The sequence below is a fragment of the Macrosteles quadrilineatus genome, unplaced genomic scaffold (assembly GCF_028750875.1).
Source record: "Macrosteles quadrilineatus isolate MER2022 unplaced genomic scaffold, UCM_ALF_1.0 Scaffold_7__1_contigs__length_78375512, whole genome shotgun sequence".
Classification (NCBI taxonomy): Eukaryota; Metazoa; Arthropoda; class Insecta; order Hemiptera; family Cicadellidae; genus Macrosteles; species Macrosteles quadrilineatus.
The window spans coordinates 34,128,409-34,200,497 of NW_026542600.1; the positions used below are offsets into that span (position 1 = coordinate 34,128,409).

General features: G+C 36.8%; 3 protein-coding genes across 4 annotated transcripts in view; 2 read left to right on the plus strand and 1 right to left on the minus strand.

The window, feature by feature from the left end:
• Window positions 1-287: 287 nt before the first annotated feature.
• On the plus strand, window positions 288-2,445 carry LOC128998911 (uncharacterized). The gene is made up of 3 exons (XM_054425267.1): window positions 288-308; window positions 394-1,132; window positions 2,219-2,445. The coding sequence occupies exons 1-3, from the start codon at window positions 288-290 to the stop codon at window positions 2,443-2,445; spliced, it is 987 nt and encodes a 328-aa protein (XP_054281242.1).
• A 3,314-nt stretch (window positions 2,446-5,759) lies between these two features.
• On the minus strand, window positions 5,760-35,950 carry LOC128998740 (ubiquitin-conjugating enzyme E2 L3-like). The gene is made up of 4 exons (XM_054425071.1): window positions 35,792-35,950; window positions 26,091-26,186; window positions 18,985-19,171; window positions 5,760-7,030 (listed from the first exon to the last, which is right to left on the minus strand). Exons 1-4 carry the CDS (start codon window positions 35,816-35,818, stop codon window positions 6,876-6,878), a joined length of 465 nt encoding a protein of 154 aa, XP_054281046.1. The 5' UTR covers window positions 35,819-35,950; the 3' UTR covers window positions 5,760-6,875.
• A 6,789-nt stretch (window positions 35,951-42,739) lies between these two features.
• Window positions 42,740-72,089, plus strand: part of LOC128998704 (prenylcysteine oxidase 1-like) — a 30,387-nt gene continuing 1,037 nt past the window's right edge. Inside the window, exons 1-6 of one of the 2 annotated variants that reach the window (XM_054424952.1) lie at window positions 42,740-42,897; window positions 53,087-53,222; window positions 54,176-54,391; window positions 57,713-57,908; window positions 63,553-63,761; window positions 70,804-72,089. The exon at window positions 70,804-72,089 is cut by the window's right edge and continues 1,037 nt beyond it. In XM_054424952.1, coding sequence (XP_054280927.1) covers window positions 53,120-53,222; window positions 54,176-54,391; window positions 57,713-57,908; window positions 63,553-63,761; window positions 70,804-71,507 — 1,428 coding nt within the window. In that variant the 5' untranslated portion in view covers window positions 42,740-42,897; window positions 53,087-53,119 and the 3' untranslated portion in view covers window positions 71,508-72,089. The remainder of the gene's footprint in view (window positions 42,898-53,086; window positions 53,223-54,175; window positions 54,392-57,712; window positions 57,909-63,552; window positions 63,762-70,803) is intronic. The other variant, XM_054424953.1, reaches the window with a different exon arrangement.

Consider the following 72,089-nt stretch of genomic DNA (forward strand, 5'->3'; position numbering starts at 1 on the left):
GGTGATACAAAATACGCATGTCGCCTACTTTTCAGGTGGTCGAGAACTTGGGGGGAGGGGGGCAAAGATGGCGGAACGCGCTATACATCGAAATGACTGTAGCTCGAGAACGGTACGAGATAGGAGTAGTACGCGATGTACTACTTTCATGCATGCTCAACCCCCCTCAGCTCCTGGACTAATAGACGAATGACCATCACTGGCATTTCCTTAAAATTCACGACCTGTGAGTCATTGTTGAAATTGTCCATTAGCCAGGACCATTATTAAAAGCTTTAGACCTTATGATGGAAAACATCTGGGACCAGGTTTGTACCATCAACAAGCTACTGGCTTTTCTCATCATATAACGACTTCACAATTAAACTTACAAACAGATTTAACGTTTTGCAGGAACAGGACTCAGACATAACAGTACAGGAAAGATGGGAGCATATCAAAAAGTCAGTAAACGAAGTCTCCGAAGAGGTTTTGGGATTCCAAAGAAACAAACGGAACAACAAACCTTGGTTCAACGAGGATTGTCATAGACTAATTGAAAATAGGTTAAAAGCTAAAAAAGCTATGCTCACAAATAAGAATGAGATCACCAAACAACAGTACAAAGAAACCAACAGAGAAGTTAACAAATTACTACGGGCAGCAAAAAGAAAGTTTGTCAACGAGCAAACAGAGAAAGCAGAAAAAGATAGTAACAAAAATAACACAAGGGATTTCTTTCGTTTTGTTAGATTTTTCAAACAAGGATACAAAGCAAAGACAGTAGGTGTGAAAGACAATGATGGAAACATTATCTGTAATAAAGCAGAAGCACTAAATATTTGGAAATGCTATTTTGAAGACCTCTTAAATGGAGATATGACAGCCAACAGAGAAGAAGAAGGACAGTTTCAAAATGTACAACCAATGATAAACCCTCCTACTCTTGAAGAAGTATGGAATACAGTCAAGAACTTAAAAAACAATAAAGCTCCGGGAGGAGACAACATACCTGCAGAACTACTCAAAGCAGGGGGTCAGTCTATAATAGAAGAACTCCATAAGTTAATCTTAGACGTCTGGGAGAAAGAAGAGATTCCAATGGAATGGAAAATAGCAACAATCGTCCCGATACACAAAAAGGGAGATACCCGTAACTGCAACAATTACAGAGGGATATCCTTAATTAATACTGCATACAAAATCCTATCAAGAATAATTAATGACAAATTAGTATGTTATGCTGAAGAAATCTTAGGGGAACATCAAGCAGGCTTTAGAAGCCAAAGATCAACCACGGATCAAATTTTCACCTTGAGACAAGCTATATCCAAATATTGGGAGTTTAACAAGACAGCACATTTACTTTTTGTTGACTTTAACAAAGCATACGACAGTATCAATAGGAAACAAATGTGGAAATACATGCAAAAAAATGGTGTACCTGAAAAACTAATAAATATGGCAAGGCTATGCAATGAAGAAACCAAGTGCAAAGTGAGAATTAACAATGAATATAGTCAAGAGTTTAGTATAAATACTGGAGTTCGTCAAGGGGATGGACTATCACCTCTACTGTTCAACCTAGCTTTAGAAGAAAGTTTGAGACAAGTTAACCAATGCAACGCGGGACTAGAAATAGGGAGAAAGATAAATATTCTAGCGTATGCTGATGACATTGCTCTCATGGCGGAAAATGAAAGTGATTTAAAAGTTTTAGCAGGAACACTTATAAGGAAAGCAAAAGAAATAGGCTTAACAATAAATGAAAATAAAACCAAGTATCTAATAGTAGGACGAAATCCACCACAAACACCTCTTCCTCTGACAGTAGAATCCTACTAATTCCGAAGATGTACAGAATTTAAGTATCTAGGAATAATTATTGACCAATATAACACAGAAGAAACTGAAATTAGATCACGACTGCTCAGTGGTGACAGATGTTACTGGTCCTTGCAAAACCTATTGAAAAGTAAACTTTTATCCAGAAAAACTAAATTAAAAGTCTATAAGACTATTATACTGCCTATAGTTACCTACGGATCTGAAACGTGGGTACTAACCAAACAAGATGAAAAGAAGCTAATAATTTTCGAAAACAAAATTCTCAGACGTATATATGGCCCAATTGAAGAAGAAGGAATTTGGAGGATTAGAACAAATAAAGAATTACGTGAGGTCTACAAAGATCCGGATATTACTGCATTAATTAAAAACCAAAGATTTCGATGGGCAGGACATGTCTACTGGAGACCTGAAGAGTCAGTCTTGAGAACAGTGACCGATGCTGTACCTGTAGGAAGAAGACCTTTAGGACGCCCAAGGCTGCGATGGGGGGACCAAGTCCGGAGGGATATGAGAAGGATGTCCGTTACAGAGGAGATGATGAAGGACCGAGAAAGATGGCGCAAAGCTGTTGGAGAGGCCAAAAACCTGCTTAGGTTTGAGTGGCCAGCTAGGTAAGGTAAGGTAATAACGACCTTTTTAATACAAGACAAGCACTAAAACCTCAATCTCGATATTTTGTGGCGACAGTTTGTACCATATATATATATATATATATATATATATATATATATATATATATATATATATATATATATATATATATATATATATATATATACTTCAATGAGCGCAAGTCTCGTGACTTAGGTGCGTGCGCAGTCTCCCCGCGACAAGCACGCGCGGAGAGGAGAGTACAGTAGTGTCTTGCGTTCCCCCAGCAACAGTCGACTGGCCCGGGTAAGTACTAGCATAAGACTATGTCTAGCTAGATAGGTTCGTAGGGGTTGGGGAAGGGTGTAGGTTAGGGTAGATATAAGTAATTAATTATGTAATTTGTTAGGCTCAACAATGGTCGTGGTCTGGTATTTAATATTCAAATTTAGAATTCACATTTGCTAAATCTAGTTACTTTTCACGAATCAGAATAGGTCCAGATATATATTTTTTTCTTTGTTCAATATATTATAATTAGATATATTAAATAACACAAAAGTTGGCAGTTAGCTTCCTTGTAGTAGACTTGAACAACAACAAGAAATGTGCGTGATTTAGTAGTGGTGAGACTGGTGAGAGGAAGGTATATAGGGCTCAGGTATCTTCATTTACACTCATACTACTCCACATCACCACAATTTCAAATTGTAAATAAAGAAATTTCCATTTCCTTTTCTTTAGTTTTGAATTTTCAACAGAATCACGAACTAAAAGAATAGAAAAAAATAAAACATAAAATGACTTCACCCAAAACCCCTATTATACTTTTAGTATCAAAGGTCAATAAAGGTATATTCTTAACATTACTACTTTCTTAATTAGAGGAGCAGCAGGATTTGAAATTTTAAAATAGCGTTTCACCAACCATATTATTCAAGTATAAACCATCTTGAAAGTAGTTTAGTAACTGTAATTGTCTCACCAGTAAGCACATGTTGTATATCCTAACAAACACCTAAGACTACTGTATCTTTTTATACAGTAAACATTCTGTGAGTAGTCATATTTTTTAGCTTCTATAGAGTTCAAAAAGTGTAAATGGTACTTTCCTGTTAAAGGGAACATTCATTATTATCGATGATTTTTTTCGATACATCGATATTTTTGTTTTCCTTTATAAATACATTACAAATTGACAGCTGATCTTAAGGCTAAAATACAGTCTATTATATGGATTAAGAAATGAAATTCTTCTAAGCTAACCTAACATAACCAACCAAACTTGCTGTACCATTTAAAAATTCCGTTTGATAACAGAAAAGGTGAGTGGAGAATATTAAACGTAGTTTTTTAATGTTACAGCAAGTTTGGTTAGTTTTGTTAGGTTAGTTTAGAACAGTTTCATTTCAATATTTTTTTTAAATTATTGTTTGTTGATTCTGAACAATATTTATATAGGCTATCGTAGTTGTCAGCTGATATGTTTCAATTTGTTATTATCGAAAAATCGAGAGAAAAAAATCATCGATAATAATGAATGTTCCCTTTAACAGGAAAGTAGGTACCGTGGTAATGTATATTGATGACATATAGCACTTAAAATCATTTTTTGGACCATTTGATATTTTAATTAATATTCAACCTTTTGATCCAAGAAAAAGTTGTGTGAATGAACTAGTTAAAGAGGTTTGGTTTACTTTTGCTCAAACCGAAAAAAAGGACTAAAGAGCAAGAAAGTCTTCCAGGGTTGTTTCGCCACTGAATCTCAAATAAAGACAATTTATAAAATACAGTAGAGTCGCACAAACTCAGCACTCGATAACCCAGCAGTCTGGATAACTCGGCCATCACCTGGCAAAGAAAAATATAATTTTTTTTGTCCAAATTAATCATGGAGCCAGCTTAAATCAAATTATTCGCAACTGGTACTAAGGATTTGTTGTACCATATCTGATGACTTAATACTGACTTGTAATATAAATATAAATAAAATACCCCCGCCGCATGTCAGAATTGATTTTCAATCAAATATATTTAAAAAAAACATTAGTTTTAACGGGTTCTTAGGTTTGTTGCTACAAGGAAACTAATAAAGTTTGTTTTTTAGAAAAATATTAATAGCTTAGTATAAAATAAATAAATTAGCCAAGTTTGATCAAAATGTATCCATAAACACACAAACTACAACATTTTACAATATTCTCCATAAGAATAACATGGGAATTTTAAATTTACAACTTTTTTAATTTTCTCCGTTACCAATAACCGTACAAAAGTATTTTTATATACTAAATTATTTGTTTTTTAAGCTCTTTAAAAAGGTCTAAAGAGAAATTGGGAAATTTTATGTTTTGAGGGTCAAAAGTGAGAAAAACCAATTTTTACCCCGTAAAAGCCCCCGTAAAGCCCCGTTCTCATGGTCCGATCATGCTGGTTCTAAACCAAATTTCATCAAAATCGGACAAAAATTACTCATGTTATCGCATTCACGGACACACACACACATATATATATATATATATATATATAAATCTATACATATATAAAAATTTGAACGAATGGTGTTTTTGGCCACTGGGGACATCAAAATGAAAAAGTAAATCGGTCCCAGGCCTAGATCTTACTATGCCACCTACGGTAATAGCTACTTCTCTATAGGGAAATTCGCTAAAAGACGGGTAAAAAGCTTAAAAACTGTATTTTTCTTATTTTCAATCCTTGTTCCTGATAACCCGGCATTTCACAAACTCGGCACCCTTCTAGTCTACATTACGCTGAGTTTGTGGGACTCTACTGTATGTAGGGTGGCGGGGGCAAGGGAGGCCATAGCCCCCTTTCCTTTTGCTCAAGGGGTTGAGAACCTAAATTAAAAAAATAACACAGCTTTGTGAGGTTTTAGAACTCTTAATGTGTCGATAATAAATCTGTGTAACAATAGCTTTTGAAGCATGTGGCTTATGGCAGAAGAAAGTCAGTAAAAAATAACCCCACTACAGAAAACTTGGCGACTAAGGGAATTTCCTTTTGCCTAGTTGGATTTTTACTCAAATATTTCCTTAAAAATGTAACGTTCATCCCCCATTAAAATAAGGTTTAACAAATAAATAGGTTTCCTAATACAGGGAAGGTACGGTAATAAAGTGTGTTTTTTTACTTGAATGTTAGTAGCTTAAAATGAAATTAATAAAAATTTTCCAAATTTGAACAAAATATTTACAACAAAAGTTTATAATTACACAAACTACAAGTCTACTTTATTTCCAGAAGCGTCACATGGCAGTTTTTCAAGTACCACAAAATGGTTTAGAAAAATTGGAAAAAATGGAAACAACTGGTTAACATTTATATTAAGTGGTTTATTAAAGACAATTCTTGAACTAATCGATGCAATTCAACGGTATAACGTCAAACAAAAATACAATAGCATCAAGTTCATATTAACTTCAGTCAAGTAATATAAACTTTTTCAACGAAGTAAATTATACATTAACAATATATATTATGGAATACAAAAACCTGGAAAGTCATCCAAAGCACTCTCGATACATGTTTTGTAAGGTTACATAAAATAATTCTGAAATATTCTGTGATAAATCTAAATGTTGTGATCAAAACTTTAGAACAAGATGGATAAATGGTACTAAAAAAAAATTATTTATTATAATTGATTATAAAAAAATAGTTCAGTAATAAAGTAGTATGAAATCCTGAAATGACTGAAAATACAATATAAAATACAGTTACAGTATATGAATGATATGATAACACTCTTTTCTTCCAACAGTGTTCAGTCGATTAGTATATATATAAAAGTTTATTGTTCTTATGATATATTACATATAAATAAACTTTCACTGTGTTTTTTACATAAAATAGAATAGAGTGAAACAAACTAATATATAATAAGTAGCATTAATTTCTTGTTATAGCAATTCAACAATAGTTTTTTGCAACTAGTGAACAAAGTGATACTTTTTAAACGAGAACAATATTGACGCACAAGGCTTGCCGAGGTTGTCTATTTCATTGAGTTTGAAAAACGACACTTATAAAACAAATTACACATAATATTTGTCTACAATTTTTGGTACGAGACAACTAACAAATAATTAATTTTTTTGAACTAAAACATTGTTTTTTTTTATGTTTTATATGTAAAAGAGGATATAATCTACATACAAACCATTTACTGTAGATTATTATTCAATTGATATAGACAAAATCTAAATTTTTTTGCTCGGTTGCCATCAGGAGTGAGGAAAAGTAGTAAGCAAAGTAAAATATTAAGAAATCAGCTGTTTTGCAAACTAATAAAAGTGAACAAAATAAAATAAATGTAGACAAAATACATTTTTTATAGGTTTTCGTCGAACTAATTATTTTACACTTTTTGAGTTTTCTTTCATACAAAAAACACAATTAAGTCTTCTGATATTTTTAAATCACAGTTCTTAGTCAGATGGTCTCTTTTCGCTGTGCTTTTTTGTAAACTCTTCAGCATTCTTTAAGAACTTTTTTCTGTCCTTCATGTACTCCTCAGCAAGTTCAGCTCGAAGCGGGTGTTCAGGCTCCGGGTCGTTGACTAGAGCCACCAAAGCTTGAATCACTGCACAAATATAACAATCAAGTTAAGGTCACACTTAAAAACAACCAAGCATTTATAAACACCCCTTGTCACAGAAAACATGCAATATCAAGTTTATTTTAAAAGTTAGGCCTAATTTATTTATATATTATTATAGCATTGAGACGATAAAATACGCGAAAAATAATCGTTTTGGACGTTTTGGTTCGGCTTTGTTTCACGTTCATCCTATTGTATGGAAGTGCCTATGTTGGCAGCAGTGGCTTCACATGTGTTTCCAGGCTGTTGTTAATACTTCAATACTTTTCTATGAAATGGCGACCATACAACGTAGGTATTTTAAGTTTTTACCGTCTTAACAAAAATTCCCTGCGAATCCCTGTCATTAGGCTCCGCTTCGGATTTGTGCGGACTATGAAGTCCGGAACCCGTGAACCGCCCCTAAAATTATTAGATGTGGACTGTGATGAAAATCTTAAATGGCAAGAACACATAATGCAGTTAGGTAAAAGATTAAATTCAATATGCTTCAACATGAGTTGCCTCACCCACTGTACCAGTATGAAGACAAAATTAAATTTATACTATGGCTATTTTTATCCATTATTAAAATATGGAATAATGTTATGGGGCTCATCAGAATTAGTAATATTTTAAAAGCACAGAAAAAAATTCTAAGAATTATAACACTAAAAAAATCGCAGAACCTCATGTAAACATATTTTTAAAAGCTTTAAATTAATTACAGTACCAAGTATACATCCACGAGGTACTTTGTCACGTCAGAAACAATTTAATGCGGTACTCTCAAGAAAAAACCAGTCACAGTTATAGTACAAGAAACAAAAACTTACTTGTGTACCCTCATAATTCCACAACAACCTTAGAGAAAAGCATTTACTATATGGGAATGAAACTTTATAATAAATTGCCTAACCCTATGAAAAGTTACACCCTCAACCCAACACAATTTTCAGAGAAGGTGAAAAGCTTGTTGATTAGAAAGGCCTATTACAAAGTTAACAACGTTTTGAATGATTCTGAAATGTGATGTGATAGTCTTGGATGCCTACTTACCATAGCTTTGACTGAACAAAATTTGCTTAAAACCTTGATACTTAAATGTTTTATATTGTTTATTTAAATTAAGACCATGTTAAATAGTTGTAAGCTTAGTTTTATCCTGTTATAATTACTGTTGAATTTTCAATTTGGTATATTAAACTGTTGAATTTTATTAGTATTTATAAACATAGTCTATTTTTTGTTAACGATTTTAAAATGTATTTAACCTAGAAGGAAAGAGACGACTTGTATAAGGACAATTTTATTTATGACGAAGCACCTGTACATACATCCTATAATATTCTGTACGTTTTGTGCCAATAAATATCATTCATCATTCAATAACTAGGGGACCTCATTGCTTGTATTACATTCGATAAATTAACTTTTTTCTTTCAATTCCCAATTTTACTGAGGCGTGAATTCCGTCAAGTAAGAGTGCTGTAGAAGGCACAATAGATAGTCCAGTAACACATCGATATATAACTACTGGATTGCACGCTGTCCATAAGCGCTGTGGTTTAAATTACGGTCGCACACACATGTATACTGCGGGAGAGTATCCATAGACGCAGAGGTGCTGAGTGGGCAAGAACTGAGGGAACTGAGCGACAACCATGCGACTACATACAAACACTGGCAGGTTTTTAATGTAATTAGATTAATAATTACGATGCATAATGTAATTAGATTGTTTTTAAGTTACCTTTGTCGTAATGGGTTACTTTTATTTAAATGCCTTTAAAAGTTTACTTAATTATTCTCAAAACAAATTATCATCACACCTTAAATTTCCCCCCTTTTAATATTATATGACCATCGTCAGACGCGTGAATGTTGGATTTGGCACCCTGGCTGTTTGTCTTGACGTCTGTTACGAGAAAGACTAAGTTTTTTTAAATACATGTGATCACTAGTGCCTAGTTTGTTTTAAGTTTCAAAAGTCAATCAAATACAATGGTTAAGAATTGTGATGCATACAATTGTACATTGAGATGGAGTAGAGGTTGCAACATTTCTTTTTACAAGTAAGTATCTATATGTAATATGTGAAGCTGTTTTTTGTTAAATCTACTCCTCCGCTATTTGTGGACCAATTCCAACGTTTAAGGTGTCAAAAGATTCGTCTCAATTTGTAGATTTGTAATAAGGTATTACAATTTCAAAATTCTTACCCTTAAGGGCACAAAGCACTCTTAAAAGTTGACTTTTCCCTATAAGAATTACACAGAACAAATTTTAAAACAAAAAACAGCTATTAATAAAAAGAAATTCAATAGCTTTTTTGGAGCAAATATTGATGTTTGGAATATTCAGGAGGTTATAGACCAATGTAAACAGTTAATCAGTTTTGTTGGAAGAATAGAAAATGCATGGAGTTCAAAGAAGAATTATTGAAAACAGGGGGAGGAGACAATTAATAAGAGATCGTATGCGTTTGAGGAGAGTAGAATAAGAGAGGCATGGTCTAAGTACGGAATCCAGATACACTCTCACTTGGTGAGATTAATTAATATTTGCCAGTTATGATATGCAACTTATTTTGGAAGTGAACAAATACATGAAAAATATACACATTAAGTTGTCATTGTGGCAAAGTAAACTTTCCTAATGCAAGATGAATACATGCAATACAAGTTTACAGGTAACGCTGACAGATCAAGACATTTCAATACTTTTACTAGTTAAGAAACTATGATAATGCCTTGGCTATGGTAAGCTCAAGTAGTAAGATTTAACCATACCTTGCGTTTTTATTTTCAACGTTTTTGTTACTCGCTCTACTTCAATTGAGAAAAAACGCAAATGGATTATTTACATCATGCTATCACAACGGCAAGGTTACTTTGCCAGTTCCACAAGCAAACATATACAAAGTTTATTGACTGTAAGCCACCAACAATCAGGACATTTCAAGTCAAAAACAAGAAGTTTCAACAACTCTTTTACTATGGTAAGTGTTAGCTGTTCACGATGATGCAACATTTCTCGGTTTGTACGTAAATTCAAATTTAAATTGGAACAAAAGCAATAAAAGCATTGCAAATTTAATTAGTGGACTGAATTTGGCTTGTTATCAAATGATATGTTTAACACGTTCAGTGCGGCAGGCATTCCAACAGGCGCTCGCCAATACGGCGCGTTACTGTAACAGCGAACGCGATTGGCATTAAAATACTTCAATCTGACAAAAAACAAAAGAGCAGCGGCGATTGTACTCCCTTAGTCCAAGATTGGACGTAGTTTCCTAAAACACCCAAAGGTAGCAGCACTGTCTGGATCAGTAGTTAGTGGCTTTATAATATGGCTTGAAGAGAGAAAATCCCCAAAACCGGGACAAAAGCAAATATTGTCGGACGGGATTTTACGGGAAAGTTTAGTACCAACCTACACCAAAATAAAGCTCACATTCTAAGCTATAGGCTAGCAACGATTTTAACGTTCCCCGGCAATGGCTGAGCTCATACTGAACAAATGTATTGGAGGTTGCGCAACTACATCAATTGATGTAGTCAGCACTGAACGTGTTAAGAAACCCAATTGACTTAAAAACTCGTTTGATGTTATACTATGCATACTTCTATTATTCAAGTCTTTTATAACTCCTTAGTCTTAAGGTAGCCTATTTGTTTTTGACAATATCACATGTTTCATAGCATTGCTATATTATGTAAATGTTATGTGACATTCGTCTTTGCCTGCCGTCTGGTGAGCAAGGCGGCCATAGAAAAGATTGCCGAAAAGGTGGTGTACCTGCCCGATGAAAGAGCGCTGCCTTCTAAAAAACGTCGGAGGCCTTCCACATTGGAGAGTCCTCCAAAAAGAGAAGAAGGCGTCCAGACCAAAAAGACAACGGTAAAGGCCAAGGCGACTCAGACGGACCTCTCGTGTGCTGTGTCCAGATCCTTTTCGGACGTAGCTGCAGCTACAGCGAAGCGCCGACAGCCACAGCCACCCACGACCCCCATTCAGGGAAGTTCCCGAAAGGGGTAAGTTGGGAGACACCTGGGGCTGTGTGGAAAAAACGCCTTTCCAAAAGGAGAAGAGGCAATTGAGGCGGGCGGAGGTCGCCTCCATGAAGAATGAGGCAGTGAAGGCACAGGCAACCGGCGTGGCCCAAACTGGGACCGGCTCGGAAAAAGGCGCTGCCAAAAAAGCTCAGGACGGTCAAACCCTCAGGGGGGAGATCTTTCGCCGAAGTCCTTGGTGTAATTAAGATAAAAGCTAAGCCGGAGCAGACCGATACGGTTGTACGGTCGATTAGACGAACCCGGGACGGGGACAATCTCCTTGAACTGGGTAGGTCGAAAGACAAGGCTGCTTTTGCTGTCGAACTTAAGGCAGCAACTGAAGGCCAGGGCACCATCTGTGCTCTTGAGCCTTAAACATCAATCGAGGTTCGAGACATTGATTGTGTGTCGACGGAGAACGACGTTGTTGAGGCCCTGAAGAAAGCTGTACCCAAGCTTGCCGTGCAAACGGCCATTCTAAGGGTGTGACTCACTAAACCCAATGGGAGTCAGCAGTTGATGGCGGTCGCCGAAATGGCAGACACACAAGCCAGTAAGGTGTTGGCAGTCCAGCATCTGAGAGTCGGCTGAGTCAATTGCAGGCTCAGACGGAGGGTGGAAGTGAAGAGGTGTTTTAAGTGCTCGGTTTCGGCCATTCCTCCCGAAACTGCAAGGGCCGTGACAGTTGCAAAAACTGCCTTCGTTGCGGGGAGGTGGGTCACATCCGTAAGGACTGCCAGGTCAAGTCCTGTTTCCTTTGCCAAGAAAATGGGCTCGCTGATAAACACTTAAAGCATATTGCTGGGTCTGGGCAGTGTAGTGTATTTAAACTGCACTACAGCAAGCAAAATCACTCCCACGAAGATAAGAATCCTTCAGTGCAATCTTGAGCGATCCAGGACGGCTGACGCACTTCTCTATCAGTTTGCCCTCGAAAACGATGTCGACGCGCTCTTAATCAGCGAACAGTACCAGTATCGAAATAGGGATCCATCTTTTTGGTTCCCTGATAGTCTTGGTACTGCTGCATTCTGGGCTCGTAATGCAGCTAAAGTGGGTCACCCGAATGGCCGAGGTTTTGTTTGGGTTCGGTGCAGGGATGTCACTTATTTCAGTGTCTACCTTACTCCCAACGAGGCCATCCGTGACTTTCGTGATAAGATAGACCGCCTGGAAGAGAGCGTGCACGATACCACTGGACATGTCGTCGTGGGTGGGGACTTTAATGCTAGGGCTGTCGAGTGGGGAATGACCCTCACCAACTCCAGTGGCAAGTATATTCTGGACTTTGCTACCAGAGCCGGACTCGTTGTCGTCATCGAGGGCAACACGCCAACTTTCCACCGCCCTGGGATGCGGGGGACGATCCCAGATATCACCCTGGCATCTGAGTTCCTTTTGCCAAGGATCAGAGCCTGGAGAGTCCTGGAGGATTACACGGCCAGTGACCACCAGTACATAGTTTTTGACATTCTGGATGTTCATCAGAGACAAGTAGCCGCGTTTCGTCAAGTACCTGTTCGATGGAACATTAAAAAACTGAACGTTGCAAAATTCAACGGAGCCATCCTACGAAGAACGCCAGTGGTTCATCCCGCAACTGGCGTGGCTCACGCAGAGGCGTTAGTTACATCCACGATGGAACTGATTGTCTCTGCCTGCGATGAGTCTATGCCTCACAGGAGATACCGGTGCGATAAGCGACCTGTGCACTGGTGGACTGCCGAGATTACGGAATTGCGTTGAGTCTCTGCCTGCGATGAGTCTATGCCTCACAGGAGATACCGGTGCAATAAGCGACCTGTGCACTGGTGGACTGCCAAGATTACGGAATTGCGTCGAGCGGCATTAAGAGCCAGAAGACTTGCTACCAGGGCTAGAGAACCCCTAGACAGACGTCGTAAGTCGGATGCTTATAGGGTGGCTAGGAGGTCTTTTTGTCGACCCATCAATCGGAGTAAACGCAGTTGCTGGGAGACATTAAGGGACGATGTCGATTCCAACCCGTAGGGCCTGGGTTACAAAATTGTAACCAAGAAACTTGGCACCCGCTCTCCACCTTCCGTCATGGACAGGGTCACTATGGAGAGGATAGTCGAGTCTCTTTTCCTGGCTCACACGTTGCGCCCACTGCGGGATTTCGGAAGGGTGTACGACGTCCCTCTTTTCAGGCCTGAAGGGCTGGAGGCGGCCGTCCTATCCCTGAAGAACAATAAGGCTCCTGAACCTGATGGGGTACCCGGCGAAGTCCTCAAGAAGGTTTTGACAACTATCCCCTTGATCCTTTTGCGCATGTACAACGCCTGTCTAGCCGAAGGAGTCTTTCCCTCGTGCTGGAAAACAGCTAGGCTTGGGCTTGTTGGGAAAGGGAAGGGAGACCCAGACTTGCCATCCTTCTACAGACCTCTGTGTATGTTGGATATGGCTGGCAAAGTCCTCGAGAAGACGATCCGTTCCCGGCTGAATTCAGCCGTGATCGCTGTGGGGGACCTGTCCCCTCGACAGTATGGAATCAGGATGGGGGGATCTACTGTTAACGCTGTTGAGGGGGTGAAGCAAGCCGTGATGAGAGCTGAGGATTTTAACCACTACTCTCGTAGAGTTGTGCTGCTCGTAACACTCGATGTGCGAAACGCATTTAATTCTGCGAGGTGGTGCGATATGCTGGATGCTCTGGAGAACACCTTCCACGTTCCAGCATACCTCATGCGTATCATAGAGGATTATCTCCGGTTCCGCCTTCTCATGTATGACACTACAGAAGGCCCACGGACGATGAGTGTCACTTCCGGTGCTGCCCAAGGTTCCATACTCAGCCCAGACCTCTGGAATGTCGCGTATGACAGCCTTCTGAGGTCTGAAATGCCTGAGGAAACTGTTTTGGTTGGGTACACAGACGACGTTGCAGTTTTGATAGCTGCACGTAGCGTTGAGCTGGCTCAGCTAAAGATGAACCAAGTCCTGCGTACCTTAAACGCATGAATGGCAGACCTAGGGCTCTCGCTCGCTTGGAGCAAAACTGAGATCGTTATATTAACAAAAAACAGATTGACACCATCGTGCCATTGAGGGTAGGGGCCGTCGAAGTCCAGAGCGTTCGCTCTGCCAAGTACCTTGGGGTTATGGTGGACAGTAAGCTTAGCTGGCGGGATCAGATTTTTCGTACGGCAGACAAGGCCGCTAGGGTGGTTTCCTCTCTTAGCCGGTTGATGGCCAATGTTGGAGGGCCTTGGTCCAGCCGTAGAAGGCTGTTAATGTCTTCTGTCCAGTCCGGGAGGTGTGGGCAGACGCTCTCAATAAGGAGGTATATAGGATGCGGCTCGCCCGAGTGCAGCGTCAGGCAGCACTAAGAGTTGCATCCGCCTACTGAACAGTGTCCGAAACCATCGTCCTGGTGGTTGCTGGAGTCATCCCCGTCAAACTTATGGTGGCGGAGAGGAAGGCAATTCATCAGTGCTGTGGGGAGGACCAGGCACGAACAGAGGAACTAACTTTCAAAGGTGTTGCTGCTATATTCAACGCAGATGATAGTTGACCAGTTGGTAACACAGAGTTTGTTGTATACCTCAAAATGGTACAAATTAAATGGTTGATATCACCCCAATTTTCAGGATTTCCCTATGGAGAAAATCTTTGGTTTAGAGGGATGTCTCAAATCAAAGAAATAAAGTGACCCACCTTGAGTTTACTTCACACAGGTTATCAGTAAGGCAACAATTTCTTCTGTTCTCCATGCTGGAAAAACTTTTTTGCAACATATTTTAGACATGATCACTTGAATTGAAGGAGTGTTTAGCATTCATTATAAGTAATCAAGTAAAACTAACTGAGAGCAGAAATGTATGTGAACCAATAAGAGACATAAAAAAATCAATTTTCAACAAGTAGTTTCAAAATAACTCAAAGAAAGTTACTCTAATTTAAGCATAAAGTTTTCCTCATCGTTATGTTTCATACTATACGGCTCATTGAAATGCACAGGTTCCCTAGTTAAATATTAGTTTGAAATTGAATATTTGGAAATTTTCACTTATATCATATGAATTTTTATTTATTTATGTTATTGTTACGAATCTGCCAAATTAACAGAGATATTCCTATAAGGAGACATAAAATTAATTGTTTCATATAATCTTCAACTATTTTTTTCATGTATAAGATGTAGGGGTGAGAACAATATTAACCCTAACGTAAAACAGTTTACCTAGGCATTAAAATTAATGTTCAGAAATAGTATACGCTCCTCAGAACATAGCAACTGCCTTGAATTTGGCCCAACCCCACAGTTGTTTGATGTCATACAGCTAGGTACTAGTAAAGATTCACTAGACCTAGAAGGTGAAGCTGATGACATAGATAACGCTGCAAATATAATAAAGGAAATTATGAGATTTCCAGCTACAAAGAAGACGTTCTTTATTATATTTGTGGCATTTATAGTTAGAAAAATTTAAAAAAGAAATATCTTGTGAAGACTGTAGCATGGTCATCCGTACCCAAAGTTGTGACTTGAGACGACATACTCATTTTACGGATTTTAAATCTAAGGGTAAACTGATTAGGGCAAATGAAGATGTCCTAAAAATAGTCAAGTATGCCTACAGACTTAAATTGCAATGCGATCACTCTGCTGATAACTTTAAGTTAACAATGGAAGTTTGTAATCATTTTGTAAATGGAGTTTTTAGAGGTCATATAACTAATGACAAACTTCAAGGATCGCATGCTCTGATGCTGATAAAATATGTTTGCAAATTTGTTTCAAGATTTTGTCCCACCACCTTACAGTAGAAAACAAGTAGAGTGCTAGTAGACAGTACAGTAGACTAGTCATTTGATCAGTTTCAAACTCAAATAAAGGCCACTCTTCTTACTTGTGTGTAATAATTGTTTAATAATGCTTATAATAGGTTACTATAAAGTTGTATTACAGAGCATTCAATTCGAAACAAGCTGCACATCGATCGAAAAGCGTGCCAATCGATGATGGATTATGAAAAGAAGTTGCTGAGGTTTGTGCCGATGTCAAGGTCAATTGACAAGAAGTAAACAATTGCCGAACATTTTGCGGACGGCTAGTAGACAGTAGTACAAAACAACTGCGCGGTTAACACATTAACTACCAACTATACTCAACCCTCAGTTACAGAGGAGTGTGACGGTCGGTAGAGAACGTGTTAACAAATTAGCTACCAACTATACTCAACCCTCAGTTACAGAGGAGTGTGACGGTCGGTAGAGAACGTGTTAACACATTAGCTACCAACTATACTCAACCCTCAGTTACAGAGGAGTGTGACGGTCGGTAGAGAACGTGTTAACACATTAACTACCAACTATACTCAACCCTCAGTTACAGAGGAGTGTGACGGTCGGTAGAGAACGTATTAACAAATTAGCTACCAACTATACTCAACCCTCAGTTACAGAGGAGTGTGACGGTCGGTAGAGAACGTGTTAACACATTAGCTACCAACTATACTCAACCCTCAGTTACAGAGGAGTGTGACGGTCGGTAGAGAACGTGTTAACACATTAGCTACCAACTATACTCAACCCTCAGTTACAGAGGAGTGTGACGGTCTGTAGAGAACGTGTTAACACATTAGCTACCAACTATACTCAACCCTCAGTTACAGAGGAGTGTGACGGTCGGTAGAGAACGTGTTAACACATTAGCTACCAACTATACTCAACCCTCAGTTACAGAGGAGTGTGACGGTCGGTAGAGAACGTGTTAACAAATTAGCTACCAACTATACTCAACCCTCAGTTACAGAGGAGTGTGACAGTCGGTAGAGAACGTGTTAACACATTAGCTACCAACTATACTCAACCCTCAGTTACAGAGGAGTGTGACGGTCGGTAGAGAACGTGTTAACACATTAGCTACCAACTATACTCAACCCTCAGTTACAGAGGAGTGTGACGGTCGGTAGAGAACGTGTTAACACATTAGCTACCAACTATACTCAACCCTCAGTTACAGAGGAGTGTGACGGTCGGTAGAGAACGTGTTAACACATTAGCTACCAACTATACTCAACCCTCAGTTACAGAGGAGTGTGACGGTCGGTAGAGAACGTGTTAACACATTAGCTACCAACTATACTCAACCCTCAGTTACAGAGGAGTGTGACGGTCGGTAGAGAACGTGTTAACACATTAGCTACCAACTATACTCAACCCTCAGTTACAGAGGAGTGTGACGGTCGGTAGAGAACGTGTTAACACATTAGCTACCAACTATACTCAACCCTCAGTTACAGAGGAGTGTGACGGTCTGTAGAGAACGTGTTAACACATTAGCTACCAACTATACTCAACCCTCAGTTACAGAGGAGTGTGACGGTCGGTAGAGAACGTGTTAAGCCGAAACACGGTACAGTTAATTCAGTAAAAGAGTTTGTGCACAAATACATTAAAATGTTACAAACTATTTTCAAATTATTATAACCTAAAAAAAAACCAATAAGATAAGATAAAAATATAAACTTAATGCTATTCGAAGTCAATGAAAAAGGTAGGTCCTAATCTCACATTGCGCACAGCTATCTCAAAAGGCAGAGTTTAACGAGACAAGACAAATAATAACTTGTGTTGGTTGTATTAAATTTACCCATGTCCGAATGATGTATGTAAAAACAAATTCAATTATAATCACGGATTTTGGTAAATAATAAAGACAACACAGACGTTAAACATATACGTTTATTAGGTAGTTCTTAAAATCCATTAACTCTTAAAATTCACTCGGCACACATTGAAAACTGAGGTTGAAAATTAACATAGTTGAACATTTTGCAGAATAAACTTATACACGTAAGTTTGCAAAACAAAATAAATTTATGTAGGTTTAGTTATAACAAAAATAAAACTTAGATATGAACAAACAAATGACAATAATATATTTTGATAAACAACATAACATTAGTTACATTAGGCCTACTAGAGACAGTATTTACATACGATACAGACTTTGTTTTCTTGTTTGGTATGCGTCATTACAAAGGAACGTAATATGTGCATCAGTTTTCTTGCAAATTATTTGCAATGCCATGCCAATACCAGCTGTCTTGACCTCTCGACATTCCTACAGTAGGCCTACATCTACATAGCTATGATGATAAAATTCTGCCCTTGTTTATATTGATATGCATTAAACATGCCAGAAGTTAAGACAGTTCATCTCCCCTTACACGACTTACATTCCAGGGAATGCCTAATCCATACCAACATGCCTAGCCTCTCCACATTCCTACAGTATATAACTATGACTCAACTCCTGACCTTGTTTTTTTTTAATTTGTTAGTCTTGTGTGAGATATAATTAAAATAATTGAATAAGAATAAAAAAGGCTTTAAGACGTTTTCAGGCTTCCTGAGCACCGGCTGGATTGCCGTTCAATGTTAGAAAGATTTGTAGTTTTTGGAATGGGTTGGAAAAATAACTTGTAGGCCTACTACTACACATTTATTTTAAAGGCTTTTTGGCTATAATCGCTGAAAATAGGTACTGTATCACCAGATAATATCAGAATCAAATAAATCTTAACAATAAGTTGGATGGAAGTCAGTTGCAGTTCAGCACAATGTAGTCTGCTTCCGGCGACCGGCGGTGTTGGCTTCCGCGTAGGCCTATTCATGGTGGTAGGTAGTGTACATCCAACTTACCTCCTGCTTCTTCTGAACCATCGCCACTCGCCAGTAAACCGTAAATTTTGGTTTACTATAAAATCAATCAAGAAAGTATTGCAAAACGGTTTATAACTATTAAAATTACTTGAAAAAAACTATAATAACGGCAATTGTAACTTAAATGAGAATCTAATTACAAATGTTTGCGCTGTTAAGTCTTAATTAGCAAATCGATGTATTTTAAGCAAATCTACAACTAACCTTGATCAGTTTTGGTGGCAGGTTTCCAATTCTCAGCACTTATGATGGGCAAACAAACTTGTCCCTTTTCATCTATGTTAGGGTGGTAGATTTTTGTCTTGAAACAAATCTTGGGTGGTTTGAAGGGGTACTCTGCAGGAAACGTAATCTCGATCTTGAAGGCACCTTTGTTAAATGGTGGGTTGTCCTAAAAACAACATTAGTAGTATAAACTGCTTTAGAAGTAAAGATTAACTATATAAAATTGAATAGGATAGGCTTAAGTATTTCAGTAAATATATGAAAAATAAAGATATATTTCACCAAAAAAAGGGTGTAGGAATTGTTATCAGATTAAGGAGTATTAAAATCCTACACTCATTGTCATAGCTGGCGACGCTTTGGCAATATAGCCGGGTTTACACGATGCCAGTTGGTGAGACAAGTGTCTTTGCCAATTGGCATCACGTGGTTTTGGAATTGTCGTAGGCCAGGCAAGTTGAACGAGAACCTGTTCACACGTGGCCAACACTTGCCCAGGCATTTTACAGTGAACCAGGGTACTACTGCCAAAAGACAAGACAGTGCTATTGGCCTCTACACCGTTTACACGGCGCCAATTGTCACGACAACTGGGTTTTTGAGGGGTGGGGGCCTCACTGGGCCCAGCTCACTGTCCTCAGTCTACTCCCGGAGACAACTGAATTTCGGGACAATTGGCGGGCCAATTGGCTTGCCAATTGGCCTGAAGTGTTTACACGAAGCCAGTAATTCCAAGCCAGTCAGTTGTCTCCTGACAATTGTCTCGCCAACTGGCATCGTGTAAACCCGGCTTATGTTTACAATTGTTTCCAACAAGGGTAAATCAGCTTTATACATTTTGCTAGCAACTAATCTTAATTTTTTTTAAATCCCAAAAATTTACAAAAAGAAATCTTTGTTTAGTGTACAGATTACAGGGGTTTGAAAGCGTGAATGTTTCAATTGTGTTATCTTTGCAGAAATAAATTTTCTTTTTCATTGTGTTGTCTCCAGTTGCCATTGCCTATTGTTCTTTGAGTTTTTATACAACCTATCCATGGCAGTATTAAGAATGCATATTTTTTGCTATGTAAGTTTTGTGTGTGTGTTCGTAACTCCAATAGTTTTGATCCAATTTTGATGAAATTTGATATGAGTGTCTAAAGATGACAATAGACTTGAATGAGTTTGTGAACCAGAAAGGTCAGGTTATGGGAACGGGTTGTTATAGCGATTATAAGTTTTTAGTCAAGATGGTAAAGTAAAATTAAAATTAGATTTACTGTACCATATCGATTAAAATTAAAATTCAAAATAAAAGGGCTTAGGCTATGCTACGTTTGATTGTTGAGCAAAAATCAGAACGGTGTAGGCCAAGAATTACCTGCACCCCTAGTAAATATTAATGTAGGCCTCTGATTACTAAAAATACATTTAGGCTAACGAATAAACTGTATTAGACCCGGTGACCACGTCTTTTAGTTCTGGGCCAAAATTAATTTGTGTGCGTACATGGAATGGGCCACCGCTACAACAATAGGCCTACCTGCTATTTGTTAAATGTATTTTTGGGTAAATTGTATCTAGTGACAGTTTTATTTTAATATTTATGACAAAGCTATTGTGGATGCCTGGAGATATCTGATGCGTTGACAAAAACGCATCGCAAATCAGCAGTGAATGGGATTGACAGAAAGTAGGTTACAATTAATTGTTATTTATATTTGACATTCCAGTAGTAGTAAATGAATGACCACTAGGCAAACTTTCAACTTTTGAGTTAAAATTTTGCTATAAATTGCTGCCCAAAACCCGTTTAGTATTTAATAGCGTGGATTTCTTATTCACTCTGTAGTAAATGGTTTAGCTGAATTTTTGTTCTGGTGAGTTGGCAATATATAGATTTCAAAATATTTATGATTGGTCATTTTTTATTTTATCGGTGTATGCCTTTTCAGGACTTTTCTGTGAACGTTTTCGAGAGGAAGTCCTCCACCAACAGAAAACGAGGTGGTCCTGTGTTGTGCTGCAGTGAAAAGTTATATCTCACAAAAAATGTCACAATCACAAAAAAATCCCAACCCTAATAGGCCTAGTTAAACACTAATTATTAAAAACAAAAGTAAACTTTATTCTGATTCTTAATTCAACATATTTTATTTAGCTTGGTTTCATTTTAAAGATATAATTTTAAATTGAGCAAATTCCTGCTAAACTGAAATTATGGGGACAGAACTGTCATGTACCGTGTCTGTAACTAATCTTCCAAATAGTCAGGGTTTGGTGTTTTTTGTTATTGAAACCCATTTGTTTGTTTTATGAATTAAACTACGTAGTTACTATAGGCCCTAGCTGTGCAATCTTAGTCACATATTTAACTTTTTGCTACCTTTGTTACTATTTTACTGATAAAAGTTTAGAAATTTGTCTCTAGAAATTTTTTTCTGCCTATATTATCACAAGCTTATGTCTGTGTAAGGGTCAACATGTTATCCTACATGACACTGATCGTGGTAAGTGTTACTTAAGAGCAACATCTTATCTTCTTGGCTATCTTAGGGTGAGAAAGACAATAAGTAAGTGATGTCTGACGAGATTTGATTGTATCATTTGTCACCACCATGCCAAAATCATTAGACATCACTATGCAAAAGATCACTCAACATTACCTAGTGATACGTAGTGGTAATTGGGCCAACTAGACATCACTACGTTACCTAATGATCATACATTACCTAGTGATACGTAGTTGTAATTGGGCCAACTAGACATCACTACGTTACCTAATGTTCATACATCACTACGTTACTTAATTATATCACTACATACGTAGTGATGTCTAGTTGGCCCATTACAACTACGTATCACTACGTATTTTTTTAATGATTCTCTAATGTTTTTTTCACTAGGGAAATGGTTATGAAATACGTTTTTTGAAAATTTCCTCCTCCTCTCAAGGGGGGGGGCATGGCCACCCCCTGGAGCCGCCCCTGGTCTAGACACTGTAACCACCCTCACCTCGCAAAACTAAATTTATCTACCTAACTTTTGATTAGCTTACAAAAACCTACTGGATCAAGTTAAAATATATCATACGTTGTGTTGAATGTTAAAAAAACAACGAGTTCGACTTTTAAACCAATGAAAAAATATTAATCTGACTTTGCAAACTAGGTTTTAGAAAAGTTCAATACTCTCCAAAGCACAAGATTAATTCTGTCATTCTCTCCTTAGGCTGAGGAGGGCTGAGGATTCAATCGGTTGGTTTTTCGTATGTAATCTAGATGCAGTATCAAGTAGACGTCTTCTCAACCTATTGTAATATCTAAAAATTGTTTTCATGACTAGTTCATGTTGCAGACACTGAAAAACTTGTATTTATTTATTTACTGAGAACCTCATTTTCATATACATAAAAAAGGCAGAAAAAGCTAATAAGAAGAAATCTTAAGTTAAAATTATTAGATTTGCCCCACACACATTTTGTACATGAAGATAACAACATTCAGGAAATGACTTGTAAAATCTTGTTTCTATTATTTCAGGGTTAAGTTTATAATTTTTGCTGTACTTTCTTGTTATTTAACTAGGGGACGAGCTATTATTTATGATTAGATTGTTTTGTTTGGTCGAGCGAGGTTTAAAATAACTGAAATAATTACAATTTTCTTTAGCAGACCCATAAGGATGAAAAATCTGTGGTATTGTTTACTGACGTACTGTACGGAGCTCATGTTTGTTTGTACAGTAGACTCCCTCTTATCCGGACACCTTTTAACCGGACATCGGTTTATCCGGACTACACTCGGCGGAAATGACATCTCTTTAACCAGACAATTTTGATCAGCACATTTTGGTTTAACCGGACTAGATCGGCAGGAAGTGTGGTACTGGTACTTAAACGACTGTTCTCGTGGGAAAGATTTGAGACCAGTGATCACGTGTCTAAATACAATGCTTTCCTAAATTTAAGTTGAATTTCACCGTAAACGGTCCGTTTTAACAGAGTTTTTGGGGACGTCGGTTTAACCGGAAAACCCGTTATCAGGACTGGCCTCGGTCCCAAGGAGTCCGGATAAGAGGAGTCTACTCTAGGCCTAAAATTTGGGTTATAATAGACATGTTTTGTTGCAGGAATTTTCTGCGGGTTCGATAATTTTGTTTCAGTTCAACAAGCTTGAGCTATTTAATACATTACTTTGCTAAAATATTTGCATTTAAGGCCAGAAACAAGTTAATTCCTCAAAAAACTTGCAATGATAAAACTGTGTTGTGGATTGGTGTTACTGTAATTAACATATAAGCCTGATAAAGTTTTATATAAATCTTTGTAGAAAAGTATCTTTAACCAGGCTAGAGGGCGGTAAAATTATTGGGCAAAGGGGTGCTAACATGCTAAATCCGGCCCTGCCTAATGTGACGACTTGAAGTTGAACACCTGCTATTCCAGGCCAAGGACTGGTTTAGTGCACACCAGCTGAAACGAATGATGAAATAGCTCTATCTATAGCCTAAAAACTGTGGAGGAGGAGGAACCAGTGAAATTACTTGGTGACATTTCAAATTCATTTGCCTATTGGGTCTGATGATGATAGGAGTGTCCAATTGAAATCGATCACCACTAACCATCTTTTTTGTATATTTACTGTCTTGTGAGTAACAGTATAAGCGTAAATATATGTTTTAAGTGATATAAGACGTAGGCTATCTTTCATTTACTTTGCGCAAAACAAGTTCTAAAGATTTATCTGGATTTGTCTAACCTATATCGTCACTGTTTTGGAATTGTTATCAATGCTGTTGACGATTGGATAAGACCTATCATTAGAGAAAAAAGATCAACTCAGCTTAAGAAGCTTGATAATTTAATTAGTGTAAAAAAAAAAAACATCAAAAAAGCTTGTGTAAGTTACACAACCTTGTGTAAGTCATCTGATGTCCATCTGATTCGTCCAAGAATAGTCAACAGAACATCTATCAAATTTAACCAGCAAGAACAGCTTTACTTCTGTCCTGCTCAGGAAATAAACCGTTTTGTCCGACAGCAATAATATAAATAATCTTCTACAAAAGATATGTGGACTACATATTTTTAGTTTTTTAAGGCAACTCCAGACAATTGCAGCTTCTGAATAACTATTTAAATAACATATCGTTTAATTTGAAGTTTACATTGGAAATCGAGCTAAACCAATCCTTAAACTTCTGGATTTAACGCTTACCAAAGATAATGACAACATAAAATTCAAAATCTACAGGAAGCCAACGATTACCGATCACACCATTCACGCCTTATCTAATCATCCCCAAGCTCACAAAATGGCAGCTTAAAACAGTTTTGTAAACAGAATGTTAAGAATCCCCAGAAGACCACAACTCAGAGTACCCCATTCTGAAACATATAGCTGTTAGCAATGGCTACCCCAGCAGTATTATCAATAAGATAGTTAACAAACAAAAAAACAAAATTGGTAAACAGATTGATAAACCCTGCAACTTTGTATCTGTCGAGTTCGAAGCCAACCCACACTATACCTTAAAAAATGAATTGAAAAAACATAAAATCACCCTAGCCAGTAAATCATCAAACAAGCTAGAATGTCATTTGAGCCAATCCAGCCGTAACAAAATGATCATGATTTAGATGGCACAGGTATTTACAAACTATCTTGTAATGACTGCACCAAATTATACATTGGCCCATCGGGACGTTCTTTCAATACCATATTTAAAGAACAAATCCCTGAACCAAAACTGTCACTACAAGGATCAAAATTTGCAGAACATTTAGTAAACGCCAATCACAATGTCAATAGTTGCCAAAATAATTTACAAATCTTGTACAAATGCAGTAAAGGCCCCCTCATGAACGTCTTAGAGTCTTGAAATTTATAAATCTAATCAAAAATCCCCTCAAGACGTCTTGAATGAAAAAACTAAATTTTGGTTCAAATAATGTATTCAATAGAATTGAAAACATTGACATCAGAGCTACTACTAGTCTTTATAAAACCAAGGTCAATGTCACCAACTGGACAATGGATAGTTCTGTCGTGTCCGCCATGTAACCTGCATCGGTTTGTTCTGTGTTCAATGTGACAGGCCTGTCGTCTTATGTTTTTTTTTTTTATTGTAAACTTTATGTATCGACCTGTATTTATATCTTGATGAAGAATTCCGTCGGATTTTTGACCAAATTCAACATGATATTTAAAGAATTTGATAATGGGTCTTTGTACCCGAAACTAGTCATCCATAGACTAAGACATATTGGCAATAAAAGTCACAAACTTAATTGCATCGGAAATTTCCATATCTACAACAGTACAGCTAAAGAACCCAACTTAATTTAAGTTAATTAACTCCAAAACAAATTCAGCAGCCAATCCAATTTTTTAGAGAATAATAGAAATCAAACAGGAAAGAAATAATTTGAGTAGATAAGGTTGGTACACCGTGTTATCAGCTGTTCCAGTCATCAACGTAACTCCTGCAGTAACCAGAATTGAACAGTCGGTCGTCAGTTTTCAAGCCGTGCACACGCTCTAAATGTCTTTGTGTATTCTTGTTTTTGTGTGTCCTTCCTGTTTTCTTATGTGTACTATATACCCCTGACGCAATGTAAATGAAGACTTTTCGTGATAAATGTGACTAGACTATAGTTTAGTGTACCACTACGCACCTGACAATGGAGTTATCTCCAAAACGGCCGTAGTGGAATATCACCCCTGATTGCATAGACGGTAAGAAAAATATATATTATCATTAATTAATCAAATTTAACACCCTTACAACAATTAAAGAAATTGTCCAACAGTAATGATAACTTCTTGAAAAATAACAAACCAAGATTGTTTGGAGTTTAATGAAAATAATATTATGAAGAACATTAAATCTTTGGATCCGTTCCAAAGAAATGGTTTATAATGGCGTTTCTACAGTCCACAATCATAGTGTTAATTTTTAATATTGCTTTAAGGATCAATCTCAAATTCCCTAATGGCATTGAGGAAACTGAATCTAACCAAAAAGTATGAGTCTAGATGAAGACAGTTTACATTCTTATAATAAATCCTCTGATATTATTAACAAGAAGTGTTACTTACTGGGACTATCAGTCCTTGCCAGGAGAGTATATTTGTGTCATCAACACGAATATCTCGGAAAGCTTTCAAACCGGATGCTCTTATGTCCTGCAGTTCCTACAACAAGCAAAAAACAGTTATTTGGAGTAAAATTCAACACAATAGGCCTACCTACTTGGAACAAACAACTCCACACAGGAACATTATAAGGTACATCTCCTCATGGTTCATGATCATTAAATGCTACAGTGGAAGCCAGTATATGTGTGAAAGACTGCGAACCAGCATGATAGGACCGTGGGAACGGGGTTTTATGGAGTAAAAATTTGTGTTTTTTTTTCATTTTTGACCCTCGGAACAAAAACATTTCACAATTTCTCTCAAGTCCGCTTTGAAGAGCTTAAAAACAAATAATTTAGTATGTTAAAGTTTTTTTGTAGCCCATACTTATTGGTTACAAAGAAAATTCCAAAAGATGTCAATTTAAAATTCCCATGTTATTCTTATGAAGAATACTGTAAAGTTAGTTTGCTTGTTAATGGATATATTTTGATCAAACTTGGTTACCTAATTGAAGCTATTAATATTCTACTAAAAAACACACTTTATTAGCCTCCCTGTAGCAGCAAACCTAGGTACTCGTTAAACCTAATGTTATTTGAATAGAATTAATTGAAAATCAAACTAGGCAAATGGAAATTTGCTTAGTCTGCAGGTTAGCTGCGACGGGGGTATTTAAGAATTGAATTGAATTTCTACACACTAAGCATCTAGCAGCAGTAGTATAGGTCTCTTCACCTGTATTACTTTAGGTGGTAGGCCTACTTATTATGATTATAGTAGGATGTGTTATAAAGTTTTTATCAAAACAATAAAAAAACGATTATACATTCAACTGTCAGTAATAATAAGGCCTAAGCAAAATTAACAAAGCAAGTAAGTGCCGTGAGAGGCAGAGGTAAACTGATTTTCAAATTGAGTTAACCAATATTCTCAGTGACTTTCGTAGATGTGGGCCTAGTCGTATGTCTAATTAACTGGTGTAAAAGGTAAAAAAAATTAGTGAGTTCCGTATTTTATGAATACAACACTCCTCTTCGTTGAGTTCAGAAGTTGAAAAACTTGGTTGCCTCAAAAACCTGTTGCTTTCGAAGTTATACAGTCCTCATGTGATAAGACGGGGATACCAAACCAAAGTCTCTTAGTAATATAGGAATGTGACAAAGAGGATAAAACAAGCTGCCATATTTGATTGATCAGCATTATAGGAGCTAGATGATTTATTGTAGGCCAGGGGAAAAAAGACTGTATTGGGTTAGTTTTTACGTGTAAAGCAGAAAATCTGGCGTGAAGAGCCAAATGCCCCTTTTATCCCACATCCTGTTTTAAGCCCACCCATGGTAGGCCTATAAATTAAAAGTCCTGTGCATGGAAACACTGGTCTAAGATGAACAGCAAAGACCAGGAGTATAGGAAGTTAGGAACTTTACTAAACAAAACCACATTTGTTTTAAGAACTTTGAAATCTTCCCGATGCCCAATAATGTTGGCAATTCATTTCTGAGCTGGATTTAGACAACCTTGAGGATCTATTTCACTTCACTTGCTACTATGCTTTCAAAGTCTGACACAAATCTCACTCAAAGCTCACTGAGTATACCCTCCATACACAAGCCTTGAGTTGTCTGCACACATGACTAAGAAATTTAGGCGTGAATAGGCTTATGGTACCAACATTTAACGATCACCTAACAGGCTGAACTGCTTGTCATAAACAGGAGAGGCACACAAATGACTGTTGAACTTATGGTGCAAAAGACTAAGATGACCATGCTATTACAATTCAAATGTGATCAAGATTGGGAGCAAATCCTCAAATTGAATCAGTAATTTACCCAGTAATTGATTGCAAATGCTGAGCCTAAGAAATGAATAAGAAATGAATCCCGGGCCTTAAAATAACTGGTCAGTTGTCTAAAATTACTTTGACTTAAAATAGCCTAAAGGGAGCCACAACATAATAATTGAACAAGCCTACTTTATGAGGAACATGGGCTAAGCCTAAAAAATAATAACGGAGGGGTCGACAAAATTAGAGACCTCGGAATCATAATGGAACCTCCCTTGACCCTAGTGCACACATTGACCATAGCTTTAAAGGCCAGCTCACCGCTGGTAAGAACGGCCAAAGAGAGTTGCCACAAACCCTCGTCACACGCTATAAGACACTCGTACGACCAGTTGTAGAGTCTGGCACTGTAAAATGGGCACCATAGCAACTTGGAGGCATTCGACAGCTTGATAGAATGCAATTGCATTATGTGAGAATGCTTGGAGTAAGACTGAATTATCCATACTTGAAAACACCAACATCAGAGTTACGAACAGCATTTGGACTTCAACAACTTCCATGGAGAAGAAAGGTCAATGAACTCCAATTTCTTTTCAAGCTTGCCAATGGATATGTTAACTGTCTCTGCTTACTTAGGATATAGACCTCACTATAGCCTGCGCCACACGCTCATGCTCAGTCTTCCAGAGGTGCTACAAACCAACGAACTATGCCCTTAACAATTGTATCTCAAGGCTTCTCAGGAGTGGCAGCGAGGTGGCTTCCAAGGGTCGATTCCTTCCACGGCTCCCCGTCTTCATTTAAGAGTCAGTCTTTCTGGGTGTAGTGTCAGTGGAAAATTAAGTTAGGTGGTGGTGGTTACTTTTAATGATTTTTCAATAAAATAAAAGAAATATATGATCAGTTCTTCCCTACTAGAAGCACTAATAAGTCCCCCTGTCATTGCCAGATGTCATTGCTGATCCCTTAAGCCAAGTGATAAATAGATGCCAACAAGAGGAGTGCTTCCCAGAGGTTCTGAAGCTTTCCCTGTGCAAGCATGCATCGTCTAAACAACGAAATCCGAAATTCCCCTCTCTAAATAAGGGTCGGTACACACCTAGGCTACAACTACTTAGGAATATAGTGCTGGCACTAAATGATCGTTGTAAAGCTAGTATGAGTGAAGAGGTAAGACTTAGGTTTTATGATTCTTATCATAGGGCTAAAAGGCAATACAGATATGAAGTTGACCTAGCAAAAAAGAGTACTAAAATTCTTGCGATTAAATCCTCCAGCAACCAATGCAGAGCTGCTTGGAATTTAGTAAACCGTGTTGCAGCATCTAGGAAATCTAACACTAAACCTAGAGTAAAGGCTAGTCCAGACAACTTCAATCGTTTCCTTCTGAGCCAATTTGATGACATCGTTGAGTCCATAAATGATACTGGTTTGTCATTGGATGATGTAAGTCTACCAATCCATACCCTAAGAAACAATGCCATAGAATTTCTAAGGTGGACTTCGGTTAGCCCCAGTGAGATCATTGGGCTTGTGAAACATTTCAAGAACAAGAAGTGTCTTGACATATATAGCATGTCTGTAAGTGTTCTGAAATATGTAATAGATGTCATTGCTGATCCCTTAAGCCAAGTGATAAATAGATGCCTACAAGAGGAGTGCTTCCCGGATGTCCTGAAGCTTTTGAGAACTATGCCTTTTTTCAAGAAGGGGGATCCAGCCGATCTAAAGAGCTACAGACCTATATCGGTTATCCCTGTACTGGCCAAGATCATGGAAACAATCATGAAATCCCAACTAGTCGCATTCTTTGAGGATAATGCACTTTTTTTGAATGCCCAACATGGCTTTAGGTGTGGGAGATCATCCGTTACAGCTATGTCTCAGCTGGTGTCTATGTTGCTCGACTCTTTTGACGCCAAGGGATCCACTGCTCTAGCTCTTGCAGATTTAAGCAAGGCTTTTGACTGTGTCCCCCATTCCCTTCTCATCAAAAAACTTAGAGCCTATGGTGTAAATGGACAGGTGCTTTCCACCCTCAGTTCCTATCTGTCCGGCAGGAGGCAAATTTTAACACTTGATGGGACGGATTCTAACCCGTTGGCCATTAAGCATGGAGTGCCTCAGGGCTCAGTCATCGGGCCTACCCTGTTCCTGGTCCTAATAAAGGACCTTGGTCTGTTAGGAAACATCCTTATTTTTTCTGACGACACCACCATCTTCGCCAGCGGAAACACCCCAAACTTATCCCAGGAGCGAGTATCTGACACCTTCGGTCTTGCTAAGCAGTGGTTTTTGTTGAATAAACTGAGTCTGAACGAAGCCAAGACCCAAGAAAATACATGTGGTCTCAACCTCAGCCTGACAAATGACCTAAATGAGGTTAAGCTTTTGGGCTATATCCTAGACACAAAATTGACCTGGATCAGTCATACATACATAATGTGCCTTAAACTTGCCCGGGTGATTTTTCTGCTAAGACGCCTAAAACCCTTACTGTCCAAGAAACATATAATCAAAGTATACTATGCACTCTTTTACACCCACATTGTGTATGGCCTCTTGTTGTGGGGACATTCCTCTGGATGTCAGAACATTCTTCTGACTATTTATAGTCAGTATATCTTGCTCAGTTTGACTTACATTAAGGAGAACAACCTGTCCCTTACAAAACGAGCAGAACAACACTCTAGCAATGAAACTATATAATACATTGCGAGCTAGTACTAAGGATCTTGATCCCCGCAAGTTTAAGCGAAGGAAGAATAAAAAAATGGCTAAAAAAACCCCCTCTTCTCTATAGAAGGATTTTTTTATGAGGTCAAAAAGCTGGTCAAAGATGAAGAAAAGAAGTATGAAGTAAGTATAAAGTAAGTATGAAGATAAGGCAAAGAAGTTTGGCCAGAAAGGAAGCAAGACACCCCAGCAATAGTACACCACTATTGGAACCAAAGACATACGGTATCTGAAGAAGATAATTTACTGTTTATAAATCACAAACTGATTGTGCCACGACAGGACATGCTTCAGCGAATCCACATCGCTCGGAGTATTTGAAAAGTGCAAAGCTAGGGCTCGACAGATACTATATTGGCCACGAATGGCTAGACATTGAATGTTTTGTGGCTCATTGCAATATATGTGAAAGGTTTTCCAGAAATAATGCATGGGAAACCCTTATGCCGTATCCTATACCTTAGGTTACGGTTACCTTAGGTTATCAGCCATGGGAGTGTATCGGATGTGACATATCTTCATATGGAGGAAATGTGTAGGTACTTAGTCATGATGGATGTTTACTCAAACTGGTTGGAGCTGGTTAAAATGACATGTAAATCAGCATGCAAAGACATCTTCAGCAGATTTGGCCCCCCTGATATAATGGTAGCGGATAATGTCCCTTACAACAGTGCCCAAATGAGGGAATTCACCTGTGAATGGAATTTTTAAATTGTGACACACAGTCCATGCTATGCACAATCCCTATATCTGTGAAATCTTCTTCTGAATGGTGTGACCAGAACCAGTTCTGGTGTATCTTCTGAATGGGCTTGCTGAAAGGGCAGTTGGAATGGCCAAAGAGTTGATTAGGAAAATACAGAATGACGGTAAGAATTTTAAAATGGCTTTATTGGAGCTTAGGAACATGCCCGTTAAGCATCTGGGATATTCTCCAGCTCAGATGATGTTCCAACACAGGTGTAAAACAACGATCCCTGTTACCTAGAACTGCTAAAACTGACGCTGCATGAGGGAGTACAAGACAGGTTGAAAACAAGACAACAGCTACAGAAAAAATATTATGATCGGTCAGCCAAAGACTTAAGGGTTGTAAGAAATAGCGAAAGAGTTGTCTTCAGAAATGAAGGTCGGTGGGAGCAGGGAAAGATTGTTAATCAAGGGCCAACTCCAAGAAGTTACTGGGTAAGAAGGTGATAACGGGGCTACATTAAGAAGAAATCGCCGCCATCTGAAACCATCACTCACTCAACAGAACAATTCCCAGTCAGTTCCAAGGCAAGACGAGCCAGTACAACTAAGACCTCAGAGAGAAATCAAGCTACCATCAAGATCTCAGAATACAATATAATGGTCTCAAATGAAGCTGGAGAAATTTGGTTGGTTATTATTGGTTATTGTTTTGAGTTAATTCTCTCAGACTTATTTGATGGGGGTTTTTTAAGGAGAATGTAGGAGAGATGTATTATAATGTTATGTTCACATATTACCATAGCCTATGTTAATAAAATAAATGTATCATATGTTAGTTGGAGGTAAACAAGATCAGCCATGTTTATGTTTTAGTCTTGAGTTGCATTGTAAATAAACTTCTGAACTAAATGTTATAGCTTCTAATTTTATTTATATTTTCTAACTAAAACAGGTGGTGCCTTTAAAGGGTCACAAAAAGTGTTTCTAGTGGGCAATACCCTGGTTATCCTTCCTCCCAGGCAAGTACGCAAATCTCATTGTTAGTGAATTGATGCTGTTAAATTCAAAATTGCACCATGATGTTTTTTGCACACTTATGTTCCTATTTATCATTGTTATGTGAGGATATTGCTTCATTTTTATTTTTATTTTGTTACTCCATTTTATTGTTCTTGCATGTTTTACAAGTTAGAACGATCTGCATAGCATGAACAATGAACATGGTAGCATGATCTCCTACCATGTTCTGTTAATATGTTGCCAAATTCATTCTTGCAATTGCACACACACCTGATTTTAATATTTGTCTCTTTGATCATGCTTGCTTCTCTTTCTTATTGATATAGGCCTATTTGTTATTTATGTATAAAAGCTGTCTTTGCAAATTCATTTTGTTATTGTTAGGGCCTAACTCTTTGTCTTTTTATGTAAAATAGGCCAAGTACAAAAATCGGCCTCATGTATCATAATTAAATAACTTAATGGTGATTCTCTATGAACTAAGTAGGCTAAATAAATTAAGTTGAAACAATCAATTTAATTGACTATATCTACGCAGTCAGTGTAGGTAAACTCTCTTTAGGTAGGCTACAGGCAGAAGACCATGTGATAATCTTTCCATCTGAATATTCTAATGCTGCTTCAACTTATTAAGTTATTGTCACAATTAAGATTGATTTGATTTGATGTATGGTTAGGTTTTTTAATCAAGAAATCACTGTCACATGTTACCATTACTGATAAACCTATTACGGTATTAGACGACAGATAGTTCAAAGTCAACTTTTTGTCCAGGGAATGGGCATGTGTTTATATTGGCTTACTAACTTTCCTAATCCTCTTAAGATATAATTTCCTATTCCGCTAGCAATCCCTAAATCCTATTCTGTTATAACTCCCTCGAATTAATTTATAAGTTACAATCAAATTGTTAAATCATTATCTGTTAAATTAATATTTCCTATATTAATATTAATTTGTTGTCTTGGAATGTATTCGTCGCTTCCTGTTTGTTTAATAGGCCTATGCATGCTTAGGCCTACTGTTGCCAAACTTGTAGGTAGGTACTCCAATGTAAAATGGCACATTGTCATAAATAAATAAGCTCTTATTTTAACTTAGCATTAGCTTATTTTTTGAACAAGAAGGTAAGAAAATCCTCGTGCAAATTTACTATCTGTTAAGTAAGTTAAACCGCTCCCCTAGACAATATCTGCATTAGCCTAATCTTAACTTACATCTCTTATCAATAACTTATAGAGTGTATTTAAGACCATTGGTGTGAACCTGGCAATAACTCAGCAATAAGTAGTGCGGGCGCCTTATAAAATCTATTGCTGGCCGTTTTGCGGAATAATACGGCCGCGTAGCATATTACCGATAATGTCACCAGATAGAGGACACTTTAACGGACACAACAGTATCAATATCATGTAGCCTAGGCCTACCTGGGGAGTAGGCCTAAGTTAGTTAAGAAAAGGGGGGGTAAAGTCAGCAATAAGTAGTGTGCGCGCCTTATTATACTACGGGGCTGTATTTTTCCACAAAACAGCCAGCAATAGATTTTATCAGGCGCGCACACTACTACTTATTGCTGAGTTACTGCCAGGTTCACACAAGTTTTAAGGCCACCTTATTTATTTATTTATTTATTTATTTATCATACGGTAAACACCATTTTTACAATCGATAATACATGAGGGCAATACAATAAAATATTTATAAATATATATAAGTCAGATTCAGATTCATCTTGCTGAATAAAAAGATTGCTAACATGAAAAAATGACACCAACAGGATTGTCCAAAAATGCTTTAACAAAAATTGGATCATGCGTATTATAAATCCTAGTTAACAAGCATAAACATTTTTAGAGAAAAATACGATTACCAAAACTAGATAACAATTGATAAATATTTCAATATAATAACAATAACAAGCAAAAATATAAATATATTTGACAGACAAGACAAAAAAGAAAAAAAAATGACAACAATTAATAACAGTGACGTAAACTAAGTGAAAAATTTTAACAGTGCAATACAAATTTATCTGAATGTGCAAACAACAAACAGGTAGCAAATTCCGGACAGTGATCTCAGGACAATTTCTCATCAACAAAAAACAATAACAATAACAACTTAAACTATGATATTTTTTATGGCTTTCAGTTTGCAGGTGAACACGTCAACATGTTGGCATGCTTGATTTCCAATTCTGTGGAGCCGTGGAATTGTACTGTGGAAGGCGTAGTTTGTAGAAAAAGAAGCTTTGTTGAAGAGTTGAATGTGCCTGAAGTGTCGAGGAACGTGGAAATTAATTAGGCGAAGTATTTCTGGAGCATCAACTTCGCCGTTCAACAACTTCCAGAGGAAAGACAGGTCTGCAGATTGTCTACGGTCACTCAGTCGAGGAAGGCCCATATCGATGCGAATATCTTCAATCGGCACTGTATAGAATTCATGGCCCAACTTGACGCCAATAGAGCGAAGAAAGCGATTCTGAATTTTTTCTACTCTTGATATGTGGCTGATTTGATGTGGATTCCATATCAAGCTGCCATATTCCAGCACAGGCCTAACCTGAGTCATGTAAAGAGTTCTCAGAGCATTAACATCAAGTCCGTATCTACCACATCTAATGACAAAACCTAGAGCTTTAGAGGCTTTATTGCAGATTGTATTTATGTGCAGGTCTGGGTTTAAATCGTATGACATTAAAACTCCTAGGTCTCGTATGGCACTCTTCCGTGGCAGGATGGCATTATTCATCGTGTAGTAGAAGTCAATACGCTGCTCGGTACGGTGATAAGATACCACTGCAGACTTTGAAACATTGATATCCATGTGGTTATCCAGGCACCAATTGTCGATTGAGTGCAAACATTGTTGAAGGGTGGAACAGTCTGCCTGAGATTTTATACACTTGAAAACCTTGATATCGTCAGCAAACAGCAAGCACTTATAAAAGATAGGCCTAAAGTTCAAAGGTGATGTTGTCTGCCAAGACTCAAGACTTGACAAATTTTAAAAGAAAATACCTTAATTATAGGCCTACATTATAAATATTATGAAAAGAAAACAATTTGTTCAGTTATTGTTAGCCTATCAATTATAATCATTCTTTTGAATGAAAGGACCTAACTTAATTAGGCTACTTAGGTGTATAGCCTAGGCACACATGAGACTGTATAGGCCTAACCTTGACTACATTTTAGTTTTTTTACTAATTAATTCAATGAGGCATATTTAAGAGTGTAAATAGTTCATCAGAATCCACTAACATAAGATAACATTAATAATAGTCCTATTAGTACAAGTTTAATAATAATCCTTGTTTATTACATTAGGCTTTGTAAATGATTTTAGAGCATGACTTGAGATAATTTTAACGTCTTTAACTGGTTGAAAAAAATGGTAGGCTACTAAGTTTTCTTACCTTTTGCAACCTTCGTGTTGCAGTCATTATGGATTCTTTTCTTCAACTTAGTCGATTATTTTCAACAATTACAGGTCAAAACTATACTCTAACAAGTACTTAATGCATCACGCATAACCCCTTTTCTCGTTTTCTGTACTTTTTTTGACCCGGGAACTGAACTACTGCCTGGCTGATGGGCTACGCTACGGGCTATTCGTATTCGATAGTTCATGGGGTCTGACTTAGGGGAGATCATTGAGATATAGAGATACGATTGAGGCATTAGTTCAAAATTCCTCCGTGAATAGCGCTGTAGTAGAGAGCATTTTGGCAATGAAGGTTTACTAATCGCAAAAATAGTTCTGTTCATGAAGTGAAATTATAAATGCCTCAAATTCAATTTTAAATTTTTTTATTATAAAATTACTATTATAATCTAACCGAACTAACCAAACTTGCTGATAATGAAATAATATAAAAAAGTGTATTAATAGGAAAACATATTCTGTTTATTAAATAAAACTAGAAATTGCTCAATTAAAATTTTATAATGACTTAACTTAATAATAAAATTAAACTGTCTTAACCGAACCAAACCAACCAATCTTGCTGAAAATGAAAAAATCTTAGTCAAAAAGTTAATGCCACCAGCGGGATTCAGACCCGGGACTCCCAGCATATCAGCCCGGCACGCTAACCACTAGACCACCGAGGCCGATAGCTGCTAAACGTATTGTTACGGTAACGGTGTTCCCTCAGCTAATGAGAAGCCCACAGCTGTCATAGTAAGCTCATCTATACCTCCCCTGAGTAAATACCGTAGTTATGATTGTTCTTACATTTTCTTTTGTTATTCGATCAAGTTCCTTTCGGCTCGATTTCTTCGATCAATCGACTGACGATTACAAAAGTTTTCAAGAGATGTAACTGATTATTTTTTAGAGAGAGAGAGAGAGAGAGAGAGAGAGAGAGAGAGAGAGGGAGAGAGAGAGAGAGAGAGAGTGAGTGAGTGAGAGGGGGGGGAGAGAGAGAGAGCGAGTGAGAGGAGGAGGAGGAATCAAAATCAGAATCATCACAACCAGAATCACAGAACTATAGAAATGATAAATACAAGTGGAGTGGATACTTGAAGGTAGCTCTGGCTTCAGGCACGGCAACTCTGCTAGAAAATAAATAAAGGTATCAGCATTCTGACACATACTTTCTCCTATAAGTTTGTCAATAACCTTTATCATATTGTGTAAGCGGTGAGAGTAAATATACGGAAATGGGATTTTTACAATTTTGTTAAGAATTTAAAGGACTATAACGTACAAAATTTTTATCAAAATCGTTCGGGCCATTTTTGGGAAAATCCGACTTTTCTGTTATTTTATGGGGTTTTATGGGAAAATCCCCATTAAAAATCGAAATTTCTAAAAAATGAAAAAAAACTATCAAATTGGTAAGGACCATCCTACTATGTCAAAATCAAAACCAGATTTTTTTCGATAATCCTATTTTCGTTATTTTATGGGTTTTTTTAATGGGAAAATAACATAATTTACAATAACTTTTGAACCGTAAGTTTTACAGAAATGGGGAGAAATTTGTACCATTTTGTTCAGCATTTAAAGGGCTACAACATACTAAATTTTTATCCAAATCGTTTGGGCCATTTTTGAGAAAATTTGATTTTTCCGATTTTTTATGGGTTTTTATGGAAAAATACCCATTAAAAATCAGGGGTAGCGGATTTCTACCCCCGGACATTTACCCCCATGAAAAAACGCCTACGTCATTTTGACGTCACGAGGGGTGGACACGTTCGAGAAACTGCCCGCGATTGTAAATCTATCCCCGGACATCTACCCCCAGACATCTACCCCCGGAAATCTACCCCCGTGGTCAGCTCTGCCGCGTATCGGCCAATTTTCATTGTTGTAATTGATTTTATCAATTGCTTTACCTTCTAATATCCAGTAGTAAACATGCGATATGTCGATGTATGTTTTAACATTATCCATTTTTATAATTCAATAAGTTGTAACAGTCCTTTTCAACCCGACCTACGTCACTGATTTTTACGATTGAGGTGTCTTTTAAAAGCTTAAGATCTAGCGCAGCACAAAATGGTAATTAAAAGGATATTTCGATTAGGGCTTCAAAAGGTTGACCCCTACGCCTTTGATTTATTCCAGAAGGTGCTTCCAATGGTTGACCAACTTTTACACTTTACAGTTTAAAAGTGAAATGTGAGTAGTACTCATCAGATCATTTTTTAAGCCAGGTTGTGAAAAACATGGATAGATCGTCTGCAACTGTAAACAGGAGATGAATAAGTTATAAAAATAATATAATATTGCGCACTTTTCACATGGTCAAGTGTTACATCGTACTGAACCAATGTTTTTAAACACATTTCTTAAAGGATAAAGTGAATAAACTGTGGTGGACTTCCGGTTTATTCAATGGCCTAATAGTAATAATTGTTTAGTAAACCAAAACTCAGTTGTAAACTGTTAAATTGAGAAAGAGGATCAATAAAAGTCAGGTGTATAATAGTAAATTTTTAATATCACCTAGTAGTAAAAAAAATTTAGTTTCTAGGATTTTAGATGCGTAGGCCTACTAAGAAAGTATTTTCTCTTAAAGACCTAAAATAAGACAATTATTAAAATTCAAAATAATGGCCGCATTCAATTTTTTAAGCATATCCTAATATCTTTTAATATATACATACGCCTAAATACCCCCATTGCAGCACATTCGCATATTCAGAGAATATATAAAATAGTATTGGAAAATCCTTCTTTAAAACAAAACTTGTAACTTATGTCCATAAATGAGTGTTCAAAAGATTCATTCATAAGTTTACCATATAGGAAGTGAATAAGCAGGTTTCCTGCCAGTAAAATGTTAAAATGAGGCATTTTTAGGTAGTATACAGAACAGAATTAGGTGAAACCCGTCGACATTGACGGTTACTTTCAAGGCTTATGCTAATTTATATAACTGCGATAAATTGATTGAAGTAATACAAATTTTGAGCATTTAGCTCTTTAGCTTTTTTGATGAGTAATAAGTGTAAAAGCAATATAATGACTATTGCGTTAGTTACAAAATGTGGTTGATCATTCAATTAATAAAATATTTCCCATACCGTACGTCATAAGAGTTATTAGTACAATGTTAACTGGTTTCTCTTCTTTTGGAAGAACCTTTAAATAGTATTAAAATCGTATTGGTCAATCTATTGTGATAAACACTTCCGATCCGCGCTCATGCATGCGCCGTAGCTGTTAGTTGGTCAACCATGAAATGAACCAAAACCATGAAATGAATCAAATACTTAAGGGTCACACTTTTGAAGCCCTTTATCAACATATAAATTAATACCATTTTGCGTTGAGCTGGATCTTAAGATTTAAAATTACACCTCAATCATAAATATCAGTGAAGTAGTTTGGGTGAAAAAGGGCTGTTACAGCTTATTTTATTAGGAAGATAGATAATGTTAAACAAGGCAATGGCATATCACATGCTTAATACTAGATATTAGAGGGTAATGATTAACCGAAGAGCCGTTGATTTATATAAAGCAATTAATGAAATCAATTACAACAATGAATATTGGCCGATACGCGGCAGAGCTGACCACGGGGGGTAGATTTCTGGGGGTAGATGTCCGGGGGTAGATTTCCAGTCGCGGGCTGTTTCTCGACCTTGTATAAGCCCCGTCTTCGTGACGTCAAAATGACGTAGGCGTTTTTTTTCATGGGGGAAAATATCCGGGGGTAGAAATCCGGCGACCCAAAGATCAAAATTTCAAAAAATGAAAAAAAAAACACCTGGAGATACCATGGATTAGAACCTACATACCAAATTTCATCGAAATCGGACCACAGGTGTAGTCCCTAGCTCTGTACACATCTAGACACACACACACACACACACACACACACACACACACACACACACACACACAGAGGCATCACTTCGAAAACCACTTTATGGGTCCAGGGGGACCCAAAACGAATATATCCACTCAAAACTCAAACTCGAAAATTTTGACGAAAGCAATACTTTCTCCATATACTATGGTAGGCCTATAGGGGGAGAAAGTAAAAATCTATCCAAAATCGGTTCGGTACGCTGTGAAATGCTGTTATGTTGTTACCAACACCTACAGGAATCGACCAGCTAATTGGCACATGGCTCTAATCCCACAATACTCTATTCCCCTAGTTAAATTAAAATGTACAAGCATAGATACAACATAGTCCATTTTTGTACAAGTTAGATTTTTTTTAGCTAGAAGCGGTTAAGGGGATGAACCTTTAATCTTTGAATATGAACCTTTAATCTTTGAATACGAACCTTTTCCTTTTAGTATAAAAATATAGTGAAGGGGTGCACAGAAGCAGTGGCGTAACAGTATTTCCCCGGGCGCCCCCGCAAAAATGTCTGTGGGCCCCCTACTACCCCTCCCATTCCCCACCACAGCACTATATACCACAACCATCGCCACACCACAACTATCACATGACGTAGGTGACGGCAGGCCTACACGATCAGACTGGCAGAGGATGGTCTCTAGCAATATCAAGTATTTACCTATTCTTCAACCACACGACCAGAGTCGTCCTTGAAACATATTTTATATTTTGTCACAGTGATAATAAACTTGGGAGTTATGTTCGTGATTAATATATATGGGCTACTCCATTACTCCACCATTCACATTCATTACTAAAACAACCAAGCTTCCAACTATAATTTGAGTCGGGACCACGAAAGTTTGCAGTTGAGGGAGTAGCCTATTTACCATTTCACTTCAAAGGAGCCAATGAGGGCAGTGCGGTGTTGCCAAATCTAATAATACCAGCTGTTTTAAAAATATTGTTTAGTATTTTAATTAGTGTCGTCAACGGGCGATATGGCAACGTCGCACTAGCCTTGTCTTGTGATTGGCTGCCGCCAACTGTAAACTTTCGTGGTCCCAACTGTAAATGTTAGTGCTTCACTAAATTAGCCCAATTTAATGACATGACATCTGATTGAGAAACTAAGTAGAGCATGGTAGCCTACAGTAGGCCTAAATTTAAAACTCACTAGCGTGAACTGACTTCAGTGAAATAAAAAATACAAAAAATATAACAAATAGCCTAACTTTTATTTTTAAAGTGACAAGAAATACTTTGCTATACATTAACACATGTTTTAAGTTCAAATTGTTTTACAAATCACAAAAAAGAACTTTTAGAAAGGTTTTATTTATTTGAAATGTCTTGATCTTGCTGCATTTCTAGCTGCAAAAGTTTCAATGACTGTCTTTACATCAATTTTTCTTGCAATGTCGTTTTCAATGCTTAAGACGCTCAACCCGCTTAGTCTCTCCTGAGACATAGTGACATAGTACTACTGAGATAATTTTTTATTAATTTTAATTTGGAGAAAGAACGTTCAGCTGAAGCCACTGTAACAGATAGAGTCAAAAATAGTAAATATGCTGTACATAAATTCGGTAAACTGGATGCAACAGAATAGTTTTCCAGGAACAAAAATTCTGCCATCTCTTTCAGGGACCTTTTAGCTTTGATTTAATGTCTGAAAGTTCTTCTGAAACTTAACATTTCGCTAGGAAAGTCAGATGTCAAATCTTCGCTATATTCTTTAGCCAGTTCACTTAATTTCACTTGAAGCTCATCATCTTTACTGCTCATTGCTCAACAGAAACTCAGGAGTCAGGACTGAGAACAGAAAACAAATTGTTTTGATCTCCAAAATCAGGTGATCTACGGTCAGCTGAGTTAGGGGCCTACACGTGAGCGGGTAGTGGGGAGGGAGGAGGGGCTGGCTCCGAGTGTGTGTCGCCACGGCGGCAGGCAGGCACACTGGCACACAGCACCTAGCGCTAGCTAGCATGAAGCTACACAACCACACTGACAATACACATCGTCGGGTGATTGTGGTGAGCGTTGGCGTTTCGTTAACGATATTGTTAATTAAAAGATAAAACTTCAGTAGATTTGGCAGAATAAAAGTATCTACCAACACATCGTTTTTTTATTTATAATTTGTCAGGAGAGAAAAACATCCGTGAACAAAGAATCGGTTTTACGGACGGTTTTATGAGAAAAGGGTATCTTAACCTCGCGGGCCCCTAAACCTCGCGGGCCCCCCCGCACCGCGGGGTCTGCGGGGGCGGCTGTTACGCCACTGCACAGAAGGAGCCTCCACGAAGATTTTGAGTATTACACGCTAAGAACGACATCACAATTGGGCGCACCCCGGGCAACGCTGACATTTCAGCGGCTATTCTTCTACAACCGGAAGACTTAAAAACAAAATAAAATGAATCTACATAAACAACCTTTTTCAAGGCCATTAGTAACGATATCGTTTAATATCGAGAGAAAAAGAAATATTACTGTCTGATATGTACAAGACGTACGAATATGCGACTTCCTCCTTGTGCAAGAAACACACCGCGTTTCTAATTGGCTTACAATTCTTTCTAATTGTAAGCCAACATTTTAATAAAGTTAGTTATTTATTTATGGAGTAATCACATTTTACAGCTGCTGTGTGTACACCTTATAAGATACGTTGGAGTGAAAATTTAAAAACGTCCGTTTTCAGGAAAAGCACTTTTAAAATTTTCTGTTCCATTTTTTGAAACTTTTTTTTTATTTTTTATATTTCATTGACATTTGAAGTTTCATAAAATGTCCATGGTAACGCAATATCTTTGGTGATTTTTTATTAATAGAGCACATTATTGTTTGTGCTCTAACTCAAAGGAAGGAACCGCAAATAGTACTTCAAGGTTGCATGAATTTTATATTACTAACCAGCCACTGGCTTGAAAAGTTTACCTAATGATAACAACAAAAACATTCTTCTTATCTCCTTCGACTGCGAGTGCGACTGTGGTTCTCGTCTGCCGCCAGGCCAGACAGAACCGGTTGAAGTTGTCTTTTCGTCTTTTGTCTTGTCAGTCTAGGATAAGATTAATTATTCAAATAAGTCGGGCAATCCCCTTTATTGTTATACATTTGGCAAAACATTGTGTTAATGTCAATGAATATTTAACTGGTACGGGTATACCTGATTAATGTAATTAGGATTTACATTTCAATGTGAGTAGCCTACATCGAAAGAACATTCTACATCTAGGTTATGTGGAGTTTTAAAGCTCATTATCCTTTTCCTTAGTGAAAAAACACAGAAGAATCACTAAAAAAATACGTAGTGACTAATGATACGTAGTGGTAATTGGGCCAACTAGACATCACTACGTACGTAGTGATATGAATTCATTAGGTAACTTAACTAGTGATGTATGATCATTAGGCAACAGTGATATGATATCACTAGGTAAAATAGTGATATCTTGTTGGCCCAACTACCACTACGTATCACTAGGTAGGCTAAAGTTGAGTGATCTTTTGCGTAGTGATGTCTACTGATTTTAGCATGGTGGTGACTTAACGATGAAACCAAATCTCTTCAGACAGACTGGCAGGTGCTTAAGCAGTAACCAGATGTTTCACGGTACCAAGGCGCCACTTTCCTGCTCTCTCCCGCACTCCCCCTCTCTCCCACGCCTAAGTACCCTTCTCCCGCGCACCACCCACCTCTCCTACGCTCCCCCCTCGACGTTTCGCGCTCAACACTACGTTGTCTTTATTTATTGTTTACATATTGTTCTTTATTTAGCCTACTGCCTACCGTTGTCATGGTCATATCTTCAAAGACAGGTGGCGGATATATCCACTGCTTTTCTACTCATCCGCGGATGGGTAGCGATAATCTTTTACCGTTCTATGTCACTATTTCGCCCGTCCGGGAAGGGTTAAGTAGGCCTAACACTTACTACGATCGGTGTCATGTAGGACAACTTGTTGACCCTTACACAGACCTAAACGTGATATAAGCAGAAAAAATTGTCTAGAGACTTAAATTTCTAAACTTTTATCAGTAAAATAGTAACAAAGGTACATAGCTAAACTAAATATGTGACTAGGCCTAAGATTGCACGGGTAGTTAGGGCCTATGGTAACTATGGTATGTACTTTGATTAACAAAACAAACAAATGGGTTTCAATAACAAAAAATACCAAACCCTGACTATTCGGAAGATTAGTTACAGACACTGTAGCCTACAGTGGAGGAAGTGGATATGCGTCATGTTCACTGACTTGATTAACTTTTTCTAAAATCAATACAGATCCTTATTTTACCCCCAGGTTTCTTGACGACTACCAATGGACTACTCCATAGATGGTTAGATTATATCATCAGCGTGCATTTGAAGGATTTCCTTAATAATATTCAGGATAATCGCCTGCATCGCAGGGTTTCGAGGATAGTACCGCTGTTTGATGGGATAGTCTGATTTTAGTCTAATATGTTGGTTTATGTACTATGTTGGATTAAAGTTGTAAAGTTGTATGGCCCGGAACTTTGTTGAATAGAGCGTTCTTTATCTAGAAAACATTCTAGTTGTTCATTCTCTTCTATGGAGAGAGGTGTAACAGCACTACACTTCAAAATGTTCCTGGCTCCTGTTACAGGTGTAACACTGAATTTGTTACTGTTAAATATGTAAGAAATAAGTAAATTCAGAATCAAACACAATCATAAAAGTCCATTTTAATTCAAAATCAAAACAAAAAAAAAACAACAATCAACTGTAAACATTGTATTTTAACATGTGATTTCATACATTATGCAACATTAATTAAAAACATGATTTTAGACAGTAATATCCATCAGTTACAGTGAACTATAATCAATTCTAGAGGAATGATTAAGTCATCCATTCCTAGTATTGTGGGCACAGACAGGTTAGGTACCATTATAGCTTGGAATCGAGTTTCTCTATTTCCAACTGAGCATTCAAACTCAAAAACTTTGTCAGCGGTACTTGTAGACTGGTCGGCCAGACAAATATTTGTTTTTACCATCTGAGGTTTTATATCTTGGTCTTGAAGATAATCGGCAACATCATTTCTGATAAGAGTGATCATTGATCCCGTATCTATCAAGGCATTAAAATTACGTTTTGAATTTCAACTGTAATAAAAACCATGTTTTCTGATTCATTAACCTAGGAACACATGTTGAAGTTGAAATTTTTAACTTGTTTAAGCTAATTTTCCTACTCTATTGAGGTGGTTTTATTGTAGCGAGACTCGGTCCACCTCTTTTCTTCCGGTCTCAATCTGAGTTTCCCGCCTTACATGGACATTTTGTGGTCAACACACCCTCTCTTTTGCAATAAAATCACCTTACAGTAGACTCCCTCTTATCCGGACACCTTTTAACCGAACATCGGTTTAACCGGACTACACTCAGCGGAAATGACATCTCTTTAACGGGGGCTATAAAGTGAGCGGTGGTAGTAAGTGTCGAATCAGTAGTGCTCATGGTTTTGTATGGGCTCGAACGAAGAACTTCACTGTACCTACAAAGTTACCAATCCATCTCCTTTATTGGGCTTTTTCTGATAGCAGTTACAAGTCCTTTTCTTAAATCATCAATTTAACCTTCATCTGACAAGTTATAGTCCCTTAAAATTTGTCTAATTGCATCTTTGGACAGTTTGTAAACCCAGTTGACTCTAGAATCAGATTCGAGTGGAAGTAGAAGCTCACTCCTAGCTTGTGCCATTGTAGTAGATTGTGTAAAATATTCTTGGGAGGTAGTCACGATTAAAACGTCAGTTGTGGCTGTTAATTCTAGTCTACTGGTCGCAGCAATGTTAGTAGACGGAGCAATCGTTGTTGGGGCGGTTGTTCTCGTAATCGACGTCTTGGGCTTAACAGCGATTGTGGTAGTCGTTCCACCTGTCATTCTGATCGGGCGCCAGCAACTAACCTGCACAATTTACAAAAATTAATCTTTACTTTTTCGAGTAATAAGTCCCTTTTGGGGGGGCGCCAAAACCAGTGGCGTAACAGTAGGGCCCTCAATGCGGGGGGGCCCGGGAGCTGAGGGGGCCCACGAATCGGTGAGTGGGAAACGGTGAGCAGAGATGTCCGTGAGACGAGTGGGGCCGAAAAATTGGAGTTCATTCTTATTTAAATGTATTATCAATCATTCAATAATTGTATTGAACAAGTAATAACATTGATGTTATTAATATTATGTAGTTATCAGTAATCTTTTAATTTCGTTAGGCCTCTTCTTCAGTGATAACGAACTAGGGTAACAAATTTAACGTGTTATAACGTGGGTCTTTGATTATTATGCAATCTTACTTTCGTCACCAAGAAATATTTTACTTCTCGGTGATTTCGTACACTGCTTAATGTCGTCTGCAAACATTCTGTTACTTTGGAGCCTGGAATCATGAACGTTGGGGCTTTTAATATTGTATCGTATCATTTTACATTTTAGTTTTGTCATGATATTGATTGCATTTTGTTAAATACGATATACTGCTACTCTAATGACTGTGTTTGTTAGTCCATATCTTATTTTACCTCCCAATTAACCAACACTAAAGACATATGTTGTAAGATAAACTCTTACAACATAATAAGACGCTTGAAATCCATACAAAGATAAAATAAAAAATGCAATAGTCTATTTTAGCCTGTGATAAAAGTATGTCAATCTATTAAATTCAGCTTTTAGTGTATGAGTTAATTATAACCAAAGAGTTTAACTAACCTAATAAATTAATTCTTTCTCATCCTTCACTCATATTTGGGTTAAAATACGCACATAGTGGCGTCCTCATCTTAAATAATTGATTGATTGACTTTAATACTTTACTTTGAAATGGCGACCATACTAAAAAGTAGGTACATTTTAAGCCAAGAATTAATGGAGATGAGTGTAGAATGAGTGGCCCAACCTTTTAGTTTTTAAGGGGACTAAGGCCGATATATTCTTAAAAACACAGATGTTAATTTTAACTAATAGCCAATACAGAAAAGGCAACTAAGGGGGTTAATAGGGGAATTCGAACCACATCTTTGCCTTGTAATTAACGAATTAGTCTAATTATCAGAGTAATAAAAATGGATAACATGTGTGATAAATTAAACTAGGAGAAACCCGTCGAAATCGACGGTTAGGGGCCTCTTCGTTTATATGGGCGTGCAGCTTCATTGGCAACAAATAATGCAAATAACATAGCAAAATGGCATTTCCAAAAAACAAAAGAATACTGTAAATTGGCTGTTACGTAAATATTGACGTTTAAATGCATTGTTAATCAACGTATCTTATAAAGGATGATGTGATCTAGTTTAAAAGGAATATGACCTTTCTGTCATGACAGTAGCTGCTTGGATAGTATTTACTCTTTGTGCCATTTTTACAGCCAAAATGTCATGTTATTTTCATTAATGTTACCAACCTAGTGGGCCACGGTCCGTAATATAGGCCACTGCAAATAATTTGTCAAAGATAGGTACCGGTACCATTCTTGGCAAAGTTTCTGTGTTTGGATGGTATTGGACACGATAAGAGCTCAATGAACTTCTTCTACAGATAATTAATCTGTTGGGGAAATATACATATGCCGAATTATAAATGCGAGTTTGGGCATTTTGTAACTGTATAAGTAAGTTACATAGTATTTTTAGGCTCCTGCTCAGTCCACTTAAGAATATATTTTTTAGGGATAAATTAAATGGTTTTTGTTGCTGTGTAGCGATAGTTAACATGCAGAACCCTCTTCGTTAGTCTAATAACATTCAAAGGCTCTCTAAAAGTTGAAGTTCTTATTTGTATACATACCCTTATTATGTTTTTACTTAGCGGAATGAATACCTCGAAGTAACCTCTCTGAAAAGTCTGCAGTAAATTGCAGTTTTCCAGTTTAATGACTTTTTAAATATTGTAAAATGTTTTATCTAGTTGCTGTACACTAATATTTATTTAACAAAATATGGTCACGCCTCATATGGACAACATGCCCTTCTGCACTTGTGTTATTTTGTATTACACAATTAAAGACGTATCCAATGATTGACAACATCTATGACATTCATCTCTTGAACAAATTTGCCAAATTTGTCTCTAGATATTGTTTGGTGATCTGTCTAGAATAATATGATAAAATATAGGCAAAAGTGGTAATAAAGGCAGATACCAACCCGTTCAATAAGAAATAATTGTAAGAGTTACTATAAAATGATTGTCAAACGATTTCGTAATGGAACGTTATATTGCAAAACATGGCATGATACAGAAGAAAATCAATTTTAAAATCAGTAAATAACATTGCAAATACTTCTTTTGGACAATTCAATAACTCCCAATAAATGTGTGTTGTTTAAAATACAATTTAAGAATTAACAGCTGTTTAATTCAAAAGTATTATCCACATGATTAAAATGTAAACAAATCTGTGGAGGGATCTTTAAGGGTTTCTGGGGCAGAGCCCTAATGGGATTCACTTGGTTTTTCTTTTGATAACTCATCTAGAGACCAAAACCTTTCTTTGGACACCCCTACCAAGTTTCTACTCCAAGCCGTTCTCTCAAATTAGTGGAGACAAAGTTTCCAATTAAATATTTGGATTCCCCCATGTTAATCTTATGGGAGAAAACCCAACTTTGATAGATGATCCTGCCCAAACTAATAAAGATTTCAAAAAATTAAAAACACTTTGAAAACTACAGATCAGGGCCATTATTTTGACTTTTTAACCATTAAAATCGGTCCAAAAATGAGGGAGGAGTTCTGTTTACAAAAATCGGCTTAGCGTATTATATATATAGATGTAAAATTTTTAACCTCTTTGATGTAAACATTCTGATAGACGGATGGAAGAAGAAGGTTTTTTATTTGATTTCAAAACTATTTACAAACACTAATATTGATATAATTATGTAGTGATGCACGACTGAAATACTTAACACACCCTTTTATGACCAACCCAAACCGGTAATTTAATATTTTAATTTTTAATTCAATATATTTCATAATTTATTTACCACTCTTTTTATGAATAATCTGTTTGATCATTGTATCGGTGGTCCAAAAATAACTATGGTGGAGGGGGAGGGCGTTTGATTATGTTGTATCGGTGGTCTAAAAAAACTCATAAGAGGGGGGCCCAAAAAATTGGTTTGCAGGGGGGCCCGTAAAAATTTGTTACGCCACTGGCCAAAACCTACGACGTATTTCCCCAAAAGGCATTGGAAAATATGCGAGCCCGGTTTTATCCCCGTTGTTGGATAGCTAGTTGCGCTAGGTTGCGGTTCCAAGGGTCGAAATGTTTAACGAATCAACAGTAAAGGACAAACTAGTATTCTGAAAAAAGAACGGATGGCTCACACAAAGGGTATAAAATATAAAATCTCCGACAATCGAACTCACATGATCATCATTGCCATATTTGTTCTCTATATGGAAAGAAATGTGCGCTGCGGGCGAACCACAGTTTGGGACGGATTGCTGTGGGCGTACCACAGTTAGGACGGATGCGTCGATCTTGGGGACAGGGAAGAAGCTAATCTGCAAAATATGATTATACCACACAAACTCCTACAATACAGTTAAATAAAAACACACAAAGTATTAATCAGCACTAAACCTACACCACCTACCACACACAGTTATATGAGACACGCAAACACTAGCAACCGCTAAAACTACAACACCCAAAATACCATCATTCAAGACACACACGTATTAGTAACATCTACACTACAACTGCTAAAATACCGTTATTCAAGACACACACGTATAAGTCACTACTAAAACTGCAGCACCTGAAATATAGCTATATAAAAACACAAACGTATTTGTAACCTACTTACACATGCTGTGGGCGAACTACAGTTCGGGACGGAGTGTTGTGGGTGAACCACAGTTTGGGACGGAGTGTTATGGGCCAACCACAGTTAAGGATTGGGGAGTGCTGTGGGCGTACCACAGTTAAGGATTTATTATTACTAAGTGCTGTGGCCGAACCACAGGGAAATATCGCTAACTAGCCTATATAGCCTAGATAAATGTTGTGGGCGAACCACGGGGAACTATCGCTAACTATAGTTAAATGCTGTGGGTGAACCACAGAGAACTATAGCTAACTACAGTATAGCTAAGTGCTGTGGGCGAACCACAGTTAGGATCGGAAGAAGCTGCGGGTGAACCGCAGTTAAGTAGGCTATAGTTATATTTACACAGATCACACAAATAAGCTAGTATCTAGGTTATTTAATTGAACCACACGTCTTGATGTCGCACAGTATTTACCCGTTAAACTATAGATAATTTGTCACACAAAACGTTGGATAACTCCGATTATAGCAGTTTAGTTAAGATTAAAAAACACTTGATGTTGCACAGTATTTACCTGTTTACTCCAGATAATGTGTCATACAAAATGTTGGATAGCTCCGATTATAGCCGCTAAGTTAATTAAAACCACACAACACACAGTAAATATGACTACAACAGCTAATTGGTTTCCTCCTCTGTGGGAGGATGAGAGTGACGGTAAATTTCTTTGAATGTAATTATTGTTCAATCAAGATCAATAAATAATTACATGTAGAAGTATCGAATTATGTGAGAAACAAGATGTCAATGTATGGCTGCAATGATGTTAACGCTCAAACAAGATTAAAAACACTGAACATTTAGCGCAAGCAAGTTTTACGTAAAGCTGACTTATCAGAACATTCAATGAAACTTGAGCTTGTACTAGACTTGAACGAACCGTACGACAAATGTCTTAATTTAAACAAGGCGGTGACTACTTTATACAGAAACGTGGTCCTTAGTCCTCGTGAAACCGTGTGTGGTTGACAGTCGTCTGTCTCGGGCACTCGTAGTTGATAGACGCTTCCGACCGACTCCCTGACTTGAATGTCTGGTGGCGTGGACTCAACTCTCTCGTGTCCTAAACTGAACTGTCTCGAGGAGCTGCAAGTGGTGCCACACTCGGGAACGGCGCTTGTGCGCAGGTCCAGTTGGGCATGCGCAGAGCGCCTGGCGCTGAGCAAATGGAAGCCGCCGACTCAAACGTTAGCGGGATTTACAAATTGACATTTATGTCACTGCATTGGAGCCAAATCGGCCCCTTATACTTTAAATTTAACATGTTACATTATCATTAGAGTAAATATAAACTGGAACACCGGGTAGATAGGAGATGTGGGATGAAAAGCACGCCGTTTTGGTAACCTTTCCTTTCGGCGTTTTGGTCGCCGTTTTGGACCCAACACAGATAAGTCAGTTCCTCAAGCAGTGCACACAGTTGTTAATACGCTCCTGGCTGTCTATACAATAGGTTAAGTGCAATTATAGTTGTATATTCGAAATCTGCATTAAATGCAAAATTTGACCGAATAAATATAATCTTATTTAAATTGTAATTCAAACTGAAAATATTTCAAAGCTATTACACCCTGACATCAAAAAGTTACTAAGCGAGAATTTGTTTAAAATTATTTGTCCAAAAGCAAAATTGTATCTAATGAGATGATCTTCAGCATATAACCAAGCAATTTAAAATCAAATTAGTTAGTTGTGTCTAATGGAGTAGCGGAACAAGGTTCTTTATAAATCACGCAGCGGTCCGTCCTCCCTGGTTCCGCTGATCTTTACGTTTATGTTACTCCCAGAAACGTTTTGAGTACGATAAGTACTTTTATTCAGGTCCATTTTTATTACAGGTTAGATATAACTAAATACTGTATTATAACCTTCTTGGTAAACTATTTAAACATACTAAGGTACTGTACATTAAAATATAAAATGTAGACTATATATACAGGGACAGCGACTGGTAATCCTCATTTGTTTAGTAACAATGAATCTTTTACTATCTGCTCTGTTTGGTAATTAATGAGAAACACCAAATGTAAAGGTTCAAAGCAAGAAATTGATAATGTCATAAATACTAACCTAGGAAGTATTCTACCTAACGTAAAAGGCAATAACAAACAATTGAATAATAAATTTACAAATCAAATTGTTAGGTGTGTCCTTAACAATAGGGGTGTTTTTATAATGTTACAAATACACAGTTAGTAAAAAAGTGTTTGAGTGCCAACAATTATTTTGTATATAAAAAAAATCATATCACATATAAGAGAAAATGGTTAATAACTAAACAGTATTTCTAAGAATATGTTTTACTTTCCACAATCGTGTTTAAATACAGTACAAAGGTTAACTGTACCTAAACCTAAGCTAAACATTTATTTAGCTTTACAATGATTGAGTAGCAAAAACACAAAGAATTGCCGGACTGAGGAGGTTGTGCGACATAAAATCAACCTCTTCACACTATTAATCACTCTACTACAAACAAACTACACACCTCATTGTAAATTGCTTGATGACATATGTTGAATATCATCTCTTCAACTAAAGCTTTGTCGCTTAAAGTTTTCTTATGGCCCAAAAATAAAATATTTCCTCGCATACTAACTTTATCATGACACAATGTGAAAATCCTTATCTCTTTTTAACCATGGAAATTCTAATTCAAATTACCATTGAATTCTGCATTTAAGGCAGATTCTGAATATATAAATATTATTGTAGGCCTACTTAATCTTTGTAATTGAAGGCTAGGAGCGAGTTAACAACTTTGTGCACTATTCAATGAATTGGCTCATCTCCGCTGGGTCCATCATAGTGGTGGGGGAAGGCTGCCACAAAGCTTTTGTGAACTCATACTTAGCGTTCCAGTTGTATTATATTTACTACGATGGTTCTTATTAAGGCTTCAAAGAAGGGCAATCTGAATTGTATTTTCTATTCATAAACAACAGTCATGCAGAGTTTATTTCAGATCATTTTAGAAATGGAAATGTTTATAAATGGAAAACTGAACGATTTGGGTTTTTGGAGCGTTCAAGATGAGTTAATTTTCTTCATTTTAAATTTTAACCCTACACCCTAGAAACATCTTTCCACAACAAAAATATTTCCTTTTTTCATCTGCAATAAACTTAAGGTATCCAGTTTGCAGTAAATCAAATCTACCAATTCCTTGGCATTCCACTTCTTTCTTTGAAAGAAACTTCCACTACAATTCCGTAAAATTTTTTAAAAGTCTTCCACTTCGACTGAAAACCCAACAAAATTTGGAAATGTTGGAATCTCAAGTCCATGTTGTTGGGCAGAACCTTCTACAGCAACCGTTAATACTTCAGTATTCACTCAAAATGCCTGTAAATATGTGTACATGTATAGTTTATAGTTATTTATAGTAAGAATTAATTGGTTACATTATGACAAACTCCATTTATCTTGTTGTTGTATTGACTTGGATAATGCAAAATATTTTTGATCCAGCCCAATATTGACTTATTACTTTTATAATCAGGAATTGTTTTTTAGGAAATTAATGAAACCCTCCATCCAAGAAAAATAATGAATTTACCACTTGAAAAAGGCACTGGTACATTTGTACTTTTTTTGGTTCTGTTATTCGTTACTGTTTCTGAATGCAAAAGCAAGAAGACTCCTCGCATCGGTAAGTAGGAAGGCCCTGTGAATATTTACTTAAAGTCGGGACCATGTATGCAGTTTAGGGAGGAGCCTATTTACCACTAGACTTCGAAGGATCCAATGAGGACAGTGCGGTGTTGCCAAATCTAACAATACCAGCTGATTTAAAAATATTGTTTGGTATTGTAATTAGTGTCGTCAACGGGCGATATGGCAACGTCATATGGCTATATCTTATGATTGGCTGCCGCCAACTGCAAACTTTCATGGTCCCGACTGTAAATAGTCAGTGATTTCTTTAGCTAAGCAAGCGTATAAAGTAAACTGTTCCTAATGGTTTCCACCTTCCAGTAACGTGTCAATCGACCATTTTGTAACTAAATTTTTAATATTTTCTGATCCGGAATTAATAAATTATTTGTTATCAAGGTTATACCTTACCCCCCAGATTGGCTGGCTCCCCTATGGAAAAGATAGATTGACGACCTATCTCCCTGATCTTTTCCGTCATGAAATGAGATTTTTAAACATAACAGAACTTCCAGTTAGGTTTGGTTGGATAGAATAGCTTTGCTTTAATATATATTCACTTAAATATATATTAGAATCAGTACTTAGTTTTTGTTTACATGTCGTTGTGTAGTGTTTTAATTTGTTTTGCATCACATGTGACCTTTCAAGTCTTAGTAGCCGCAAGAACTTGGACTCAGCCCAACCACTATCTGAACTGTTCAATAGACCTTAAATTAGTAATCTCAGACTCTTTCCTACAAAAACTGATTGCATTTTGAATTCTGTGTGCAGATTACTGTAGGCTAAGTAGACATGTAAAAATAAAATGTTTAATCAGTGAGTATATCCAACTTGTACTTTTAATCCAAAGGCAATTTAGTTTCTATATTTTTCTGACAGCTCTACAAAATATATTTCATCCAGTTCAGTTTAAGTTTAGTTTTGAAACAATTGTTTTTGTTACAGCAATTATCGGGGGAGGAATAGGTGGAACCGTTTGTGCCTATGAGCTTTCAAAACTTGCTACAAAAAGTGGACATGACATCAGTTTGGATTTGTATGAAGAGGCAGAGATTGGCGGAAGGTTAGCTACGACAAACATAGATGGACATGAATTCGAGACTGGTGGATCAATAATTCATGTTGAAAACAAGCACATGGCAAACTATGTAGAATCAAATGGTAAGTAGATTTTCCATATCTATTCGGAATTTTAAATTTAAATAACAATATCAGACCATATGTTTTTGACTGATTTACTATCAGAGATGAAACCACTAAGAGTAAAGTACTAAAATAATCTTCCTGTTAGCCCTCCTGAATTTTTAAGAGCCATTTACAAAAGAACTGCAACTGTGATACAAACCAGGGCCAACAATGTACATACCCCTTTCTGGGTTTAAGTCTACATGCTACATGATGAGTGAACCCACAATTTCAGTGTAGTACTGTTTTGTCTTTCTAAAAGTATTTAAAAATACAGTCGCATTTGTAACTCAAGGGGATACACATGTTTACCCACTTCTAGAAGTGGCAGGGACCTGAAATTTGACACAATTGTAAATCTTGAACAGTAAGTCCTATCTAAACACAGATATCACCATCCACCATCAATAAAAAAAAGTACAACTTTGATCATTATCAATTTGTTTGTATCTTCACTCCTTAGAACCACTTAATAAGTCTTTACATAGGTAAGTGACAGCCTATTGGTGGACAGTGTTGGTAAGTGGTTGTGAATCAATAGTTCAATATATTAAGTATAGTACTTAAAATATAGAATTATTGATCCATTTCCACTGATTTAAGCTGTTCCTGGGAACACAATAGGCCCGATAGAAAAGCGAGATACTTGACAATTAGCAAGATTTTAAGTCCTTAACCTTATCTTAATAATAATCTTAAGATCAATCCAAAGATAATCTTAAGATTAATAATTTTTAATCTTGGTTAAATTCCTTTACCCAAAATACCGGGTGTCCACAAAGTCTTGGTATGATTTAATAGCTTTGCTGTACGAAAACCATTAGAGCCACACTTAACTTGTATGCCTTGCTTGGAAGGGAATTTAATCAAGTTTTATTTAATGAAATTGGTAACACCTAAACACAGCAGATACAGTTATGATTCAATACAATAACAAATCAAAAATGGTGAGTTTAAAAGAGAAATCACAGTTTGTTTTGTTGTTTCACGAAACTCAATCCCCTATATCAGTTCATCGACTATCCATTTAAGTGGGAAGACACAATAGATAGAACAACAACAACCAAGAACAACAACAACAACAACAACAACAACAACAACAACAACAACAACAACAACAATAGAATGAAGTGGATAGACACAATAATTGTAGAATTTGGGGAAGTTAAAATCCCAGGACTGTGATTGAAAATTAAAGGGCCAGTCCAAAATTAAATCTTTGGTGAGGTGTAATGCATGATGGAATCATTGGATAATTTTTCTTAGTGGAAGAAAATGTAAATGGGTTTGTTTACTTGGTAATGTTGGAGTTTTATATAGTCTCTCAATTATAAGAACTGCAACTTATGAAAATTTTCCAGCAAGACGGCGCTCCGCCTCATTGGGCGAAATGTGTGAGGGATTGTTAAAATCTTCACTTCCCCGGTCGCTGGATCAGGCGTGATGGCACGACCAAATGGCCACCTCGTTCCCCCTATGGGTTTCTTTTTGTGGGTATTTGGCAAGGACACTGTTCATTCTTCCTCGGTTCATAATTTACACACACTTGCGGGAGAGATTCGGGAATTGTGTGGCGTCTGTAACCCAGGATATGCTGACTAAAACCTGGGACAAAATGAAAAGACGTATAGAAGATCTCACGGCCACTGGAGGCGCACACGTAGAGTTGTGTTACATTTGTACATAGTTTTAAAATCTTAAGACATTACCTGTTATATCTGTAAATAGATCTTTATCCTACTATCACTCGTTTTCATACTATGCGGTTTCCTTATCAGACCAAGACTTTGTGGACACCCTGTATAAGAGGAATGGTATTGTAAGGCCTCCTTGTATAAAAACCCCTTATACACTTAGAGATCTTTTTCAGACTTTGTACGATTGTTAGTTTTGTAAACTAACAGTTCTCTGATTTGCTGCGGCACTAGTATATTCTGATCCTAAATTATGCTGTAAAATACTAATAAGCATTATATTTAATTTTAGCCTCCTGATTGCATTTAAATACTGTACTAATAATTGGTGTAAATACCTGCATTTATGCGATCAAATGTGTTGCTAAATTGCAACCGGTTTTGACTCACATAGGCGTCATCGTCTTTTCACCTTATTCGAAAATTGTCAATTAATAATAAATAAATAAATAGAACTCGCACACGTACATGAACATAAAAACGAACATTTACCCTTGGTTTTTAATCTTAAATGTTGTTGACTTTTCTTAAACTTCGGGATGTGTAAAACATTCTATACATTCCATATTGAATTCGTCAAATACCGTTGACAGTACGCTGCACCACTGGGTGGCAAAGTGATAGTTCTGTCCGAAAATGGATAGGCCTAAGGATTATGATGAATCTCCCTTGGTTATATGTAAAGAAATTGTTGAAACCACTATAAATCGACATTAATCATTAATTTCATAACTTATTTCATGAACTCATAGGCAGCCATTGGTGAGGAAGGACAAATCACCTGCAAGCTTTGAATTTTAATAATTGTTGATTTCTGAAGAAACCGTTGGGTGTGTAAAAATTGTTAAACTAATGATTGCAGAAGAGCTGATTGAATAAATTTTCCCTGTTGAAAGTGTTTTCCTAACGCAAAAATTAAAAATACTCACTTAGTACCTAATGAAGTTAAATTCAAACTGTAGTCCCTCTCTATGTTTGCTGGTATAAAAACAATTCACTTCATTTGAACTAAAAACTGCTTTAATTGATTTTACAGTTAATGCAAAATGAAAGGATGTAAGTTTCACACAAAAAATATATCGTACAAAGGTAGGGAAGCGTGTAAAGAGAAAGGTATTTCGCTGGCCTCATAAATAATGGTAACGGGCCCAACTTTCGCTGTGACGTCACTATATCAAAGGCGGGAGCCAACATCTGTATTTTATACTTGGTGGAACAGAGTCTCAATCTATGGAACACATATTAGAGGATTGCTGTCTTATAGCTTTCCCTGGAGGATAGCTGTGATCTTTAAAACACAAGTTAATTGGCTCTTTGATGAAGGATCTTGTTTTGCATTTAGTATATTTCATTAATTTTAATTGCATATTTTAAACTGAACCAAAGAAGATACTCTCTACTATTAAATACATTAATAATAAATACGGCAGCTGTCCGAAAAATTCATGTATAGAATTTATGATTGTGAAATGTTGTCAAGGTTGGCTGTTCAATATCTAAGCATCTGTTCAATAGGATGTCTTTCAAAATAAAAGTCCAAAGCACTGTAAATCTCAACTCTTGTACTATTCTCATTTTCTAACCACAATTTCCCGTTTTACAGGGCTTAAGTGGAAATCAGTACCAGCTGGTCATAGCACTAAGGATGACTTTGGGTTCTATGACGGAAAAGAATTTGTATTTGTCTCAAGTGAATCAAATATGTGGAATATAATTGACTTGATATGGAGATATGGCTTTGACATAGTTCGGTTTGTCATGTCTGGAGATGTGAAAACTATGATGTCTCACTTCAAAAGGTACTTTTTATTTGTTTTTAACAAAATAACATAACATGTACACAGCTTGGTTGATCGAATCTTTTTAAAAATCTTTACCTCAGCTTTAATACATTATCATCACAAGAATAGTCTATTGTATCAACATTCACAGGCAGGTCCCAGCTGAGTAATGTCGGATTACACACATAATCATTTTAGAAACCATTGCAAATAATTTTAAAATAATTTACATAGTAAAGTTTCCCCATTGTTAACACGTTCGCTACTGCAATAGTACGAAATTTTCCATTCACATGGACCAGCGACGCACATATGCAACGGCCGGTTTCCACCCATAGACTGCCGTCGCATATAAGCGACGGCTAGTCACATTAAAATAGACTGCCGTCGCATATTTGCGTCGGGGTTCTAATGTTATTAAAATGCTTATATCTTTGTAGTGGTCTATTTGAAGGCACTGAATTCCCTGCAGTGGTCTACAGAGATGTCTGACGCACAACTGCGTCGCTTGGTCTGTGGATATGATGATTGGGTGACGTCATATAATAGTTGGAAAAACTGGTCTTTACTTTTCTGCATCACTGTATGTATGTATGCTGCATTATCCTATGTAGCTTTTATATTTGTTCAGTTATAAACTGTTCTTGAATAATCTGTTTATTTTTTTTACTTACTTTCACCTTAAAACACAAAAAAATGAACTGTCGCATATATGCGACGTTTAGTCTATTTCAATAAAACTATGATAATTTTCACTATTGTCTTCGTTGTAGACCGGACGTCGCAAATATGCGACATTACAAAAGGTTATAAAAAAAACAAAAAAACGAGAATAATTTATTTACAAACACGATTGTAGCGTATTACAATGTAAATGACCACTGTTTTACAGGTTTTCGCGCGTGGTCTGTGTGTACTGTTATCCAAGTGACAGCCGGTCTATGTGTAAGATTCAAATGTATACCTCGGTCTGTGGCAATGACCGCGGCGTCGCATATATGCGACGCTCAGTAGCGAACGTGTTAAACCTGTTCGATGCCTTCATTTTGTATTCAACTGAAACCAAAACCATCATCACAAATAACATAAAAATTATTGACGAAATTAAAAGCTACTACTGTAACTGTAGATTAGTGGGTGTCCCATAATAGTCCCCCCCTGGTTAATTTTTAAACGGCTGCATGTATTCTAACGATCTTTGATACACGTTACTAGGGTAATGTAAAGTACTTTTTGGGGGTATTTTGAAATTCACCCCTCACCCCTTAATAGGGGTTGTTGGGGGTAACTTATAGACCTAATATTTAAATAGCAACCCATATTAAGTAGCAAATCGTTTTAAAGGCCATTAGTTAAAAAGAATATTGGCGAAAACCAGAGGTCTCAATCTCAATCCATTACAGAATGGCGGCCATTTTTATTTTTTATCAGCCTAAGAGAGCCCATGTAAAAATATCCACCAATATCAGCGTTTCTATGGTTTGTAAAAGGGAATCTAAACTCATTATTATTGTAACAATAAAGTAAAAACTATCTTTTGATCAGTTCCAATTTTGCCCGGGACCCCAAAATGGGGTATTTTGGGGGCAGCTCAAAAAAGCCCCATCAAGCGACACCTCATTTTAAAGGCCATCAGTTAAAAAGAAAATCGGTGTAAACTAGATGTCCCTATCTCAACCCAATCCAAAATGGTGTCAGTTTTTAGCTTTCATCAACCTCAGAGACCCCACATAAAAATACATTATCATTTTCCAATATTAACATTTTATTAGGTTGTACCAGGAAAGCTTATGCCTTGATAAAAAAAAGTGTACTTATTAGTTGGTATCACAATTTCCCCTGGGAACTAAAAAATTAAGCATATTGGGGCATCTCAAAAGTGTTAAATGTAATGACTGAAAACTAAAAACTGCCGCCATTTTGTACTGGGTTGAGGTAGAGACTTTTGGTTTTCGCCAATATTCTTTTTAACTGAAGACTTCAAAATGAGGTGTCACTTGACGGGGCTCTATATTTAAAAAATGTTGAGCTGCCCCCAAGAGATGCCGTGAGCAGTTGTCAAACTGTGTAGTATACAGCTTTCTGAAACTGTCGGGAAGTACAGTCAATCTGTTTAAAGCCTGGCACATCAATCCTGCTTTCATACAGTCTTGGCAAAAAGGGTTTTCTCAACATACCAACTACGGTGTACAGTCATACCACACGAAAATATAAAAATAGTTAGTGATTTCACGGAACTGAATCGTCCACAGAGAGGGTCAAATAAACAAAAAATCAGATAATCATGACTATATCGTTCATTACTATCTAAATATTTAGTTTCATATCAGAAAACAAAAAAAATCTTGTCGAGCATAAAAATAACAATAAACTCAGAGAAATGTTGTGTAAAATTATTTTCAATAAGTATCTTTGTTATGGCTATCGATCTAGATATGTATAGTCCAGGATCTGAAGGAGGTTGATTATGCATGGAAAGGCTGAAGCAATTTTATTTCTGATTGTTGTTGTAAACACTATAGTGACCATGAAAACGCATGTTGTCGCCCCCTAGCTTGGTCGACATCCCTGGGGGGGGGGGGGGCAATATGGTGGGGCGCCGTTTACTAAAACGCGTATAACTGGAGAACCGTTTGAGATAGAACAGTGCAACAAGTGCCAGTTTACTCATAAAAATATGAGCTTAAAAAATGGTTATTATGTTTAAATCTGTATCTTTGGATGGTTTTTTTAGTTATAAAGATTTCTTATAAAATATTAAATAGATTAGCTAAAAACCAGTTTTTAATTATACAAAACATAAAATTTAATGAAGAAATTCAAGCGGTTACATTTTTAACAGATTAGAGGTGTCATTAAATAATACTGAAGATAGACTGTGGCATTGACCAGTGACAACATACGTCGTTTAACAAGTACATGGGATTTATAGTTTTCATTATTAATTTTTATTAGGATTTTTAATTACTTGGTACAAATAATTGCTTAATAACGATTTACAGAGAACGTTTTCTTCAATTTGCATGAATTTATTACCTTACAACCGATGGGGATTAACCTCCAAAATATGTTTCTTTAGAACAATATATACATCACATCATCCGATCAAAATTACTCATTACTTTGCTTAACAAACTCGGATATTGCACCTGTTACACGTGCCTGAAGATAATTAAAAGTCAAGCAGCTAGGGATATTATAATGACAAATTAAACTGAAAGTGTACCCACAAATATACTTCGTGATCCTGGCCTTTTTCTTCACAAAGCAGTAAGAATGATGACTGCAACGGGGAAACATAAGATGGGAAAATTACAACCTATGTCACAGCAATCATGGTGGTATGCCAGACATCAATCTGACCATGACCAACACTCAAACCACATTGAAAGAACGCCTTCACCTCAAACAAAATTTGACTGTACTAATATTATGCCGTACAACAAAGTAATGGAATGTACCAGAAATCAAAAACAAGCAATTAGTTTATCCACAGAATTTTACAACAAATGTAAAAGGATGTGCTCTTCTGTTTTTTCTTTATAATGCAGGGCTTCCAGCTAGCCTGTATGGGATTTGTAAAAAACCGGGCAGTTTAAATGTTTGAACTTTAGCCAAAAAGCTGCCCTAAATCCCTGACTTTTATCGTTTTGCGTAGTTGAAAATAACAAACGCAAGTAACCATAACTAATAACCTTCCTTTCCGCGATTCTAAGATGATCTCAGATGCAAGATCCAAAAAATAGTCACAGAGACTGAAAAAAATTGCAGGAGACGATTCCGATCGTATGAAATAATCTCAGGAGTGGTTTATGATCGCAGTATATTAACACAGTTATTGCCGTGATCGGGAGAAATTAATTTAAGTTTTTGACATGATCGCTGAGGTGATCCATCACATATATTCGACATAACGACAAGGGTGTTGCCGCGATTACAGGTAATTATCACACATGTTGCTAGATTACAGGAAATCATCACGGATTTGCCGCAACCTTTGGAAATCATTCTAAATTTCGTCTTGATCAAAAGATTGCCGATTTCACTGCGATTGTGAGAAGTTATCAGGATATTCGCTGAAGGGTTTTTAAAAAGTACTAGCTGGTATGTTGAACATAGAAGACCTGAAACTGTCCCTAACTTTTATTTTGACGAAACACTGTGCACCCTGTCCCCATACACAGTCAATATTAATGCACAACTTTTCACAATGTACAATATTATTGAGGTAATGGGCTAGCTATATTAAAAACAAAAATCTGATTTTGCAATACGTCGATTGAATAAAAGTTTTTTGAAAATTATTGCACAATCTGCAAAATATTGTATAGTGTATCAGTAGACAAACATAAAATTAAAATAATCCCAACTCATCATAGATTAAAATTGTACAAGAAAAAAACCCAACATATTCAGGAAAGAAATTCTTTGTATATTTACCAAAAAGATAAAGTCTGAAAATAAGATTGAAATTTTTAAAAACTCAAAGAATTCATAATAAACAAAAAAATGTATTCTTTGGATGAGTTTTTCCACCTTTGTTCACAAGAAAACTAAAAGTGTGGACGAATTGTGTTAGATAGTTAAGGTTGGAATACTGATGTATTTTTAATGTAAATAATTGACACTATTTATATGTGCCATTATTAAGCAACTATTTGTACCAAGTAATTCAAAATCCTGATAAAAATTAATAATGAAAACTATAAATCCCATGTGTCTAAACGACGTATATTGTTACTGGTCAATGCCACAGTCTATCTTCAGTTATTATTTAATGACACCTCTAATCTGTTAAAAATGTAACCGCTTAAATTTCTAAATTAAATTTTATGTTTTGTATAATTAAAAACTGGTTATTACCTAATCTATTTAATATTTTATAAAAAAATCTTGGTAACTGAAAAACCATCCAAGATACGGATTTGAACATAGTAATCATTTTTAAAGCTCATATTTTTATGAGTAAACTGGTACTTGTTGCACTGTTCTATCTCAAATGGTTCTCGAGTTATACAAAGATACTCAACCCCCTTCAGATCCTGGTATATATACAGTATATATAATAGTAATACAGTATATGAAATACTGTAAATAGAAATATGCAAAAGAAGGTTGTACAATGTAAGTAGGTACCTGTAATGTTCGTACTCACTGAAATATTTCTTAACACTACTTAAAGCACTTGTAAGACCGGGGTAAAATAAGAAGGCGCATTGTAATGAACTGAATACCGCCGGTTGACATTAAGGAGTGATGGAGCGTTACATAGTGAAGCCGGTGTATGTAGCGGGCAACTGAGGCCGAGGAGAAGCATCATATGGGACAGGTGGGGAATAGGACGCTATCTGTGATTGGTTTATGTTCAACCAACGGTATTAATTTATTCAAGTGAACATCACTGTTACCAATACAAATATTAAATGTGTAAATCAATATGCATGTACCTATAATATTTTATCACTTATCAGTTTATTTTTTATTTACTCTCTTGATCATATTTTCTTTTTTCTTTTGTGTTTACGATTCAACAAGGGCAAAAAACATTTGAAGAATATTGCAGCCATCTTTATCTTTGGATAATTTATTTGGTTTTCATGAACCAAATAGTACCAACTTACTGCTGTACCAATACAGGTTTTTTTTTTAATTTGTTTTTCAGAATTTATGAAGCTCAAGATAAGCATATTGCATTTAACAATGTGCATAGCCTGTTGTCATACATGAATAAGGACTTTCCTCATCTCATGAAAGTAGAACTGAAAGAGTACCTAAAATCAAAGGGCTTCAGTGATCACTTTATTGATGAATTTATATACGTTGCTATCAATGTTAATTACAACCAGAATACCAACATTCCTGTGTTTGTAGGTAAGTGATCTATATAAATATCATAGATTTGTCTGTAAATTTTGCAGAATCATGGAGTTTTTGGTTATTTTTAAGTTTTATAGCTAAATAGCAAAACCATGTCTTATCTCCTCAATTCTTTCTTTCTCATTGTGTCTGTGACGCCAACATGCCAATTTTTACACTGCCCACTCCGGTAAAACCAGAGCACTGACCAAGATAACATTCTTTATTCTGTATTCACTGGATTAGTGAGAATGTCTCAAGCTATAAAAACATGGCCTAACCTAATCAGAAAATTAAATAAAAAGTGTTAAAAAATCCAGTTTTGTGCGATATTGGTCACGTTTTCTCCTTGGGTGCTTTTTATGATGTGATCGCAACAGATGTTCACGGATGGCTACTGAAATAGCTTTTTTTAATGTATCAATCTTCGGCTTAGACTCAGCACTGTTGGTACCGAAATACCCATAACAACATTCCAACGTTGATTCTTGGAGCTGATACTTTTCCCGATCGGTGGCTAGAATCACTTTTAGGTACTGGCACATTACTATTAACAACTTAGTTATTGTTGGTATAACACCTATCCATATCTTACACTCATATTATATTTATTTGTTTTCCTACCATAAAGGGTTTGGTTTTTCAGGGAATGTGTAACTTTGAACTAAAGAGCTCAATAATTATCATGCATGTAATACAGTTTTTGTGTAAATATGTTCTGAAGTTTATAGTATGAAAATTTAAGCACATATTAAAAATACCTCTGCCGCAGCAAACCTGCAGACTCAGCGAATTACCATTTAGCTGGTTTAATTTTCAATTAAATCTATTTCAATAACATTAGGTTTAAAGAGTACCTAGGTTTGCTGCTACAGGGAGAGTAATAAAGTGTGTTTTTTGGTAAAACATCAAAAGCTTCGTATAAAATAAATTAGATTTGCCAAATTCGATCAAAATATATCCATAAACAAGCAAACTCCACCATTTACTTATTGTTTATAAGAATAACATGTGAATTTTAAATTTACAATTTTTAGAATTTTCTCCATAGTCAATAACCATACATAAACACTTCAAAATACTAAATAATTTGTTTTGTATGCTCTACGGTCTAGAGTCTACACAATAGTTTGGAAAGGAATTATAAACTTTTTTTAAGGTCGAAAATGAAGAAAACCCATTTTTACCCCATAAAACCCCCCATAAACCCACATTCCCATAGTCCGACCAGTTTGCTGGTTCGCAAACTCGTTTGAATGCATGTAGGTTTACAGGTTTAAAGTACCAAATTTCATCAAAAACGGATAATTTTTTCTCAAGTTATCGTGCTAATGGATATATATATATATATATATATATATAAGTTCCCTTATTTGTGAGCATTTCACAGAAAATACTAGAATACTGTTGTTAATGATTATGTTAATTGGTACACCTATGCAATGGTGAGGTGGTATTTAGCTACTCATAACCAGTGTGGAAAGTAGCCCTCAATTTTATTTCAGGGCTTTGCTTCAAAGATCTTTATAGATGCTGTTTCATTTCAAAATCATCAGATACCAACTATAGGTAACACCTTTATTACCTACTTAATATCTTGATGGTGTGGCCTCTGGATCGTCTGAATTAACGTATAGTGGTTTAAATTACATTGTTCTGTCCAAAACGACCCTATGTAGTTCGTAGTGACTACAGCTGTTTCGTGCTGCAGGAGCACATTTTCAGGTCAGGAGAATGTCAAGCAGTCATTAGATATTCCTCATGGTGGAGCTCTTCAAAAGTTTATAGTAAATAAATAAATATATAGACACAACATAAAAACACAAAAACACGAGACTGAACATTTAACACTGGTCGACCAGACGGTAAAGAAACACGTGATACGGCACCGGTTGAGGGCAAGTCGCGACTGTCACATGTCATCAGCGTTGACCCCCGCCCCTACTCCTATGATATCCTTATCTCATTCTTTTGTTGTCTTTCTATTATGAATTTGAATGGCAGTGTTGTAGATAATGTTAGACTCATATGATAATTTTTCGTTCAATATATGCTGTGGGTGTTCCTTTGACGCCTTGTAAATTTCATACTCTTCAACTGTATCCATGTATCGGCCTTTATTACAGAACTGTACTATTTCTAAATTATTGTGAATATCAGTGTAATTGTGGTTGTAGGAAATTAGGTGGTTTGTGTACGCTGATTTGGAATTTGTCTTAGGCTTGTGTTCCTTGAACCTGGTAGAAAAAGACCTTGAAGTCTGGCCAATGTAAAAATTGGGGCAGTCGTTACATTTAAATCTGCAAATTCCTGTTTTTTCCATTCTATTAGTTTCAGGTTGGCTCCTCTCTTTGACGATGGTTTATTGTTTATTGTTAGGTTTATTGTTAGTTTTAAATTATACAATAACGTCATTTTTAGCCAATTCATTTACTAGGGTGTGGTTCAGTACAACACCGTAGTTAGCGCTGACGTATCTTTTACTGCTGTCTTGTGGTCTGTTATTGTTTTTATTGCGTTGCCTATTAATCAATTTGTAGATCAAGGAATTATTGTAGCCATTTGCGACTGCTATATGTTTTACAATATTTACTATATCGTTGTAATCAGTGGGACTCAGTGGGATGGAAAGTAAGCGGTGGACGAAACTATTGTATGCGGCAGTTTTATGGTTATGTGGATGGTGTGATAACAAATGAATTGTCTGATCTGTGGTGGTTGGTTTTCTGTAGATTTTAAAATTTAATTGGTTATCGCTTCTGGTAATGGTGACTTCTAGGAAATTAATTGATTTTGTTTCTTCAATTTTAAGGGTGAACTGCAAGTTCTTGTGAAATCTATTCAGGTATGTATGGAGAAGGTTGATTTGCCTCTCACTACGGTTGAATAAGATGAGGGTGTCGTCCACGTACCTACTATAGTGGATTATTCTATTGAGATTTCGGTTGGAATCGGACCAAAGATGTTTGTTTTTGACATGGTTCAAGAATACTTCAGCGAGTATACTTGAAAGCGGTGAACCCATTGTTAGTCGCTCGTTCTGGATATAATACTTGTTCTCAAATTCGAAGTAGTTTTGCTTCAGGACGTTTTGGGTTAAGATAACCAGTTCTTGTTTTGCCTTTGTTGGTAGTGAAGAATGTTTGTCCAAATTGTTTTTAAGTAAAACCATTGTTTCATTAATTGGAACGTTAGTAAATAGATTGACGACATCAAAAGATGCTAGACTAGAATGTTTGTATCATTGTATCATATTGTATTGTAGAATATTGTATCATTTAAAAAAACTAACAATAAACTCTCAACCATCGTCAAAGAGAGGAGCCAACCTGAAACTAATAGAATGGATAAAAAAAGGACTTTACAGATTGAAATGTAACGACTGCCCCAATTTCTCTGCTTCACATTTTCATTCAGTTTTATTTTGCTTCAGTTTTACATTGGCCAAACTTCAAGATCTTTTTACGCCAGGTTCAAGGAACACAAGCCTAAGACAAATTCAAAGTCAGCGTACGCAAACCACCTAATTTCCTACAACCACAATTACACTGATATTCACAATAATTTAGAAATAGTACAGTTCTGTAATAAAGGCCGATACATGGATACAGTTGAAACATGGAATTTTCATGGAAACACATGGAAACATTTTAGCCTTTGCAGATGATTTAGTTTTGATGGCAAAAACCAAACAAGACTTAATAGACCTCACAAAATTACTAGTTTTAAACACAGGAAAAACAGGATTAAAAATAAATGACTCAAAGACTAACTATATGATAGTAGGGAGGACCCAAGAAGACCTTAGGGAAGATGATTTTCTGGAAGTTGGAAGCCACAGATTTAGAAGAGTAGATACATTTACATACCTGGGTACCGTAATATCAGGACAAAGCAAAGAAGATCTAGAAGTACAGAATAGACTAAATGCCGCAAACAAAAGTCTCTATGCCTGCAATAAATTAATGAACTCAAAATTATTATCCCACACAACAAAATTACGTCTGTATAAAACAATAATCCGACCAGTAATTTTATATGGCTCAGAGACTTGGATCCTGAACAAAAAAGAAGAAAGAAAAATAATAGTTTTTGAAAATAAAGTATTGAGGAAAATATTTGGCCCAACGCTAGAAAATGGAGAGTGGAGGAAGAGGCACAACCAGGAAGTAAGAGAAATGTACAAAAATGCAGACATCATCGGAGAAATAAGAAGTAGGAGACTAAAATGGGCAGGACACATACTAAGAAGAGATGAAGAGTCAAACCTGAAGAACATTCTGAGGGGAACACTAGAGGGACGAAGACCCAGGGGACGACCAAAGACTAAATGGTGGAACCAGGTGCAACAAGACATGAGGCGGCTGGGAATTGGAGAGTGGAGAGGAGGATGCTGAGGAAAGAGACAGATGGAGGCGCTGTGTTGCTGAGGCCAAGTACCGACTGGGGTACAAATGGCCAGGGCAGTAAGTAAGTAAGTAAGTAAGTACATGGATACAGTTGAAGAGTATGAAATTTACAAGGCGTCAAAGGAACGCCCACAGCATATATTGAACGAAAAATTATCATATGATTCTAACATTATCTACAACACTGCCATTCAAATTCATAATAGAAAGACAACAAAAGAATGAGATAAGGATATCATAGGAGTAGGGGCGGGGGTCAACGCTGATGACATGTGACAGTCGCGACTTGCCCTCAACCGGTGCCGTAACTTGTGTTTCGTTACCGTCTGGTCGACCAGTGTTAAATGTTCAGTCTCGTGTTTTTGTGTTTTTATGTTGTGTCTATTTATTTATTTATTTACTATAAACTTTTGAAGAACTCCACCATGAGGAATATCTAATGACTGCTTGACATTCTCCTGACCTGAAAATGTGCTCCTGCAGCACGAAACAGCTGTAGTCACTACGAACTACATAGTGTCGTTTTGGACAGAACAAGGTAATTTAAACCACTATACGCTACTTTATATTATATTACCTACCTATGTAACACGGCTGAGATGAACACTTGAATTAACTCACTTAAATCTAGGCATACAAACAAGCAGTTTTAACATCCACCTAGCAAAAATACAGCAACAACACTGTCATAGTGGAAGGAAAATTTTACGTGAAATGCGGTCGTGAGGAAGGGTTTGTCTGACCCAGGGATGGGAAGAAATTCATTCTAAAGTCAGTGGCAATGTCTCAGTCCAAATACCCCGCAGAAAATACCCTTTAAGTTTTGCCCAAACCATATCTATGGGATTGAAAAGGCAGTGATACGGCAGCTGTCTGATCACAGTGTGCCTCAGCTCAGCTGCTTTAGTGTCGATCATGTATTTCGGCTGAATTGGCTTGTGTGGTTTCACAACTTCATACCTACTGCTCCATCTTCCGTTGATCAGTGCTGTGAATAATGTCCATTTCTTACTACTTTACCGTTTCCCATTTTGTGGAGCTTGAAGTAGGGACTTGATCTGTAATCTATGAGTGGTAAGGAGTAAGAACATCATCCATTACGATGATACTGGACGTCCTGAAAGGTGGCTGGTAGTAGTACCCCGAAAAACCAACCTTCAAAAACCTCGCCATTCATTTCCTTGTAGTCACACGTCATAGACTTTGAAGAGGTGCATTTATTTAACGTTCATGTTCTCCTGTATGGCAAGCAATTAATCTTTTCCCCTTACCTAGTGGAGTTTACAAGGCGCCTTCAACACTGTCATCTGTACATCCTTTTTAAGAGTATAATAGAGGGCTAAGCCAGCCAGGTTAATGGGCTAAACATCGGGAGCAAACGTCAATAAAGCAAAGGAATATCGGCCCGCTAACCAACGATTTTCTTTTGGCGCTGTAAAATTAGTGGTAATTTTAATAGTTATGCAATAATAGCTGTATTTAGAAGAAGTTCAGTATTCCGGCATTGGTAAATTATCGAACCCCTTTATTTAGAAGAAGTTCAGTATTCCGGCATTGGCAAATTATCGAATGTGTGGGATTAGCCTCTTCTGTACAGCCTAATGTGAATCCTGTCCAAATTCACCTCGTCTTTACCTCCAATCATTTCTATCTTTGACCTATCATATCAAGCTTATCACATTTGATTGTTCTTTTTCTGCATCGTCTAAATTTCCTTTGTGGTTTTTACCACTTTTCTCACTCCAATGTCTATTTGTAACTTACCTCGGGTGTCTACCTTTCATACATTCACTACACAAGCTCTAACTATCAGTCTTATAGCTTTAACACAACAATGCAATGTTGTTTTCCTACAGTTACCTAACAATGTACATGTTCTCTCACTGATTTGAGAAAGCAAAGTGGCCAATTCGCTCATCAGTGAGACAATGTTAACATTGTCTCACTCTAATTACTTTGTCTCACTCCAGATTTTCAACGTGAAGGCCCGGAAATAGTGAGCGCGTAACATGCAGGCAACGTCGTATGCGCGCGAAATACGTTGGCAGCACTGGCTGTAGCTGTAAATCAGCTGGTCAGCTGTTGTACTGTTGTATTTGTCACTTCACATTAAATGTTATATTAAAAGTTCACTTCTGTGTAAAAATAGGTTATGTTTCTTCACCAATTTATTTGTTTTATGGTAACTGTAGGAAAAGTATAATGTGCAACTCGAGTTCAAAGTACAATTGCCTCACTCGAGAAACCATTGCTCACTCGCCTACGGCTCGTGAGTAAGGATTTCTCTCGAGTGAGTCAATTGCTCACTTTTCTCTCTAGTTGCACAAATAACTATTCTTCCAACTAATTCTTTATTTTATTGCTTACCTTACTCACCATACTTCTCCAGTTGGTACACAAATTTGTCAACACATGTCTCTTACAAACCATAGAGGGGTTTATTATCTTCATTATGGTTCATGTTTCTAAACCATCATGTTTCAACCAGCCCAATTATTGCTTTACACAGCTTAGTTTGAATACAGAATTGTATTGGTTAAGTGGATGTTCTAAAGCTGAAGATGGATGTAAGTAACCTACTGGCATATTTATATTGTCGGAACGAGTTTGAAGGTAACATAACCCGTGTTACTTTGTCTCTCTTGCAGGGTCCGTGTCTATGGCAGGAGCTGAAAGTGGAAGTCTCAGAAGTGTTGAGGGTGGAAACAAACGTGTACCAGAAACTCTCCTCGCTTTATCAGACGCTAAGCTTATTAAAGCCAGAGTGGAGTCCATCACTTTAAGGCCTGACTCTACGTTTGCTTTGGCTGTAGACAACGCTTCCCACATCTATGATTACGTCGTAGTTGCCTGCCCTCTAATAGAAAGTTCTGAAAAAAATTTAAAATTTGAAAGCTTTCCAGATCTAAACATCCCACATATCAAATACCAGCAGACAGTAGCCACTCTGGTCCATGGTGAATTGAACCATACATTTTTCCATGTTGGTTCCCCTGAAAAAATGCCCAATCAGATATTTTCAGTGAATAATGCATTATTTTACAATTCTATTAGTGCTCTTACTCCTGTGGTTTTTGACCCTAAATATGATAATAAGGTTTTCAAAGTCTTTTCAAAGAATGTTCTTACGGATGAACAACTTGATCTTTTATTTGCTACTCGCAATGGTTTTACATCTATCCCCTGGTTGGCATATCCTTTGTACGACACTCAAGACCGAAACTTATCATTTGTGCTTCACAATAATTTATTTTACACAAATCCCATAGAATGGGCTGCCAGTGCGATGGAAATGAGTGCTATATCTGGAGTAAATGCCGCGTTACATATCAGTGAAAGACTGAAAAGATGAGTTTTTAAAAGATTGAACTTTTGAACTTCACAGGGATTATTCATTATGATTTAACCTTGCATATTTTATAATGTTTTCTATTTATCTTTGATTTAAACACTCAGTCTATGGCGATGTTTCTTGGTCAGAAAGACAACACCTAAGACCAATGGGCCATTGATTAGAGCTTACTGTCCACTGCACAAACAACCCCAGTTAGGCCTACCTTGGCCTCCCAGACGTACACAATGACACGACAGAGTTGCAATTTGGTTTCTTAACTACAGGGCCAATGTTTCTGTAAAAAGTTTATTTACTGGATTGTAAAAATTGACACACTAATATGTAACAATTATTACATTAGTATTTAACAATGTAACAATTATTTTTATGGGTTGCCTAATTGCAGTACCGCGGTTACAAATGGGCCCCGGTGGGCCCGAGCCCAGGGGCGCAGGAGTTTTTGTTTTGTTGGGGGAGCAAGCAACAGACGCTATTTGGAAAATATCTCTGGAATAGCACGACAGTAGAATCCTCCTCACTTCTGTTCCCACTCATGACTCATCACTGCCATTGTTTGCATATTATCATTGACTTAATCCT

What these genes read in the sequence shown, in the direction of transcription:
- LOC128998911 (XM_054425267.1), top strand. Translation starts at nt 288, where the DNA reads ATGGAAAACATCTGGGACCAG. An exon ending in TGGAAAACATCTGGGACCAG is followed by an intron (nt 309 to 393) that starts GTTTGTACCATC and finishes AACGTTTTGCAG; the next exon opens with GAACAGGACTCAGACATAAC. An exon ending in ACACAAAAAGGGAGATACCC is followed by an intron (nt 1,133 to 2,218) that starts GTAACTGCAACA and finishes TTCGATGGGCAG; the next exon opens with GACATGTCTACTGGAGACCT.
- LOC128998740 (XM_054425071.1), bottom strand. Translation starts at nt 35,818, where the DNA reads ATGACTGCAACACGAAGGTTGCAAAAG. An exon ending in CAACACGAAGGTTGCAAAAG is followed by an intron (nt 26,187 to 35,791) that starts GTAAGAAAACTT and finishes TGCTTGTTGTAG; the next exon opens with GAACTGCAGGACATAAGAGC. An exon ending in TGCCACCAAAACTGATCAAG is followed by an intron (nt 7,031 to 18,984) that starts GTTAGTTGTAGA and finishes ATATTTGTGCAG; the next exon opens with TGATTCAAGCTTTGGTGGCT.